The 72,089-nt window shown below is 44.1% G+C and overlaps 1 protein-coding gene across 1 annotated transcript; it reads left to right on the plus strand.

Moving 5' to 3' along the window:
* The first annotated feature begins 7,816 nt into the window (after nt 1-7,816).
* LOC309872478 (cytosolic 10-formyltetrahydrofolate dehydrogenase-like) lies at nt 7,817-27,681 on the plus strand. Its single transcript, XM_082746712.1, has 4 exons — nt 7,817-7,991; nt 21,626-21,776; nt 22,924-22,994; nt 25,998-27,681. The coding sequence occupies exons 1-4, from the start codon at nt 7,849-7,851 to the stop codon at nt 26,032-26,034; spliced, it is 402 nt and encodes a 133-aa protein (XP_082602838.1). The 5' UTR covers nt 7,817-7,848; the 3' UTR covers nt 26,035-27,681.
* Nucleotides 27,682-72,089: the final 44,408 nt, after the last annotated feature.

Below are 72,089 nucleotides of genomic sequence, written 5' to 3' on the forward strand. Positions count from 1 at the left end.
ACTTATCTGTGGTAGCTTCTGATCACTTCAGAATTTTTAAAAATTAATTTTCTTTTTTTAGTGTTCCAAGATTCATTGTTTATGCAACACACCCAGAGATCCATACAATACATGGCCTCCTAAATACCACCTAACAGGCTCATCTAACCCCCAATTCTCTTCCCCTCCAAAACCCTCAGTGTGTTTCTCAAAGTCCACAGTCTCTCATGGCTCATTTACTCCTCCAATTTCCCCCAATTCACTTTTCTATTCTTTCTCCTAATGTCCACTGTGTTATTCCTTATGCTGCATGAATAAGTGAAACCATATGATCATTGACTCTCTCTGCTTGACTTATTTCACTCAGCATAATCACCTGCAGTCCTGTCCATGTTGATACAAAAGTTGAGTATTCATCCTTTCTGATGGAGGCATAATACTCCATTGTATATATGGACCATATCTTCTTTATCTATTTGTCTGTTGAAGGGCATCTTGGCTCTTTCCAGAGTTTGGCCACTGTGGCCACTGCTGCTATGAATAGTGGGTACAAATGGCCCTTATTTTCACTACATCTGTATCTTTGAGGTAAATAGGCAGTACTGCAATTGCAGAGTCATTGGGTAGCTCTATTTGTCATTTCTTAAGGAATCTCCACACTGTTTTCCAAAGTGGCTGCACCAACGTGCATTGCAAACAACAGTGTAAGAGTATTCCCCTTTCTCCACATCCTTTCCAATACATGTTGTATCCTGTCTCATTAATTTTGACCATTCTAACTGGTATAAAGTGGTATTGAAATGTAGTTTTGATTTGAATCTCTCTGATGGCTAATGATTATGAACATTTTTTCATGTGTCTGTTAGACATTTGTAGGTCTTCTTTGGAGAAGTGTCTGTTCATGTCTTCTGCCCATTTTTTGACATGATTATCTGTTTTTTGGGGGTGAGTTTGAGGAGTTCTTTATAGATCTTGGATAATCAGCCCTTTGTCTGTAGTGTCATTTGAGAATATCTTCTCCCATTCTGTGGGTTGCCTCTTTGTTTTGTAGAGTGTTTCCTTTGTTGTGCAGAAGCTTCTGATCTTGATAAAGTACCAAAAATTCATTTTCACTTTTGTTTCCTTTTCCTTTGGAGACATATCTCGAAAGAAGTTGCTGTGGCTGATATCGAAGAGGTTACTGCTTATGTTCTCTTCTAGGATTTTGATAGATCCCTGCCTCATGTTGATGTCTTTTATCCATTTAGAGGTTATGTTTGTGTATGGTGTAAGAGAATGGTTGAGTTTCATTCTTCTCTACATAGCTGCCAAATTTTCCCAGCAGAATTTATTAAAGATACTCTATTTTTTCCACTGGATATCTTCACCTGATTTGTTGAAGATTAGTTGACCATTGAGTTGCAGGTCCATATCTTGGCTCTCTACTCTGTTCCACTGGTCTATGTGTCTGTTTTTGTGCTGTATTATGCTGTCTTGGTGATCACAGCTTTGTAATAAAGCTTCAAGTCAGGCAACGTGATGCTCCCAGTTTTGTGTTTCTTTTTTAACTTTTCCTTAGCAATTCAGGGTCTCTTCTGATTCCATACAAATTTTTTTTTTTATTTTTTTTTCCTGCACTTTGAAAAGTTCCAGTGGAATTTTGAGCAGGATGGCATTGAAACTATAGATTGCTCTAGGTAGTATAGAGATTTTAACAATGTTTATTCTTTGGATCCATAAGCATGGAATGCTTTTCCATATTTTTGTGTCTTTTTCAATTTCTTTCATGAATGTTCTTAGCTCCTCAAGTACAGAATCTTCACCTCTTTGGTTAAGTTTATTCCCAGGTATCTTATGGTTCTTGGTGCTATGGTAAATAGAATTGATTCTCTAATTTCACTTTCTAAAGTTACATTGTTAGTGTATAAGAAACAACTGATTTTTGTGCATTGATTTATCTAGCTACATTACTGAATTGCTGTATGAGTTCTAATAATCTGGTGGTCCAGTTTTTGGTTTTTCCACATAAAGCATTATGTCTTCTGCAAAAAGGAAGACTTTGACTTCTTCTTTGCCAATTGAATACCTTTTATTTCTTTTTGTTTTCTGGTTGCTGTTGCTAGGACTTCTAGTACTAAGTTGAACAACCGTGGCAAGAGTGGGCATCTTTGTAGTGTTCCTCATCTCAAAGTGAAGACTGTCAACTTTTCCCCATTGAGAATGATATTCACTGTGATTTTTTCATAGATAGATTATATGAAGTTGAGGAATGTTCCCTCCATCCCTACACTTTGAAGAATTCTAATCAGGAACGGATGCTGTATTTTGTCAAACACCTTTCCTGCATTAATTGAGAGGACCATGTGGTTCTTCTCTCTTCTCTTATTGATTTGTTCTATCACATTGATTGATTGATTGTCAATTTCTTCCTGTTTTCACTACATCTGTATCTTTGAAGGCAAATATCCAATAGTGCAGTAGATACAGCAGAACACATCAACAAACCTAGAATCTGGTTCTTTGAAAGAATTAATAAGATTGATAAACCACTGGCCAAAATAATCCAAAAGAAAAGAGAGAGGACTCATATTTATAAAATTATGAATGAAAGGATAGAGATCACCACTAATGCCAAGGAAATAGAAGCAATTGTCAGAAATTATTATCAATAGTTATATGCCAATAAGTTAAGCAACCTAACAGAAGTGGATGCATTCCTGGAAACCTATAATCTTCTAAGCCTGAAACAGGAATAAATTGACAACCTGAATAGAGAAATATCTAGAAACAAGATTGAAGCAATGATCAAAAACTTCCCAAGAAACAAGAGCCCAGGACCTGACGGACTCCCTGGAAAATTCTACCAAATATTCAAAGAGGAAATAGTACCTATTCTCCTGAAGGTGTTTCAAGAAATAGAAACAGAAGGAAAACTTTCAGACACTTTCTATTAAACCAACATTACCCTGATCCCCAAACCAGGCAAAGACCCCATCAAAAAGGAGATTTCCAGACCAATATCCCTGATGAATATGGATGCCAAGATCCTCTACAAGATCCCAGCTAATAGGATCCAACAGCACATTAAAAAGATTATCCACTGTGACCAGGTGGGATTTATCCCTGGGATGCAAGGGCGGTCCAACATTCACAAATCAGTCAATGTGATAGAACAAATCAATAAGAGAAGAGAGAAAAACCACAAGGTCCTCTCAGTTGATTCAGAAAAAGCATTGGACAAAATACAGCATCTGTTCCTGATTAGAACTCTTCAAAGTATAGGGATGGAAGGAACATTCCTCAACTTCATAAAATCTATCTATAAAAAATCCACAATGAATATTATTCTCAATGGGGAAAAGCTGACAGCATTCCCTTTGAGATCAGGAACATGGCAAGGACTCCCACTCTCGCCACTGTTGTTCAACATAGTACTAGACGTCCTAGGAAGAGCAACCAGTCAACAAAACTAAATAGAAGTTATTCAAATTGGCAAAGAAGAATTCAAACTGTCTTTGAGATGACATGATACTTTATATGGAAAACTCAAAAGACTCCAGCCCCAAGCTACTAGAAGTTATACAGTATTCACTAATGTAGCAGGATACAAAAATCAATTCAGAGAAGTCAGTTGTTTCTTATACACTAACAAGAAAATATAGAAAAGGAAATGAGAGAATTGATTCCATTTACTATAGGGCCAAGAACCATAAGATACCTGGGAACAAACCTAACCAAAGAGGAAAAGGATCTGTACTTGAGAAACTACAGAACACTCATGAAAGAAATTGAAGAAGACATAAAAAGATGGAAAAACATTCCATCCACACTCATGGATCAGAAGAATAAACATTGTGAAAACGTCTATACTGCCCAGAGCAATCTATACTTTCAATCTCATCCTGATCAAAACTCCATCTGCATTTTTCAAAGTTCTGGAATAAACAATCCTAAAATTTGTATGGAACCTGAAAAAGGCCCCAAATTGCTAAGGAAATGTTGAAAAAGAAAAGCAAAACTGGGGGCATCACATTACCTGATTTCAAGCTTTACTACAAAGCTGTGATCCCCAAGAAAGCCTGGTACTGGCACAAAAACAGACACATAGATCAGTGGAACAGAGTCGAGAGCTCAGATATAGACCCACAACTCTATGGTCAAATAATTATCAACAATGCAGGAAAAAATATCCAGTGGAAAAAAGACAGTCTCTTCAATAAATGGCGCTTTGAATATTGGACATCTATGTATAGGAGAATGAAACTCGACCATTCTCTTATACCATACCCAAAGATAAACTCGAAATGGATAAAAGACCTCAACACGAGGCAGGAATCTAACAAAATCCTATAGGAGAACATAGGCAGTAACCTCTTCGACATTGGCCACAGCAATTTATTTCAAGACATGTCTCTGAGGGCAAAGGAAATAAAAGCAAAAATGAACATTTTGGGACTTCATTAAGATCAAAAGCTTCTGCACAGCAAAGGAAACGGTCTATAAAACAAAGAGGCAACCCCCAGAATGGGAGAAGATATTTGCAAATGGCACTCCAGAGAAAGGGCTGATGTCCAAGATCTATAGAGAACTCTTCAAACTCAACCCCCGCCAAAAGACAAAATTACTTCCAAAAATGGACAAAAGACATGAACAAAAGAAGACATGTCTTTCTCCAAAGAAGACATATGAGTGGCTAACAGACACATGCAAAAATGTTCATCGTCATTAGCCATCAGGGAGATTCAAATCAAAATCACATTCACATACCAACTTACATCAGTTAGAATGGCCAATATTAATGAGACAAGAAACAACAAGTGTTGGAGAGGATGTGGAGAAAGGGGGATACTCTTACCCTGTTGGTGGAATGCAAGTTGGTGCAGACGCTTTGGAAAACAGTGTGGAGATTCCTCAAAAAAATTAAAAACAGAGCTACCTTATGACCCTGCAATTGCACTACTGGGCTTTTTCCCCAAAGATACAGATGTCGTGAAAAGAAGGGCCATCTGTACCCCAGGGTTCAAGACAGCAATGACCAGAATCGCTAAACTGTGGAAAGCACCAAGATGTCCTTCAATGGATGAATATATAAAGAAGACATGGTCTATATATACAATGGACTATTATGACTCCATCAGAAAGCATTAATACTCAACATTTGTATCAATGTGGACTGGACTGGAGGCAATTATGCTGAGTGATATAGGTCAAGCAGAGAGAGTCAATGATCACATGGTTTCACTTGTTTGTGGAACATAAAGAATAACACAGAGGACATTGGGTGAATCAGTGGAAAAGTGAGTTGGGGGAAATTGGAGGGAGAGAGGAACCATGAGAGACTGTGGACCCTGAGAAACAAACTGAATGTTTGGAGGGGAGGGAGATGTGGGGTTGGGTGAGCCTGGTGGCAGGTATTAAGGAGGCCACGTATTGCATGGAGCACTGGGTGTGGTGCATAAACAGTGAATCTTTGGACATTGAAAAAATAAAATAAAATTATAAATAAATAAATAAATAAATAAATAAAAACATAGGATGTCAGGAGTGCTAGAGATATGTCACATTCTAGAAGGAAATTCTGTCTTGTTTTTCCTGGCTCAGATGCTGTAAAGCCAGACCCATGTTCATTAATAAGATACTTGTGTGCATGATTAGCTTGGGATGATAAAGCAAAAAGTTAAACAGAAATGACTATGTTAGACAAGATGAATGTGTAGACTGCATTAGGGAGGCCCAGTCTGCTCCAGTCAGAGAGGTGTTTGAGCAGCAACTGTTCCAATAGGCAGGGATGTATCTCCCTGTGTACACCTCCCCTAGAACCCATGTTATCCTGGGTTGTATCCTTAAACCCCAATCACACTGTCATGTGTAGTTGTCAGTCCTTCTAGCCATCAAGGAGTGCTACTCTTTCTACCCCATTAGCTGGTCTATAGGAAATTTGAAACAGGTCCAACCCCCATGTCACCCCTTACCCAAATCAATGCGTTTCCACACTTGGTCTACAGAGCATAGGCACATGAGAATTATGTAGAGGAACAGGTACAAGTTTTTATGATAAGTTCTGGAAAAGACACATGGATTCTGGGTAGAAAACTGGGAGAGGGGAGGGGACAAACTTAGGCAGGAGTCCTGCCACATCCAAATCTGGAGGAAAATGGGACATGAGCCCTTCCATCAACTGCCCTTTGAGGACTGTGACCACAGGGATTGAACCACAACTTTAAACCACCGACCTTTGAGGAAAAGTGCAGGGCAGGAAATGGGGAGGGGATGCTGTATCTGTGGTCACCCAGTTAGCTCCAGGATTGCAAAGGTCAGGGCTAGATCTTCATTTCCCATCTAAACAAGGCCCATGCATGGTCCAGCCTGAGAGGAAGATGGGCATTGGTGAATTTCAAGAGAGCTATTCTCTGTGGCCAGGCATTTGCCTCTTAGGTCCCAAGGAATCTGATACAACCATGAAGGAAGATATGGTCAATGGCCCAGAGGGTTTTGGTCTAACCAACCCAGGATGGAGATGAGGGGTCCTACTTGTGAGGCTGTTTCTCGTTAAGGTGTACCTCTGGTGGAGGTGTACCGCTACCACAGTGGTAGGACTGCTAGGAGTAGAGACCCATGAAAACACTCCCTTAAAGGTAGCCTGGCAGGCCATGGTCCTGGGCCCTCAGCTCTAAGTTGGTGGGCTTTGACATGGCCAGCCCCTGGGCATGTGACTTGAGAAGCAGTAGTGTCTCCAAGCCCAGTGATATTTATGGGGTTGACCTCAGTGTCAGAGCCTGGCTGGGGAGCCATTATACATGTAACACACAAAAGTATGAATTGACAATGTTATCCATAAAGTTTCTGGTCAACAGACTTAACAATATTTAAGTTTCGAGGGAGTTAAAATGTGGATGCGTGTATTTTCTTTTTACTGTCAGGGTCACTGTCCCTAACCCTGGCATTATTCAAGGATCAAATGTATATGCAGAACTGTTTCTCATCATGTCCATCATTTCTAAGCTATCCAAGCCACCATCATTTCTCATCTGGAATACTGCAATGGCCTCTTAATCTCCCTGCTTCTACTCTCACCCACCTTCAGACTGTTCTCAACAGAGCAGCCAGAGCAAATTTTTAAAATGTTATGTCATCGATGGAAACTTCCATGTGTAGTTTTTTCCAGAATGACCAGGGATTATAAGCAAGAAATCCACAGAATTTGTAGAACAAGTTTCTTGGCTACTTTTGTGTCTAATAGCTAATAAACTTTAGATATGTGGCAAGAAAAGAAAAAGGTAACATCATGTCACTCCTCGGTTCCATAACACTCCAATGCTTTTCCTGACACATCCAAAGCCCTTATGGTCTATAAAATCTGAAATGTGCCCTCCATCTCCCTCCTGATTCAAGGACTGTGCTCCTGATGTTCCCTCTGTTAGGAAAACTCTTTCCCCAGATGTATTTATTTATCATTGCATCCCCTGACCTGAAAGTATGCCTTAAGAGGCAGCGAGTTCATTTTCTTCGATACCTCATCAGCAGTGTCTAAAACAGTGACGTACCAGGCACCCCATAGTGCCGTCTTTATATGCTACCGGTAAATAGGAATTGATTCTGGCTTTGCGGCTGAAAGGCGCGGCATATATGGAAGGAAAGACGACTTTCCTGGAGCAAGGAATGTGACTTCAGGAAGCCTCTCTAATGGAGAGAGGGAGTTGGCCGCCGAGCTGATGGCTTCTTCTGACCCGCCTAACCGGGTCTCCTCCCCAGGCTCCACCCCTAGAGCCCTCTAGAGTCAATTGGCTGAACTCTCTGACCCTTTCATCCTCGCAGCCAATGACAGGGCAGAAACTATGAGGGAGGCGGGGCCAGGGATCCCGCGAAGCTGGCCGACTCCTGAGGGGTGGAATGCTTCAACCTCCAGGGCACAGAGATTCCGAAACCTCCAGAGGCCTAGAAGGGCCCGAGGGTAAAGTTGAGAGTGGGGAGTCAGTGACACAGTTCCGTCTCCGCTGTGTTCCGAGGAGTGAGTCAGGACCTTTGGATGAAGGGTATGGGGCAGCCTGGCGTCGGGGTTCGGTCTGTGTTTTGGGAGAGGGTTGGTGACACTTGCCGGGACAGAAGCCTCCTTCTGCGCAGCCGCCACGGCGACGGGGGGGGGGGGAGGTCTCTCTAGGGGTAGTCGAGGGCCCTCGTTGGGCGCTGTCTCTAGTCTGGGGTCGTAGCAGCTCTCTCTGATAGGGCTGACAGTGGTTATAGAATTTTGCCGTCCCCGCCCCTAGCCAGCAGGCCGCCCTGGTAATAGCGGTCTAGCGCCCAGCCAGGCTCCAAGGACTCCACAACCCCAGCTTGAATCGGATCACCAGTCCAGTCCCCGTTGTGTTCCCAGTGAGCAACCGAGTTTTGCAGGAGATTACTCTTTCATTCATTCAGTACTTACTGAGCACCTACCACTGACTGCAGCGGTCCTGGGGGTGACAGTATGTACAAAGCAAACATGTCTTCTGTAGGGAAGAAATGGAACAAGCTTGAAGGGCTAGAAGCCGAGTCTGAAAATCTGGAGAGGGTGAAAACACAAAACAGATTTTGAGGGCTAGTAATCCTAAGAAACAGGTAATCATTAAAAATAAGCAAAGAAACAAGAAAACATTCACCTTTTACCCTCCCTTTAAAGACTTAGTTTTTCCTCTCTAATGACACTTGACTCAACAAAGTTTCCTTCTCGTCTCCCTGCTGCAAACTTTGGCTGGAAAGCAGGATTGCAGTTGGAATGCATTTTGCAGTTAGAGAAGGATATGGAGAATTTGATATCAAACAACAGGTGAAAAGGAGCAGGTGTCGTTGGATGGAATGAAGGTTACCTTCAGACACAAGATTTGTCTCTTACCAGCCATTCGAACTTTGGCATGTCATTCAGTCTCTGGGAGCTGCATTTCCTCATCTTCAGAATGGGAATGATCATCCTTGCTTTTCATAGTTCTATAGGAAAGGAAGTTACCCAGGGAAGGGACACCACCCTGAGTGTCTGCTTGGAGTTGAGCTCTCAGAGAACGCAATCTTCTCTCTTCTGTTTACAGTGATAGCACACTCCCTTAGGAACATCCTCATCAAAACCAAGGAAGAGATCAGGCAAGATTTGTGCTGGGCAGATTCTTTGGAGTGAGGCTGTGCTGGCCATGTGAGACCTATACTGTGAAATTAGTTATCAGGGGACAGGAATCCTGCTGACTAGAGGAAGGACCATGGCTGAATGGGAGCATTTCTGAATGGCTTTTTATTGAGGATGAGAGAACCTGAGAAGTGGGAGTGAGCCCTCTGGACCTTGAGGAGTACAGTTTGGGGGTGGGAGGAAAGGTGATATAGTTGAACTCAAATTTGGGTGACAGGAGACTTGAATTTGAGTTGCCTCTTTCTTCTAAGGTTGTTTCCCCATCACTACATTTTGACAGAAGACACTGGGACATCTGGGTGATTCCTTCCAACCCTGACATTCTGAGAATCTGAGTTAGATTAAGTCAATCTAGAATTGGCTGGAATATCTAGAATAGCCCCTGGGTAGCGCTATTGAGACAACATTGTCAAGACTGTATATATACTGTCATGGTCTTCAGATAATATGCAGGACAAAAGGATGAACAAGTGGAGAAGGGATGGTGGTGGTCATGTGTGAAGGGTGCAGTTCTTATCATCTGTACACCCAAATAGAATTAGAATCTTGAACTTGTTTAATGTTTCAAATCATACAACATTTACTGAACCCTCTTTGTGCTAGGTACTTTGTGGAATTCCACCCATGAATACCATGGCCCTCACATGTACTTGTGAGGAGGAATGACACAGACATATACCCCGTTCTAGTAGAAGGCAACCCTAGTTTATAGTACAGATTTGTTACGGTGTGTATGTGTGTGTGTTTTCTTTTTTTTTAAGTACAGAAATTTCTGTGTGGTCAAGTCTATCTGCTTTTGTTATGATGTCAGACTTTGCTTTATGCTTAAGGCATAGGCTTTTTGCTTCCTGAAATCAAGTAGTCCCCAGATATTTTCCTCCAGTTCTTTTTTTTTTTTCTTTCAATTTTTGTATTTCATTCATCTCTCTTTCTGGAATTTTTCAGGTATTCCCTCTTACTCGTCACTCTGTTGCACCTTATCAGTAACCAAGGACCGTGTGACTACTGCTATCAGAAACTGGAATAGGTAGGGGCGCCTGGGTGGCTCAGTGGGTTAAAGCCTCTGCCTTCGGCTCAGGTCATGATCTCAGGGTCCTGGGATCTGGCCCTTGAAAAAAAATCTTAAAAAAAAAAAAAAAGAAAGAAACCAGAATAGGTGATGCTGGTGAGTTAAAGGAATACAACCTCCAAGGTAAAACCTCTTTCTCTCTCTTTCTGGGAATAGGACTGTGCCCTTTGGGAGTTTCTCACACCTGAAGGGAATGGTGGTCCTAAGATCAGAACACTCACCCATCAGTCTCAGGGATTTGTAGGTCAGAGATCTGTTGGGTCTCATTTGTTCTCTTCCATTTGCCAGTTGTCTCTGAGATTATGCCTTTATTCACAGTTGCTTGGATATCCCTAGTGTCCTGCTGGCCTCGTGATCTCATCTGTACCTCCTTTTACTTCTCCAGCCAAGAGTTCTCCTTCTTTCCTAGTGCCTGGGAATTCTTCCAGGCTTTCTGAGGGAATTTCCCATTCAATCAGGCAGAGGACAAATCATTAGGTTTCCTTTTGACCAACGACTCCTCAGACTGGCCCTCCCTGATCTTCTGGTAAGTCTTGCTTCCCTCTCAGTTTCCCCAGAATCACCTTAAGGGCTTCCTCATGGCATATCCTTGTGCATTTCTCTTTTTCCCTTCCTGCTCTTCTAACCAAAGCCTCTACCTCAGTGAGTTAATATATTTGCACAACTCCCTTTGTCCCTTGTCTTATTCTCAGATTTGCTTTCCTGACATATTTTTCCTCTTCTCACCTAAAGTGTTTTCCTACATCTTCATCTTTCTTAGTGACATTACAATTGTTGATATTCAGACCTGGATCCGATAACCTTGAATTCTTTCTTTCAATCATCCTCTGTATCCAGTCTAATACAAGTTTATGCTTTCCTGGAAATTGCTGGATTTCATAATTTTCTTCCCTATCATTTGTTTTTTCATTTCTCATTCATTTGTTCATTCATTCAGCAAACACTTTTCAGACACCTAGAGAGTGGCAGACCACTTAAAGGTCACCCATCCTGCATTCCTAAAGTTGTCTCCCAACTCACTTCCCTTCCTCCATTCTTTTTTTTTTTTTTTTTTTTTTTTTTTAAATCACTCTAATCCATCTGGGCTAATCTTCCTAAATAATTTTAAAAAATGTTTAATTGAAGTATAGTTGATATACAGTATTATCCCCTAAAGAGTTCCTAATTCCACTTTTAGGTAGGATGGTATGAAATATATGTCCAGACTGGACTATTTTCATGAGTTAAGGGGACCACAATTAATAATGATGCTGGAATGATGCTGGAAATTGTATTCTTGACAAATGAGAGTGAGAGAGGAGAACAGCAAGGTAGAAAAAAGAATATGGGGGGGGGGAAGAAGATGAAGATGGTTAATACTTGTTACCCATTGACCATCAAATTATACCATATGTGCCCTATAATTTCAGTGTTCTGGCTTATATAGCTTCATGCAACTTAATTCTTTCATCTGTTCACTAAGAAAAATTTTTTTGGTGCCTACTGTGTGCTTGGAACTGTGCTAGATGCTGGGAATACAAAGGTAAACAAAAAGGACAAAATCCCCACCATCATGAAGCTACGTGGTAGTAGTAATTTCCCACTTATTTCTGAGTACCCTGCCTTCCCCTCCCCCACAAGCTTCTTTTTGAGAAAACCGTGTTCTTGACAAGTGAGAAATTCTTTTTAGTGTCTCTTGTATGGCAAGTCTACTAGAAACTAACTCCCTCAGCTTTTGTGTATCTGAAACGTCTTAATTTCTCTTTCATTCTTGAGAGAGAGTATTGACAGATATAGAATTCATAGTTAACATTTTTTTCTTTCAAGACTTTAAATATGCCATGTCACTGCTTTCTAGCCTTCATGGCTTTTGAACGTAAATCAGCTTTTAATTTTATGGAGGATTCTTTGTATGGAAGGGTTAGTTCTCTCTTATTGCTTTCCAGGTTCCTTCTTTGTCTTTGGGTTTCAACGAGTTGACTATAATGTGTCTTGGTGTAAATCTTTTTGAGTTTATCCTCGTTGGAATTCATTGATCTTCTTGGATGTGCTTATTCCTGTGTTCCCTCAGATTTGAGAACTCTGGGACATTACTTCTTTAAATATTTTTTCTGCCCCTTTCTATCTCTCTTCCTCTTTAGAACTCCTAAGATGAGAATGATGGTAAGTTTGATGATGTCCCTCAGACGCTGTTCCTTTTTTATTCATTGTTTTCCCCCCTCTTCTTCATACTGGATAATTTCAAGTTCACTAATCCTTTCTTCTGTGTTCTCAAATCTGATGTTGAACCTCCTTAGTAATTTTTTTATTGTAGTTATTGTACTTGTCAGCTTGAGAATTTCTTTGGTTAATTTTTAAAATTTTATGTCTTTATTGATCTTCTCATTTTTTTCATACATTGTGTTCTTGATTTCCTTTAGTTCTTTGTCCAAGGTTTCCTTTAAATCATTGTATGTATTTAAGAGAGTTGACTTAACATCTTTGATGAATAATTCTAATATCTGGTCTTCCTAGAGAATGCTTTCTTCCAAATTCTTTTACTTTTCCTGTAAATCAGCTATATATGCCTGTTTCTTTGTATGTTTTACATTTTTTAAAAAAGATTTTATTTATTTATTTATTTGACAGATCAGAAGTAGACAGAGAGGCAGGCAGAGAGAGAGAGTGGGGGAAGCAGGCTCCCTGCTGAGCAGAGAGCCTGATGTGGGGCTTGATCCCAGGACCTTGGGATCATGACCTGAGCCGAAGGCAGAGGCTTTAACCCACTGAGCCACCCAGGCGCCCCTGTTTGACACTTTTTTATTCAAAATTGGACATTTTGAGTGTTATGGTAATTCTGAAAATGTAATTGTCTCACTCCTCAGTTGTTGCTAAGTCTTGTTTGTGGAGGGTTGGAGCCATCCATCTGTGGCTTTTCCAAACTCTCTTTCCTTTCTCTCTCTCTCTCTCTCTTTTTTTTTTTTTTTGCAAAGTATGTATTCTTTGTTGTATGTAGACATTAAAAATTTCTGTTCTGTTATCTCTGTGGTCAGCCAATGGCCAAAGATTTTCTTAGATGTCTGAGTCCCAAAAGAGGGGAAAGAGTAATGTCTCTTTCAATTCCCTGAAGCTGCCTCAGCCAGTGGGGGTTAAAAACTGTGGCTGCCAGCGTATTTGCTGGCCCCTCAGTGATCAAAATGAGCATCAGCACTCAGACCACACAGTACTCATATACAGAAGGCAAGACCTTATTGCCTGTCCTGGCTCAGAAAGCTGCACCAGGAATAAGGCAAGCATTCCCCACTGCCTCCTACCACTAATACGTCATGAAAGGATGAAATTATTGATGTTTACAGCCTCTTCATCACGTTCTTTCCTGGATGTTGCAAATGTTTGACTGGACTCCAGAGTTCCAGAACATTTGATTTGGGTGATTCTGCCAGTTCAACAGTTGTTTAGGTGGATGGGTGGATCTTTGGAGCTTTAGCTCTACCATCTTCTGTCTATATGTAGGTTTTTATTTATCTTGAGTAAATACCTAAGAGCGAGATGGGAAGTATATGTTTAATTTTTAAGAAACTGCCAACTGGGGACACCTGGGTGGCTCAGTTGGTTAAGCTGCTGCCTTAGGCTCATGTCCTGATCCCAGGGTCCTGGGATTGAGATCTGCATCGGGCTTCTTGCTCAGAGAGGAGACTGCTTCTCTCTCTGCCTCTGCCTGACACTCTGCCTGCTTGTGCTCTCTCTCTGTCTCTCTGACAAATAAATAAATAAATAAATAAAATCTTTAACAACAACAAAAAAGAAACTACCAACTGCTGTCCAAAATGGTTTCCAAAGTACTGTTTTAAACAACCCCACCAGCAGTATATGAGTTCAGTTGCTCTACATATTTACTAATAATTGATATGGTCAGACTTTTGTTTAATTTTAGTTTTGGGTTTTTTTTTTTTTTTACATTTTGTTTTTAAATTCAGTTTAGTTCGCATATACTGACTGTATTATTAGTTTCAGGGGTAGGCTTTAGTGATTCATCAGTTGCATATAACACCCAGGGCTCATTCCATCAAGGGCCCTCCTTAATATCCATCACCCAGTGACCCCATCCCCCACCCGCTTCCCTCCAGCAACCCTCAGTTTGTTTCCTAGAGTTAAGAGTCTCTTATGGTTTGCCTATCTCTTTGTTTTTATCTTATTTTATTTTTTTCTGTCCTTTCCATATGTTCTTCTATTTTGTTTCTTAAATTCCGTATATGACTTAAGAAACAAAGCAGAGGTTTGTAAGGGAAGGAAGGGGCAGTGTTGGGGGATGGGGAAGTGGGTGATGGACATTAAGGAGGACATGTGATGTAATGAGCACTGGGTATTATATAAGATTGATGAATCACTAAACTCTACACATGAAACTAATACTACACTATATGTTAATTAATTGATTTTAAATAAAAAGTCCACATATGAGTGAAATCATATATTTGTCTTTCTCTGACTGCCTTACTACATTTAGTCTAATACTCTAGTTCAATCCACATTATTGCAGATGGCAAGATTTCATTCTTTTGGATGGTTGAGTAATATTATTGTGTGTTTGTGTGTACACATATGTATCCTATATCTTCATTACCCAATCATCTATCAATGAACATTTGTACTCTTTCCATATTTTGGCAATTGTGGCATTTCCAGGCATTCCCGGCTGTCTGGCTTCTGTGAAGGGTTGGCGTTCCGCCCTCAGCGAGCCAGGCATCCCCAGCTGCCCAGCTTCATGGTCGTATATCGTCCTTCTCCCCAAAGACCTGTTGCCAGCGTATGTTTTTCTTAAGGCTATATCTAAATGTGCTTGGCAACTAGTAAAATACTCCAGGGGCTATAGTTTAAGTAACAAATTGTTCCGAGGGGCATTAGCGTTTTCCATTTCTTCTTGTTTCAGTTTTGTAGTTTATATGTTTCTTGGAATTTATCTGTTTTTTCCAGGTTACCTAATTTGTTGGCATATAATTGTTCATAGTATTTTATTGTCATTATATTTCTTTGCTGTTGGTTGTGATCTCTCCTCTTTCATTCATGATTTTATTTATTTGGGTCCTTCCTCTTTTCTTTTTGATAAGTCTGGCTACAGGTTTATCAATCTTATTAATTCTTTCAAAGAACCCAGTTCCTAGTTTCACTGATCTGTTCTACTGTTCTTTTGATTTCTATGTTCTTGATTTCTGCTCTAGTCCTCATTACTTCTCTTCTTCTGCTGTATTTAGGCTTTATTTGCTGTTCTTTCTCCAGCTCCTTTAGGTTTAAGGTTAGATTGTGTATTTGAGACCTTTCCTTCTTCTTGAGGAATGACTGGATTAGTATAGACTTTCCTTTCAGGACCAACTTTGCTGCATTTCAAGTGTTCTTTGTTTTCATTTTCATTTGTTTCCATGAATTTAAAAAAAATTCTTCTTTAATGTCCTGGTCAACCCATTCATTTTTCAGTAGGATGTTCTTTAACATCCATGTATTTGCAGTCCTTCCAAAGTTTTTCTTGTGGCTGACTTCACATTATAGCATTGTGATTTGAAAATATGCCTGGTATGCTCTCAATATTTTTTATCAGTTGAGGCCTGATTTGTGACCCAGTATGTGATCCCTTCTGGAGAACATTCAATATGCATTTGAGAAGAATGTATATTCTTCTGCTTTAGAATGAAATACCCTGAATATATATGTTAAGCCCATCTGGTACATTGCATTACTCAAAGCCCTTGTTTCCTTGCTGTAATTCTGCTTAGGTGATCGGTCCATTGCTGTGAGTGGTGTGTTAAAGTTCCCTACTATTAGTGTATTATTATCACTCAGTTTCTTTAGTTTTGTTATTTTTTTTAAGCAATGATTTTGTAATTTTATTAGCTTTTAAAAATTTTTTTATTTTATTTTTTCGGTGTTCCAAGATTCATTGTTTTTGCACCACACCCAGTGCTCCATGCAATACGTGCCCTCCTTAATACCCACCACCAGGCTCACCCACCCTTCTCCCCTCCCAAACCCTCAGTTTGTTTCTCAGAGTCCACAGTCTCTCATGATTTGTCTCCCCCTCCGATTTCCCGCAACTCACTTCTCCTTTCCTTCTCTCAGTGTCCTCTGTGTTATTCCTTATACTCCACAAGCAGTGAAACTGTATGATCATTGACTCTCTCTGCTTAACTTATTTCACTTAGCATAATCTCCTCCAGTCTTGTCCATGTTGATACAAAAGTTGGGTATTCATTCTTTCTGATGGAGGCACAATACTGCATTGTATATATGGACCATATCTTCTTTATCCATTTGTCTGTGGAAGGGCATCTTGGCTCTTTCCATAGTTTGGCGATTGTGGCCATTGTTGCTATGAACATTGGGGTATGGGTTGCCCTTCTTTCCACGACATCTGTATCTTTGGGGTTAATACCCAGTAGTGCAATTTCAGGGTCATTAGGGTAACTCTATTTTTCATTTCTTTTTTTTTTTTTTTTTAAAGATTTTATTTATTTATTTGACAGAGATCACAAGTAGGCAGAAAGTCAGGCAGAGAGAGAGGAGGAAGCAGGCTCCCTGCTGAGCAGAGATCCCGATGTGGGGCTTGATCCCAGGACTCTGGGATCATGACCTGAGCCGAAGGCAGAGGCTTAACCCACTGAGCCATCCAGGCTCCCCTATTTTTCATTTCTTAAGGAATCCCCACACTGTTCTCCAAAGTGGCTGCACCAACTTGCATTCCACCAACAGTGTTAGAGGGTTCCCCTTCCTCCACATCTTCTTCAACACTTGTTGTTTACTGTCTTGTTGATTTTGGCCATTCTAACTGCTGTAAGGTGCTTTCTCAATGTGATTTTGATTTGAATCTCCATGGTGGCTAATGATGATGAACATTTTTTTCATGTGTTTGTTAGCCATTTGTACTTCTTCTTCTTCTTCTTTTTAAGATTTTGTTTATTTACCTGACAGACAGAAATCACAGGTAGGCGGAGAGGCAGGCAGAGAGAGAGAGAGGAGGAAGCAGGCTCCTTGCTGAGCAGAGAGCCCGATGCAGGGCTTGATCCCAGGACCCTGGGATCATGACCTGAGCGGAAGGCAGAGGCTTTAACCCACTGAGCCACCCAGGCACCTCTGTATTTCTTCTTTGGAGAAGTATCTGTTTATGTCTTCTGCCCATTTTTGGATGTGATTATCTGTTTTTGGGGGGGTTGAGTTTGAGGAGTTCTTTATAGATCTTGGATATCAGCCCTTTGTCTGTAGTGTCATTTGAGAATATCTTCTCCCATTCCGTGGGTTGCCTCTTTGTATTGTTGACTGTTTCCTTTGCTGTGCAGAAGCTTTTGATCTTGATGAAGTCCCACAAGTTCACTTTTGCATTTATTTCCTTTGCCTTTAGAGACATGTCTTGAAAGAAGTTGCTGTGGCCGTGTTGAAGACTGAACCCAAGTTCTAAACTAACACTCATACTTGGGTGTTGAGATGAGTTCTGGGAAACTGTGTTTGGCCCCTTGATCTCTGCCGCTACAGTGATGCTATTCTGCCAAGTCTCTTCCCATTCTCCCACTTTTCTATCTTCTTTTCTTCAGACTGATTGAGGAATTGAAGGAGCTGTATAATGGACTGGAATTAGAAAATGAAGATATTTACATGGCAACCACCTTTGGGGACTTCATCCAACTATTAGTGAGAAAGCTATGAGGGGGTGATGAAGACAACAAATGCATCATTGACTGTGTGAGTCTTCCTCCACATGGGCTTGGCATTACAGACCCCTCAGACACCCACATCTGTGGATCCACAGTGGCACATGGGGGGGGGGCGCTGGACATTAGGAAGCCAGGGCACCTAAGAGCCTACCTTCAATGTCCCAGGCTCTCCCTGAGGATGAGCCTGAGGATGCCAGTATAGTTAGGTAAATACAACAGAAGAGACAAAGGTGTCCTCGGTGGAGGGTACAGTGAGATAGAAGATGAGAGGGTATAAAAGTGAAGGTGCTGATCAGATCGGAACAGCAAACTGGCAAAGCTAACAGATGGTCCTGGGCAGGCTCTGTACGGCATTTACCTGGAGTGGCCTGGACGAGAGGCGGGATAGGGCTACTTGATGCAGAAGCCAGCAAAGGAAGGATGGGGCCTGTTCTGTCTGCTGGCACTTGCCCAGCTTCACACTGACTGCTGGAATCTCATACTTTCCTGTCTTTTTTTTTTTTTTTTTTTTCCTTAAAGCAGGGCAGAAGGGATTCTTTCCCCTTAGTTCCATCAAAAATCATAGGGAAGGACTTCGGGTTGCTCCAGCTTTAGAGAATGGGGTGGGAGTGAGGCCTGGAGAAGAGAGAGCTCCCCTAGACCCAAGTGGTCCCAAGGGGGGAGGAGCAGCCACCCCCAAGGAAGTGCGGTAATGTTTCCAGAAGGGGCTGCTGGGCAGATGAGCTAAGCAATGTTGAAAAGACTGGTGAACAGGCTGGTTTTAGGAACCTGGCTTTTCTGCTCTGGGTCCTGGGGAAGTTGTCAGGCATACAGCCTGGTCATGATGTGGTCCAAATGTGCTTGTCATCTGGTTGGGAGAGAGACCCTGTCTTGGCTTTTCAGTGAGAATGCCGTGTTTGTTTGTTTGTTTGTTTGTTTTTTGTTTTGTTTTGTTTTGTTTCTATTCCAGAGTCCAGACCCACCAGGACAGCCCCCAGCACAGGGGACAAGAGAGGGGGGGCCTATATGGTTTTGAAATAGAACAGAGATGGTGGGATTTAGGGAGGGGCACCCAGCCTGCCATGACTCAAGTTAGTTTCAAGACCCCTTGAAGAGTCCATCAATTATAGGAAGCCATTGGCTTCCAAGAGCCTCCAGGTTAGGCAGAAGCAAAATGTGCAAGCCCAGGCTTATGGTGCTGAACCTTCTGGTCCTGAAGCAGGGACTCCCACCGCAGAATGTGCTGGCCCAGAGTTTTTTCCTTGAGGCTCTCTGCTGCCATCTAGTGGCATGTGCCTCAATAGCACCGCTAGCTGCACCACAGTGAGGGATTGATTGTTGGTCCCTGCACAGCTGTGAAGAAAATCCTGTACTGCTGGGACAGCATCTTGAGGCCAGGCCTGAGAGCTGCTAATAACCCGGTCCCTGCCTCATGTAGTCTCCCAGTCCCCATGGTGGAGGGGTGCTCATTGCTGGCCCAGGAGGGGGCAGTCCCTCGTTCAATGAGGAAAAAAGGACCCGGGTAGATATTATGGAGTACAGAATGCATTTTAGGGGTAAGTTGGGAGGAAAGAGCCAGAAAGGAGTGCTAGAGAAAGTCACCAGACAGTCCCCAAGAACCACTGAGGGACAAAAGCAAGACTCTCAGGAGCCTGGAGAGCCAGTGTCCCAGCTGCCAGAGTGGGACCACCAAGAGCTGGTGGGAGAGTCTGTGGGAAGTTGTCATCTTGTGTTCAGACACTTCCTTAAGTCCACAGCCGGGAATGTGGTGGTGGCCCATGCTGCTGTTAGGGATCCAGGGGTGCCAGGCTGAGCCTGCCTGGCATCGCATCCTTGCCCTTCCTCACGTCCATCCTGCAGACCTGTGGGGTGGTGGAGATTGCTTTCCCTGCTTTCTCCACTGGCACGTTCTGGGGACAGGACTCTGGGAGGTAGAGCTGCAGCTTAACAAAGTGGACAATAGACAGTCCCACTCTGCTCTCCTTGAAGAGCCTCCCAAAAGGGAGTCACACTAGGGACTTGTGACTTATGACATGACCACATCACATGTGTGTGACATTGTCTGGCAGAGTTGGAGTGATTTGGGGCTGTTCAAGGGAAAGGATGATTATGAGAAGTAGTAATATACAACAGACTTCATGGGATGGTGCCCCCATAGTGGGAGGCCCTCCAGAGATTGTAGTGGGGGCGCCTACTCAGAATGGAAAGGGTGCAAGGGAATTCTTGGGGGTCAGGAGATCCTGGAGGGGGCTCTCATGTCCTGGCAATGTTTTCTCAGTAGCCCAACAGGAGTCTCTGGGTCAGAAGCCTGGGAGGGGCAGTAGTTACAACTGTGTGGTCCATCTCACCAATGATAACATCTGTCAAGTGAGGTTCCTGGAGGATGCGAAGCAACAAGGCCCTAAGTGGCTCAAAGTCTGCTTGTTTAGACTATTTTTAAAATAGCTGGATACATAAACGTATATCCAGCAAGTGTCTGAGCTGACAGGTCTCACCCTGTGAATAAGATGTGAACAACCTAGGGGCCAATACACAGAGTCTATCTTTGGCTTATGTGTAATATAGATTTATACCTTAGACACATGTTTTTCTAGTTGATGAAACCCTAGTCCTTGAAATGCCATAACATGGTGTTTTCCTTATCTGGTCTAGAATAGTTCTGAAAGAGTGATTTACACCTTTGTTATTCTTACCTAGAGAATTACCTGGTATATACTGTCTCTGAGGTAACAGTGTGGCTCTGCCACTAGATTGCTTGTGTCTGTTTGGTCCAGTTTCTCTCAGCAGCCTTGTGCCACATGCTGACTGTGTGGCTGGTGGGTGCAGGAGGTCCTGGACGGAGCAGGAGACCAAACACTGTCCCAGCTCTCAGGAGAGGCAAACAGTACTGGAGTACTTGTCTAAGTGGGTATCTGTGATAGTCAGGCGAGGTTTGAAGAAAGACGGAGGGTGCTAGGAGGACACTGCAGGGAGATATGATTGATGTGGGGTGAAGGTTGGCTTCCCGGAGAGTGTGAGTGTGTAGTTAGGGTTGAGGATGTGCCACAGCTATGTGCAGAGAGGAGCAGCTCATCAGGCTTTGGTCCCAGACTTTGGGCCAGAGCTCCCCCATGTACAAGATGAGAGCTGCTCTAGATCTGTGGTCTCCACCTTCCCCTCTCCACCCTGCCCCTTGGGCACGCTGCTCCCTGAGCTCCCTTACATCAGGGAAGGGGGCAGAGTCCTAATCCCCAGGCTGCCCTAGCAACATACCCACCAGAAACATGGGAGGGCAGCTGGCTGTCGGAGTGCTCCCATTTAAGAAGGGCTGTGTAGATGACCTTCCCTTGAATCTCTCCAGTCATCCCCCTGCCCCACCCTTCCCACAGATGCCATCCTTGGGGACATACTCTACCAGACTGGCTGGTGCTTGAAGCCAGACATACTTTCTCCTGGTCAAGGCTGTCTAGAGACAGAGAGGGTGGCCTTTGGAATGGTGACCTCCTTATTAGAGAGGCAGAGGGACTATTTTGCAGGATCATTTGTAAGCATCATTATGAAGTAGTAAATCCATCAATATTTTAGGAAGGAAGAAAGGAAAAGAGAGGGGAGAGGGCCAGAAGGGCACCATTCTTACACTCAGCTGGCCAAGGAGACCTTACTGTTCCATCTCACGGATGGGGAAACTGAGGTCAGCACATCAGAATGTGGCAGAGCTGGGAGAGCAGGGCAGAGCCCCTGACTCACTGAAGAAGGGCCTTAAAAGAACAGGCCAGGCTGCTCCAGGCCTGAGCCTATCTCCCTCCTCTCTGCACCCCACCCCGCCTTGGCCAGGTTGGCGGACCTCATGGAACAGCATCAGGAGGAGCTGGCCATCATTGAGGCTCTGGATGCAGGTGCTGTCTGCACATTGGCCCTGAAGAACCATGTGGGCATGTCCGTCCAGACCTTCTGCTACTTTGCTGGCTGGTGTGACAAGATTCAGGTGAGGCTGAGGTTCCTGCCCACCAAGTGAGTTCACACAGGCAGGCTGGGCCCAGCAGGAAACTCCGGGGGCAGTGCATTGGCCTGCCTGCAGTATAACAAATGACCACAGCTGACTGGCTTAAAAGAACCCTGTTGATCAGCTCCCACTTCTGCAGATGGACTTCAGGCTGGGTTCCATGCCGGGGTTTCCCAAGGACAGCGTCAAGGTGTGTCCAGGCTGGGCTTTGGCTGGAGGCTCTGGGGAGCCCCTGCCTGTGGCCCATTCAGGCGTTGGTGGAGTTCAGCTCCTGCTGATGCAGGACTGAGGCCCAGGTCCTTGCTGACTGCCAGTGGGGCGCCGTCAGCCACTGCAGGCCTTGCTCTGGCCCTTGCCCCAGTCCTCCATCCCCTTGCTGTTTTCAGGCTTGGCATCCGTTTGCCATGAACTGGAGAAAACTTTGCCTTTGTGGGGGCTCCTGAGGTGGTGCTCGGGACACCTGCATCATCTCTTCCTAAGGTCAACTGCCATTCTGCATCTTTGCAAAGGAGTAGCTCACCATCTCCCAGATCCCAGGGATCAGAGTGGGACCATGGGACCCATTTTCAGAGATTTGCCCACTACAGGCAGTGATGGGACCCCCACCACCGAGGCATTCATGGGTCTGTGCCATATTTGGGGCTCATGCCTTCTGTCCTCTCCATGGGGTGGAGGGGTGCAGGTGTGATGGAAGGCCCACCTTCTGCTCCTCCTGCTGCTGCATCACTGCTGGCAGGAGCTGCCCCACCCCGGGCCCTCCTGGGCTAGCGCACCCTCCAGAGGCAACTTGGCCTCTCACTCCCCTTTTCTCTGCCCCAATGTCCATGCCAGAGATCTTAGCTATACCAGGACCAGCTTCCCACCTGAGGACTTTGCCAGGCTCTGTGCAGCAGGCACCTTGTGCCTGTTGGCTGCTCACTCCACCTGTGTCTGGAGTCTCAGATGCCCCTGTCATACATAATCTGGAAAGTTTGGGTCTCTACCTGTCTGGTTCATGGGGGCTTCAGGACACAGACAAAACTCTTGATTTCTGAACTCCAGACACAGTCTGGCTGCTCACTGAGGAAACAGTGGAGCTCCCTCCCAGTGACCACCCCCTCCCCCGCCGCCCACTCCGTGCTTCTTCCAGGGCTCCACCATCCCTATCAACCATGCCAGACCAAATTGCAACCTGACCTTGAGCAGAAAGGAGCCTATTGGGTGAGTCATAGCAGAGGGTGAATTTCTCCACACACTGGGTGCTTTTCATAGGGAATGTTGTGTGGCCACTCATCCCGTTTCTGCATATCTATCCTACGTCTGTTTATTCGACAGTCACTACATACTGGGCAGTTCAGGTGCTGGAGATACAGTGATGACCAGAGCCGATGAGAATGCCTATCCTCAGGGGACTTACATTCTAGCAAATGAAACAGCTTTCATTCCCAAAGTACCTGCTCTGTGCCAGGCACTGTTGTAATGACTTTGTAAGTGTAATTTTACTTAATCCCATCAATAACCCTCCAACAGTCAGGCTTGTAGAGGGTGCACCTGAAAAATTTTATCTGGAAAGATTATAATGATGACTGTGCATCAAAACAAAGAACCAAGGAACAGGAACAACATAATAGAGAAATAGGCAAAGGATAGGAACTGGCACTCCAAGGGAGAAAGTCAAGTGTCCACTGCACACAGAACAGGCTAGGGATGGGGGAATGATTTACACCCAGCAGTGAGGCCCAATAGCCTAGGGAGAGAGAAGTCCCCTCACACTGCTTGGGGACGGCGGAGGGGCTCTACCCTATGAAAGGCAGCTTGCCATTGACTCTTCAGTCCCCAGATGCACCCCCGCCACACGGCATGGCTGTGAGGCTCACTGACAGGCGCACCGGGAGACCAGCCAGAGAGCTCTCCCAGCAGCTCTGCTGGGGCCGCTACAGCAGAACCCGACACAGCCCCCACTGAGCTCTGCTGCGTCCTTACCGGGCATGGTGTGCCGCTCTGCGAAGGTGTGGGGCAGAGCTAGGGGGACCCCAAGGAGCAAGCCTGAGAGAAACTTGTGTGAGGAAAGCACACCGAGGAATGTCCTCTAAAATCATCTAAGATGGGTGAGAGCCCCAGTGTGGTCAGCACCTAGCCAGCCTTCCCACATGCTCTGTGCCCCCTACAGTATGGGGACACCATGACCCACCAGCAGGGACCTCACATCCCCATGGATGGTGGTCAGAGCCACTTGGCTTCCTGGGGTATTTCAGAAGGAGAAGGGTTTCAAATGTCTCTTGGATCAACAGAAATGAGCACAGATGGACATACCAGGTCCTGAAGGACAAGACTGCTGGTGAGGGAGGCTCCTGTCAGGAGAGTGGGCTGTGGACACAGTAAATCCCCTCCTGTAGCCCACAGAGAGGGGCAAGGCTGGGGGGAGACAGCACAGACTCCAGGGCAGGGGGCCCACCTGGCCTTTCCCCCAGAGGACACAAGACGGAGGGAGTACTCCAGGACAGCTCCCCACAACAAAGAACTCCCCAGCCAAGATGTCAGAGTGTGGAGCGAGAGTCCTGCAGAGCCGGAGTGCTTGGAGCCCCTTCCTCTGGCGCAGGCTATGGCAGGGGCCCAGGGCCCGGGTGAACACTGGCGCCAGGCACATGAGTCTGTGAGGTCACTGATCTTACAGGTGCCTCTCAGGCTGTCTGTCCTGTCAGACTGAGGAAGACGCTGATGGTGAGCCTCCCAGAGAGATGGGGGAGCAGGAGGTTTTCCCTATATCGGCAGGTGTATGAGTCTGCTAGGGCCGTCATAACAAAGTACCAAAACCAGGAGGCTCAAAGAGCAAGCATTTACTGTCTCGGCGTTCTGGGGCTGGAAGCTCTAGATACAGGTGTCAGAAGGTTGGTTTCTTCTGAGGGTGTGAGGATCTGCTCCAGCCCTCTCTCCTAGCTTCTGGGCTTTATCAGCAATCTTTGGTGTCTCTCTATCTCTGCCCTCATGCTCAATCGTGTTCTCCTGCAAGTCTCTCTTTACATGACCTTGTTTTTATAAAGGCATCAGTCATTTTGGGTTAGGTACCCCCCCCATTTGAGTAAGACCTTATCTTAACTAATTATATCTGGAACAACCTTAATTCCTGGAGTTAGGATTTCAACACGTAAATTTTGGGGAGTACCGATCAGCCACGACAGTGGGACTTCCCTCGTGTCTTTTTTTCTTCGGAGCCTTCACAACCCTGATGACCTCACCCCCTTCCCTGGGAACACTCGCTGTGCTTCCTCCACTGTCTCATGCTGCTGGGTGTACTGGGGGTGGGAGTGGTTCTCCCAAACCCTCAGTGCACCCATTGCTCCCAAGAAAAGTGCTGGTCCTGTTGGTCCTGCCCTTAGCATTCATCCACACTCTTCCCCTCGCCTGGGCTTAGCTAAGATGTCATCTTTTTGGGAAACGTTCTGATGGTGATGATGATCATGAATATGATGACGAAGAAAACAAGTCATGTAGCCTGTGCGGAGCTCTTGTGTGGACAGGCTCAGTAATTGTCTGACACTGATGAAGATAGAGCTCCGCATCTTACAGGATTTAGGGGAAGGCAGGGCCACATGCTTGCTAGGACCACACGTGTCATCATTACGCCCCCCAGGACTGTGGGGCCTCCCCTTGGTGGAGACACTGCTGGTACTGATGGCACCATCTCTTAATGCACAGCAGGCAAGTCTTATCAGGACTCCCAGGCTGACTGCTTCCGTCTCTCCAGGGGACTCACCCTGGCTTCAAGCCTAGGAAGACCCTCACCCGCTTCCTCCTGGCCCACCATGTGATCCGACCCCTCTCCCATACCCTCTCAGACTGCCTGTGTGATCCTTCGCCTTCTCCCAGGCCCTGCTTGCCATCACCTCCCCCATTGCCTGGTGTCACACCCTACTCAGCTGTCCCTAGGCAGGTCTCACAGCTCCCGTCAGAAACTTCCCTGCCATCATGCCCTGCTGGGAAGAGGGGCTACTGCCAGATTGAACATACTGCCCCATCAGGGACTGGAAAGCCAGGCACGAGCTATCTCTCAGGGGACCTTTCGCTTCATATCAGGAAGCCTGGAGTGGAGTGGAGTGTTGTGGAGTGGAGTGAGCAGGGCAGAGCCGAGTGGGTGTCGGCTTGAGAGAGAGGACACCACTGGCAGGTGCACTCTGGCCCCCTGGCTGTGTGGAGAGACAGAGTCCCTCTTCTTTTGTATGGCAGGGTCTGTGGCATCATCATCCCCTGGAACTACCCCTGATGCTGCTCTCCTGGAAGACGGCTGCCTGCCTGGCCCCGGAAACACAGTGGTGATTGAGCCTGGTCAGGTGGGTGTGGGCATGTTCTGGGCAGGGCCTGTGGGCCGTAGAGGGTATTGGTAAGCACCCTATAAAGGAGACAAGTGCCCACCAGGGACTGGTTTCTCCTCAAGGAAGGAGGGGTACTGCTGATGAGGGCTGGCCTTCTGTGGGCCCCATTCACAGTCAGAGGCAGCAGGGACCAGTGGGGCTGTAGGCAGGGTCTGTTCTTTCAATGGTAGGATGACTGAGTCAGGTTAGCCAACCCTGAACCTATAGCTGCTTGGTGAGCAGTCAGGGATTTCTCCACAGGTGCCAGCACTCTGGGTTTGGGGCAGCAGAAACCGTGTTTAGAAACCCTTGTCCAGGCCTCATGCTCTGAGACTGAAGCCCAGCCCCTCATAGAGAAGCTATAGAGGTAGGACCTTGGGGTCACTCAGACAGTCTGGAAGGGCCTGAGCAGGGTCCCCCTGGGAGGAGGACACCCCCTGAATGAGCCTCAGCTGCACTGGCAGCCCCTCCCCTGCCTGCCCCCAGTGGTGTTAGGAACCGAAGGCGAGATGCTCCATCACGGGGCACTGGACAGTGTGCCCCGGAGGTCTCTTGCTCCCCTGGCTGCTTTGGAGCAATTTGGTTCCCAAAGTCTTATAATTTAAAAACCAACAATAACAACAGTTGAGATTTACAGTATTCACACTGAGTCAGGAACTCCTGAAGCTTTTTAATATACAACAAATTATGCTAAAAATGTGCATGTGTTTGCCTACTGAGCATCACAGCAACCCTCTGAGTTCACCCAGGAAACCACCTGACACTTGACCCGGATTTTACCCCACTGCTTAGCATAGCCCCAGAATCTAGATCAAGCTCTTTGAGATTTTCTACTGTGCTACCCAACTATTTTTAAAAGTGCAGTCTTGATTTTCTGGATTGTGACCTAATAAACCATGCTGACAGATTTTGTTCTCAAATAGCACAGGAAAGTAATTTTTTTCATATAATGACATCTTTTATTTATTTTTGGTGACATTTTATGTTTTGATGGTTATGAAAGCAAGTAATCACAATAGAATATACAGAAAATTATACAATAAAGGTCACTTTTAAAAGATGTTTTATTTATTTACTTGACAGGGACACAGTAAGAGAGGGAACACAAGCAGGGGAAGTGGGAGAGGGAGAAGCAGGCTCCCCACTGTCCGTTTTAATGCTTCCATTCAGAAGCAGCCCCAATTAGCATCTTGATGTATATCCTTAAACTTTCACTGCTTGTGTTCACTCCTTTGGGCATTTATGTTAATTTCTCATTTGCTTCTTTAAACAGAAATGAGAAACATTTTCATAATGATTAAGAATTGCTTAATTGGGAATCTCTTTCTCTGTGAAATTATGTAAAGGATTGTCTATTTCCATATCTTCTGTACTGGGAGAATGGTTCAAGGGCCCACTGTGTATAATATCCAAATACCATTGTATTAGGATGTTTGACCAAATTCAAAACTATAAAGAAATAATAATAAAGTGACGACTTGTCGGGGGTCCCTCCAGCTCCAGGCCACGGGAGCAGTGACCAGAGGCACCAGGCGAGCTCCGAGCTGTTCTGTTGTAAACCAGTTAACTTCTGCAACTCCTGTCCCCAAAACATGCCATTTCTCTCTGCCTTCTGCTGGTTCAGACTCTTGTCTGAATACAGGGATCCAAACCACAGATGGCAGGCAGCAGCAAGTGGGAGACTCTCGGGCAAGGAGTGGACCACAGGGAGGGGGGTGGAGACAGTCTGCACTGGGAGTCAGGGCCTTAGTCCTGCCTCTGGTACTGACATGTGTGATGATCTTGGGCAAATCCTCTAGGGCCATCAATTTCTTTCTTTCTTTTTTTAAATTTAAAGACAATTAGACAACATATTTTTAGTTTTTGATGTAGTGTTCAGTGATTCATTTCTCGCATATAAAACCCAATACTCATCACGATACATGCCCTCCTTAATGCTCATCACCCAGTTATCCCATCTTCCCACCCCCTCCCTTCCAGCAACCCTCAGTTTGTTTCCAGAGTCAAGAGTTCTCATGGTTTGTCTCCCTCTGATTTCTTCCCATTCAGCTTTCCATCCTTTCTCCTATGATCCTCTGTGCTATTTCTTATGTTCTGCATATGAGTGAAAGCATGTGATAATTGTCTTTCTCTGCTTGACTTACTTCACTTGGCATTACACCCTCCTGTTCCATCCCTGTTGATGTAAATGGTAGGTATTCCTCCTTTCTGATGGCCGTGCCATATCCCATAGTAGATATGAACAAGATTTTCTCTATCCATTCATCTGTAGGAGGGCATCTCAGCTCTTTCCAGTTTGGCTTTTGTGGACATATGGCCCTTCTTTTCACTACATCTGTATCTTTGGTGTAGATACCCAGTAGTGCAATTCCTGGGTCATAGGCTAGCTCTATTTTTAACTTCTTGAGAAACATCCATACTGTTTTCCAGAGTGGTTGCACCAGCTTGCATTTCCACCAACAGTGTAACAGGGTTCCCCTTTCTCTGCATCCTCGCCAACACCTGTCCTTTCCTGGCTTGCTCATTTTAGCCATTCTGACTGGTGTGAGGTGGTATTTCACTGTGGTTTTGATTTGTATTTCCCTGATGGCGAGTGATGTGGAGCATTTTGTCATGTGACTTTTGGGCCTTTGATTTCTCATCTGCAAAAACAGAAGGTTGTACTTCCTGGTGAACATCCTAGAGATGCTTTGTGAGTCTGGTGTTGGACTGAACGTGAAATGATTCAGCACGAAAGGGCATTGAGAAGCACAGACGGCTCCGCAAGGGAGTGAAGCTCTTTCAGTCGTTTGTTTATTCATTCCTTTACTCTTGGTGCTGTGTGTGGTTGGTTGGCCCCCATCTCTGCTCCTGTTCCTTGGGTTTCTTTCAGAGCACTTGTCATAGGTCATAATTACATTTTCATTTTTAGGATTTGCTGCCATAGTAGAAGACTCTAAGCGTGTCTCTTTCAGCTAACAGATGCACCATGACACTTAGACCGTGAGTCTGGCAAATATTAGCCACTCAGTACTAATTTGAGGAGTAAAAGAAGAAGTGCTTTCCCCTCCTCTGAAGATTGCAGCAGTGAGTCAGCCAGCCTCCATCTCGAGGCAGCGCACTCCAGGACGGGAGAGTCGATGTGTGTGCATTTCATGTTGCCCCCCCGGCAAGTGTGGGCTTGCCTTCAGGGGGGTTCAGAAAAAGAGCTTGGGAATCCTGGGCAAGAAGATATCAGGCTCTGTCCAGGAAACTGAGACGGCCTCAAAGACGAGGAGGCACTTCAGCTGGCCCCGAGGTTTGGCAGGAGTTCAGTCTGAGCAGTGTGGAACCTCAGAAAGAGTAGTGTGAACATAGGCAGGGCCCACATGAGGGTCCATGGGAAGTTCCTTCTAGGCCATGCGATGTATGACTATGTTCTAGAAAGAGACAGGCTTCAAATGGATGCTCCCCACCCCAGATTGCGAAGGACCTTAAATGTGTGGCCGCAAAATCTCAACTTTCTCAGGTAATGAGCTGACAGCTCTTGAGGATATTTGGGCAAGCGGGTGACTTGGAGATGTAATGTCAAATGTGAATGTGAAGAACATGTATTACTTCTGGTGGACAGATGGGTTAGGGGCTAGTAAGGGCCCTGCTGAAGGTGGTGTCCATGAGCTGGAGAGGAGGGGACAGGCATGGCAGAAACATGGGGATGAGCAGGTTGGGTGTGGTGTTGAGGTGGGTGGGGGATGGGTGATAGGAAAGGGTTTTGGTTTTCTGGCAGAACCATTCACTGAGGCAGGAGGCTTGGGAGAGGGGTTGGAAGGAATGATCATGGAGGACTAACTGAGTTACATGGGAGTTACACGGATCCTGAGAACTCAGGGGAAGCTTGGTAATTATTAGTTTATCTGAGATGGGGAAAATAAAGAGTGGGGACATGGCTCCCTAGATGTCCCTGTTACCTACTACCATTCTGCATACCACACCCAAATTTAGTGGCTTGTTTCAAGCCAGTCATTCAGTTAGATCATCAATCTGCAGTTTGGGTAGGGCTTTTTGAGAATGGATGTCTGCTCTGTTGCTGTGTCTGCTGTGGTGGCTTGCTAACCACAGGCTAGCTCACTACATGACTTGACAGTTGCTGCTGGCTGTCCCTGGAATTGCAGCAGGAACACCCTTAGGGGGCCTCTCCATGTGACCACTTGGGCTCCTCACAGTGTGGTGTATGGGTTTCAAGCATGAGCATTTTGGGAAATGGGAAGCAGAGACTCAGTCTCTCATGAACCAGACTGGCTTGGTGTCTCTTCACAAATCAAAGGGAGGAATGCCCAAGATGGTTAGAGCTCATTATCACTGGCTCCAAGGAAAGGCTTAAAAATACCCGTTGAATGAATGAGTAAATGAATTGTGTGAGGACAGATGCAGAGAGAGGAATATCTGAGGCTCGAGGGAAACAGTTGTTGGAGGACGTTAGCTGGAGTTGGTGACGAGGTGGATGGGCTTGAGGAAGTCATTAGGATCTAGATTAGTGAGGAGCATGAACTGCAGGCTACTGGGATGGGATCTGAGTGTGGGATAGACTCTCCAACACAGGGGAAACAGCTACCTTGCCCAAGAGGAACAGGAGCAGAAGTTGAGGCCCAGATCAAGGGCCTGGTCCAGGTGAAATCCTCTTGTGTCAGTAGGTGAGTGTGATTCTGACCTTGGGCTTCTTTTGACTGTGGCCTTGGCCTTTGTTCCAGCCAACCCTCAGGCCTGCCATTCCGTCCCTGGTATGTGGGGAGTACACAGGGCACCCCAACAATAGGATCATTGGCAGTCTGAGTTGATGTTCCAGCCAATTCTCTGGGTTGGGGCAGTTAGCAGGCAGGGTTGGTCTAACCTTTGTAGTGGATGACAGTCCCTTTGGAAGCCTGTTTATCAGCCTGCTGGGCCCTTAAGAGAGAACAGGACTGTGTTTTCTCCGTGAACACAGCTTCTTCATATGCCCATGAGCCTTTGGACTTGAAGTGAAGGTGATCATAAGACATGGCTTCTTTCTTGGGTTCCTGCAGCCCTCTTGACCTTGAGGAATGAACTCCTCAGGGACCTGTGGGGCCTGTTATACTGAGATTTCTCCAGGCCCTTCTCTGCCAAGAGTAGAAGCAGCCTGGAGAGTCGAGGCAGCCTGGGGTGCCTGTGCAGAGGTTGGCATTTGCGGGAGGCCCTCGGGGGAGCACACACTCTAGCACTCGCTTCTCCTGGTCTGTTTATGCCCTGGGATTGGCTCAGGTAATGCTGTATGAATTGCTGAGGCTTTGCTTTGTCTGCCTAAACGTTTTTATAGAGTTAGTCTGTGATTTTAGACAATATACGTAAGTGAAGAAGAGAGAGTGCCCATAATCTCTGTCAACGTTTTGGTGTGTATCTGTCTAGCACGTATGGAATCATACTATATGATGTAATTTTTAGTGTGTGAAATTAAGTTTACATTTAGTTTGGCAGCCTGTGGGGACATCCCAGCTAGTGTGGGTCTTTCTCAGTTCGACCCAGCATCTCCTTCCTGACGGCTGTCTCCCAGTCTCAGGATGAGGCTCGTGATGCCTCCTAGCTGGCCTCCACTTGCATGGCTCAGCAGACGGCACACTCAACCCTTATGGATCCGGGACAGGCCATTGTGTACTGGCCAGTACCATTAGAAAGCATTCACTTGGGGGGCTTGCAACCTGTATACCCATCTCTCCCACCTCAGAGCTTCAGCTGCTGCAGTAGTGTCTCATGCCTTCCCTAAGACCCTTCTGGGGTTACTGCGGAGAAAGACTCTGCCCTGGGTCTTTCCTTTTTGACCTTCCATGACTTCTCACGGAGTATGGGTTTCAACCCTCCACCACATGGCATGTCCCTTAGTGCCGCAGGCTGGGAGAATATCCATCAATGGGTTGGGGGGTATCTTGGAAGAGTCCAGAAGATTCAGTGGCATGTGGGGGGAAGACAGGCTTGGGATTGTGCCTGACCATCAGTAGTGGTGGTGCAGAAGGGCAGTCCAGGAGGAGGTCTGGTCACAGGGCAGAACACCTTTCTGGACCTCTGTGCTGAGATAACATCTGTAAGGCTAGCAGGAAGAAAAAGGGGTGTCTTGGGAAGCAGGCCCAGAGCATACAGGGGGAAGGCTGTCTGCAAATCCAGGCCTTGAGCCATCCAGCTTTAGAAGACCCAGCAGCTGGGAAAACAGGAAAGATCCCTGGAAGACACACCTCAGTCCTTCTCCCCACTTTGCAAACATGCAGTGCCTCCCGTGTAGAGTGAAGTTCAAGGGCACTCAGGTTTGTGTGGGTCCTATGTGTGCACCAGCACCTCCCTGCTCATGGCCACTCAGTGGTTCAGGAGACAGCTTTGCCAGCACTGTTTCACAGGGTAGTCCTGCAACACAGGAGAGTGACCTGGCTCCAGCTGTTCCCAGGCTGCTGCATGTCAGGGCCTCAGGGCTTATGAGCCTGCAGCAAGGATGGCCACCTGCAGGTATGCCTTGCCGATGTCCCTGGCACAGTGGGCTGGCCCCAAGGGCACTGGCCAGGTGCTGGCTTTGTCTCATCTAGATTTGGGGCCAGGGGTCTGTGTTCTCTGTTTATGGGGTCTGGGTTTAGTCTGTCATTGGGTCCAGGGTTTGGCGCCCAGTAAGTGGCCAGAGTATCAGTTCTTTCTTTTTCCTTTTTTTGAAGAATTATCTTTTGTTACACAAGAAAGGAAAATATAAATTTTTCTCTTTTTTACAAAATAAATATCGCAGTTGAGGTAAGCCTTCAATCTCAGCTTATTTGTGGAGGAAGCCTCTATTATCAGGTCATGTGTGTCCTTCAGAGTTTTGGGGGTGTACCCAGGGGCACTGGCAGTGTTTTTTTTTTTTTTTTAATTTTTAAATTTTTAAATAAACATATAATGTATTATTAGCCCCAGGGGTACAGGTCCGTGAATCGCCAGGTTTACACACTTCACAGCACTCACCATAGCACATACCTTCCCCAATGTCCATAATCCCACCACCCTCTCCCGACCTTCCTCCCCCCAGCCCCCTGCAGTTGGTTTTGTGAGATTAAGAGTCTCTTATGGTTTGTCTCCCTCCCGATCCCATCTTGTTTCATTTATTCTTTTCCTATCCCTTAACCCTCCATGTTGCATCTCCACTTCCTCATGTCAGGGAGATCATATGATAGTTGTCTTTCGCAGATGGACTTATTTTGCTAAGCATGATACCCTCTAGTTCCATCCATGTCATCGCGAATGGCAAGATTTCATTTCTTTCTTTCTTTCTTTCTTTTTTTTTTTTTAAGATTTTATTTATTTATTTGACAGAGAGAGAGGGGGAGATCAAGCACAGGCAGACAGAGTGGCAGGCAGAGGCAGAGAGAGAAGCAGGCTCCCTGCGGAGCAAGGAGCCCGATGTGGGACTCGATCCCAGGACGCTGGGATCATTACCTGAGCTGAAGGCAGCTGCTTAACCAACTGAGCCACCCAGGCGTCCGATTTCATTTCTTTTGATGGCTGCATTACATATATATATATATATATATATATATATATATATATATATATATATATATCTCACATCTTCTTTATCCATTCATCTGTTGATGGACATCTAGATTCTTTCCATAATTTGGCTATTGTGAATATTGCTGCTATAAATATTTAGGTGCATGTGCCCCTTCGGATCATTACGTTTGTATCTTTAGGGTAAATACCCAGCAGTGCAATTGCTGGGTCATAGGGTAGCTCTATTTTCAACTTTTTGAGAAACCTCCATGCTGTTTTCCAGAGTGGTTGCATCAGCTTGGATTCCCACCAGCAGTGTAGGAGGGTTCCCCTTTCTCCGCATCCTCGCCAGCATTTGTTGTTTCCTGACTTGTTAATTTTAGCCATTCTGACTGGTTTGAGGTGGTATCTCATTGTGGTTTTGATTTGTATTTCCCTGATGCTGAGTGATGTGGAGTATTTTTTCATGTGTCTGTTGGCCATGTGGATGTCTTCTTTGCAGAAATGTCTGGTCATGTCTTCTGCCCATTTCTTGATTGGATTATTTGTTCTTTGAGTGTTGAGTTTGCTAAGTTCTTTATAGATTTTGGACACTAGTCCTTTATCTGATATGTCGTTTGCAAATATCTTCTCCCATTCTGTCAGTTGTCTTTTGGTTTTGTTAACTGTTTCCTTTGCTGTGCAAAAGCTTTTGATCTTGATGAAATCCCAATAGTTCTTTTTTGTCTTTGCTTCCCTTGCCTTTGGCGATGTTCCTAGGAAGATGTTGCTGTGGCTGAGGTTGAAGAGGTTGCTGCCTGTGTTCTCCTCAAGGATTTTTTGGATTCCTTTCTCATATTGAGGTCCTTCATCCATTTTGAGTCTATTTTCATGTGTGGTATAAGGAAATGGCCCAATTTCATTTTTCTGCATGTGGCTGTCCAATTTTCCCAACACCATTTGTTGAAGAGGCTGTCTTTTTTCCTTTGGACATTCTTTCCTGCTTTGAATGACAGCGGTTTTAATTGTTAGAGTGTATGTGGTCTTTCTGCACTGAATCGTACATAAATCAGACAGGAAGTAGCCATACACAGAGTAGGTTAGATGAATTCATTCATTCATCTGGTTCCTCATTTATTCACTCCACATATATTATTGAATTCTTTTAAAAAATATTTTATTTTTTCAGTGCTCCAAGATTCATTGTTTATGCACCACACCCAGTGCTCCATGCAATACGTGCCCTCCATAATACCAACCACCAGGCTCACCTATTCCCCCACTCCTCCTCTCTGAAAGCCTCAGTTTGTTTCTGAGAGTCTGGTTTACCCTAATTCACTTTTCCTTTCTTTCTCTTACTGTCCTTCATGTTGTTCCTTGTGCTCCACAAGTAAGTGAAACCATATGATAACCGACTTTCCCTGCTTGAGTTATTTCATTTAGCATAATCCCCTCCAGTCCCGTTCATGTTGATGCAAAGTTGGGTATTCATCCTTTCTGATGGAGGCATAGTATTCCATTTTGCATATGGACCATATCTTCTTTATCCATTTGTCTGTTGAAGGGCAACTTGGCTCTTTCCACGGTGTGGCGATTGTGGCCTATCCTGCTATGAACACTGGGGTACAGATGGCCCTTCTTTTCACTACATCTATATCTTTGGGGTGAACACCCAGTAGTGTAATTACAAAACAGAGATCAATGAGTTAGAAACTAGAGATACAATAGAACACATTAACGAAACCAGAAGCTGGGACTTTGAAAGAATTAATAAGAATGATAAGCCAGGTGGGGTTTATTTTGTTGAATTCTGTACCAGCTACTCTTGGGCCCTGGAGGTGCAGGGGTGAGCAGAAACAGGCCTATCCTTGCCTTCCTGGTGTCTGTAGCCTAGCAGATGAGGCAGGCACTCGTCCGATCCTCCCACAAACAAGTGTCCAGGAGCGGAGGCAGTGAACAGACATTTGCCTATGAAGAAAGAGGGAACGACTCATTCTTCTTATAGGGATCATAGAATCTGTAGTTATCAGGACAGCTGGAGTTGGACCTTAAAGGATACTCTAACAGCTTCTAGGATGACGTGAGAGACAGCAGTCATTCCAAGCAAAGGGATAAATGTGTGCAGAGATACAGTTGAGTGACTGGGCATTTGCAAGGAGTGAGGAGTGGCACACGGCCATGGTCAGGGTGCTGGAGAGACAGTGAGGGGACTGGTTTGCTCTGCTCAAGTTGTATCCTGAGTACAGAGGAGTTGTCTGGGTGTTGGTGAGCCTTCTGTGGCAGGATATGCTGAGAGAAGGGGTTTATTTTTATGCTTGAGTCGGCAGATACTCGGATATGAGTCCGAAAAGAAAGTGCTTGGGAATGGGCAAGCCTGCTGGGAGGTGGGAGGAGACTTGGGGTAGAGGATGCCAGCCTCAGGGGAGACCAGAGCCCAGGGAGGAGGGCCTTGCCAGGAACTGGATGGCAGACTGACCTCTCTGGATGGGATGTTGTGCACTGAAAGGACAGTTGCACAGGGGCCTGGGGCTGGATGCTTCCGGAAGTCCGAGAGCTGCAGGAGGCTGCCAACAGACCATGGGAGCACCTCCTTGCCTGGGGGCACAGTCTTCTTCTGAACTTTCAGGGGAGGGTGGACACCTCACTCCGTCAGAGCTGGGAATGGATTCTGAATGCTCCAGCTTTGCAGGAGAAAGAGAGCCATCAGCCATGGGTGCTCTTTGTCCATCTGAGCACCTGAAGAAGGCCTGACCCCTTTCACTTCAGGTCCTATAAGATGGTCTGTTGGGCTGCTTTGGATGACTCTTCTGGGCCCCTAGTAAGTGGATTCATACGTCTTCAGTCTTAGGGAACAGGAACCAGACCCCTGGCCTCCTGTCTCCTAGCTGAATTCTAAAACTAAGAGGAGCCTTTAATGTGGGGATCACAGATATCTCTAGGGGCCAGAGAATTAAATTATGTCAGTGGTACCAGTGAGGTATTGAAAATTGGTGGAGGGGGCACAGGCAATATAACTGTGAATGAATAGATAGGAATCATTTTGACTTCACAAATAAGATTTTTCCCTTCCAGTTTTTTTTAAAGGTATGTGCCTTTTTAAATTTTATCTTATTTTTGAAGATTTTATTTATTTATTCAAGGTAGAGCGAGAGCGAGTGAGAAAGAAGAGGGAGAGGGTTAGCACAAGGTGGGGAGGGACAAAGGGAGAAGCAGGCTCCCTGCTTCTTGATGTGGCACTTGATCCCAGGACCCCAGAATCATGACGTGAGCCAAAGGCAGATGCTTAACCAACCAACGACCCAGAGATTCTTTTTTTTTTTTTTTTTAATTTTTTTATACTTGATAGGACCTGGATAGAGACATATTCTGTCTGTTTTGACAAATCCAGAGCCCATATGTGATGCTCTGGGGCCTTGGTGTCTCAGGGTCACCTGAGAATCATTGTCCCCAATAGAGCAAGGCCACTTCTCGGTCCCAGCTGGTCTCGCCAGCTCTCCCATTCATGAGAAATCTCCTAGCTCTGAAATTGGTGACTTGTTCCCTTTGCTAGAAACACATGGGCCACACTAAACACAGTGTGTTTGCAGGCTGGACCCAGCCAGTCAGCCTTGGACCTCAGCTTGGTCCCCAGTTTTCCCAGCTGCTGAAGGCCAGAGAAAGAAGGGTACTATCCTGAGGCCACAAGTGCTGTTCACTGAATAGTACTGAGAAATTTTCATGGCTTCCTTATTCTGCATTTAATTTAAAGCCATGTAAGAAACTACTTAGTCTTATTCATGAAAAATAACTTGCCACAACTTTGTTGGAGAAAATTTGAAGATGTGCCAATATGTGTACTTGGATTGATCTCCACTCTTTCCCCACCAGCACTGGCTCGTGTTTATGGAGGTTAAAGATCTATTGACGTTGGTGCTACCCCTGGTGGGCCTGAAGGGGAACCTGGGAATGGCGCTGGCATCACTACTCTCCACAGCTATAAGTCAATAACTGAGCGTCTGGGCCACCTGCCTCGGCAGGGATGGATCCATGGGCACCTCCCAGGCTCCCCTCATAGCTTGTTAGCCGGTGGGTTGGTCTCTGGAGAAATGAGTGTCGTGAGGTTCTGTTCCATCACGATGCTCCACTTGGTCACTCCTCCCAGTCTGCCAAACTCTTTTTCCACGGTGCAACTAGACTGCTGGCAAGGGCCAGGCCCAACCCCGTGTATCCTTGGTTTCTGCTCTAGCCCTGGTGTCAGGTGCTGCTCTGGGTCCCCAAGCTCCACACATTCACGTCGAAGCTGTAATGAGCAGTACAGGCTGGCTGGAGGGTTTGGGAGAGGAGAGAGAGGGTTTCAATAGACACGACACCCACCTCTGTTGGAGGGTTTTGTTCTCTAGAATGTCTCCTTGAATGTTCTATCAGCAGAGGGCTCTACTCAGGGCTCTGTGGCTCACACGGTCCTCACCTTGTTGCTTGTCCCAGCCCTCCTGGCTATGCTGGGAACTGACATTCTCCTTCTGTTACGCAGACTGGTCTCTCCCCTCCTGTGACCAGCATGTGAACCCGGCCTGTGGCAAGAGGAGGTGTGGTATGGCCAAGAGACTGAAAGAGGAGCAGTGTAGCTGGAGTGGGGCAGGCGAGGGGAGGGGGTGCCGGGAGAGAGGGTGAAGGGCGGTCAGCCCGACAGTGACCCCTCAAGAGCCACAACCTAATCAGTTGGGCCTGTGCATGGTTCCTTATGTGGACAGGGTCTGTAGGTGTGATTCTGTGAGGGACCTGGGAGATGATCCTGGATTATCCGGGTGGGTCTCAGTGTCAGCACGAGGGACAGGGAAGTTTTAGAAGAAAAGGCCAGGTGAAAGAAGCCAAGGCAGAGAAGATGCTCTGCTATGGGATTGGAAGATGGAGGAAGAGCCAGGAAATGTGGCTCCACCTGCTGGAGAAGGTGAAGGAACACATACTTCCCTAGAGCTTCCAGAGGCACTCTGAGTTTTGCCCCAGAAGACTCATTTCAGACTCAGCCTCCAGAACAGTAGGAGAATGTATTTCTGTTGTTTTAAGCCAGAAAATTTGTGATACTTTGTTACTGCAGTCATAGGGAATCAACAGGTAAGTCTGGATCACTTACAGACCCATAAGGACATTAAAATGTTTTAAGCAGCAGATAACATGATACAGACATGCACACGTATGATGTCATTGGTCAGTGGTCCTTGCAAGGTGGTTCTTGCTGCCTCTGCTGTGGTGGCATTTCACGTGTTAGCATTTTTATTTCATAGTGTTTAACTACATATTAAACATTCTCTGCAACGATAAAATCTTCATTCTAATTTGTTTAAAATACATAAAACATGAAGGGAAAACACAACTAGTGGTAGAATTCATCTGTCCAAGGAAAAGGTAGAAGGTAGAAGCCATCTGTCCAAGGAGAATACGATCATCATCATCATAGTAGAACTTTTGAAGGCACTTAACACCCCAATTTTTTGTTTAAATCACTGTATTAAGGTATAAATTAGTAAGGGGCACCTGGGTGGCTCTGTGGGTTAAAGCCTCTGCCTTCAGCTCATGTCATGATCCCAGGGTCCTGGGATCAAGTCCCACATCGGGCTCTCTGCTCAGCAGGGAGCCTGCTACCTCCTCTCTCTGCCTGCTTCTCTGCCTACTTGTGATCTCTGTCTGTCAAATAAATAAATAAAATCTTATCACCGTCCAGCAGCGATAATAACAACCCTCAGTCCGGTTGGGTTTCAAAAAAGGCGGGCTTCTATTTCATACCGCCATCGCCTATATAGGGGAGCTGAGCCAATCAGCATAGACAGCGATATGCATCCACCAATCTTAAGCTTGTTACCAAGTACCCACAGCATAGCAATAGTTCAACAGCCAATAGGTAGTACTTCCTGTTTACGATCAGTCACTCTAGACACACCTTCTGGCAAATTGCCAGGTGCCATTTTGCAAAGCTCTGCGGTTGATGGATCTCCAGGCCCCTGGAGCATCCACCCTCGACAGTTCCCCCTTTTTGTTTTATGGTAGAAGGAAAGACTCAGCAGGGGTCGTGCCTGTCTTAGGTTGTCGCAAGGCCAAGAATATCCTTACCCGTCATTGGATCATGATGCTTATAGGATCATGTCCTGTCTTAGGTTGGTATATTCCGCCTACGATCTTACCCGTCTTTGACTACCGATCCAGCATACTGAGCCATACCTGGGGCGACTGTCTGGACTCGATGGATAACAGAGCTTGTTTGATGGCAATGGTGTCTCTTTTACGAATCCTCATCGTGGGGCAAATGCACCATAAGCAACACACCACAGCGAATATCAGCAATCCACCCATGGATATGAACCCAAACCATTGCTTCCCCCATCCTACAACATTTTTCATAAAGGCAACAAATTGAGATACTGAAGCTACTTCTACCTTACTGGCATTAACGTTAACAATATTAGCACGAAGCTGTATTGTCAGATTCTCGAATCTGGCATTCCAGTTGCCTGTAAGCATCTTGGATAGTTCCCTGAAATAATTAGCTGCTCGAGTGAGGTTATCATATGCGACTGGAGTAATGCAGAGTCCAGTATCTGAGCGAAGGCATCCTACAGTCAGTAGTTGTATTACAATGTCCATTTGTTCTTGTAGCAAGTCAATCCGCTGATTAGCAAAAATAATACCCGCAGCGAGATGATCATTAATTTTACTCTGGGTTTGTAGAGCTTCTGCGGTATTCGTAGACAGTTGATTAATCTCCTTGGCTGTAGGAATAGCAATGGCAAGTGCAGTAGCAGCGGCAGCGGCGGCAGCAGCGGAGGCAGCAACAGCTGTCACCACGGCAGCGGTGATACCAAAGTCTCTTTTATGTCTCAGCAAAACTGGAAGGTCTCCCTCTGGGACAGAGAAGGGCATAGGCAAAAACACTGGAATACGCATTATCATAGTAAATGAAAAGCCTGTAGCATTCCAACATTGTGTAAGGAAGCAAGTGTTCAACGTACAGTTCAACTTATTAGAAATGGTTGTACTGTTACTGACAAGAAACATAAAAGGGGGGCGAATACAAACAGGAGTACAACAAGTTTGCACTTCAACACTCGTTTCAAACGTTTGAGAAAGGTTGTGCTTTTAAGAGGAGTTACATAATAACTTAGTAGTTAAGAGTGCGGGGTAAGTAGCAGCTGGATAACTTTTGACAATTGACCCTGTAAATCACCTGTGCCTTGTATGGTTTTCCACGCCGTAGCGGCAGCAGTAGCAGTTTAGCAGTTTGCAAATACACTGCAGGTGGAAAATTGATCTGATTTTGATTTCCCGAAAACTGTCCTGTACCAGTCAGCATTTCTAAATTCCAAGCTCCATTCCCAGCTCCCACACCACGGCGAGCAGCCTCCGCATAGCCATCTTGATCTGCCATCCTCCACAGAAGATACTGCCCTCCAGACAAGCAAGCTCGCACCAGACCACTCCAGTCCAAAGGCGCCAGGCCTTGCCCTGCGACCCCACGGCGCGCAAGAACGCCTGAGCAGCCCCCATTCCCAAAGGAGCTCCACCCGCCTCCAGCAACTCCCGCAGAGGCCCCTCCACACGCACTCCAGAGACCTCCGAACCCACAGTATATCAGAAATAAATAGTCAAGGAGCAAAGAAAAGACTAGTCTGCTATCGTCACTAAAACAGTGAGCTTTCTCAAGATCGTCACTAACACCAGTGAGCTTACGTTGCAATCATCACTATAATCAGCGAACTTTCACGTTGCAATCGTCACTATAATCAGCGAACTTTCATGTTGCAGTCGTCACTATAATCAGCGAACTTTCACGTTGCAATCGTCACTATAATCAGCGAACTTTCACGTTGCAATCGTCACTATAATCAGCGAACTTTCACGTTGCAATCGTCACTATAATCAGCGAACTTTCACGTTGCAATCGTCACTATAATCAGCGAACTTTCACGTTGCAATCGTCACTATAATCAGCGAACTTTCACGTTGCAATCGTCACTATAATCAGCGAACTTTCACGTTGCAATCGTCACTATAATCAGTGAACTTTCACGTTGCAATCGTCACTATAATCAGCGAACTTTCCTAAACTTCTCTGGCCAGAATTTTCTTCTAAACAAATTCGTCACTAACCTCAGTGCACTGTTAGAAACGGAGACAGGGGGGTTCCCCGTACGGGCCACCATTTATCGCAGTCCAGCAGCGATAATAACAACCCTCAGTCTGGTTGGGTTTCAAAAAAGGCGGGCTTCTATTTCATACCGCCATCGCCTATATAGGGGAGCTGAGCCAATCAGCATAGACAGCGATATGCATCCACCAATCTTAAGCTTGTTACCAAGTTCCCACAGCATAGCAATAGTTCAACAGCCAATAGGTAGTACTTCCTGTTTACGATCAGTCACTCTAGACACACCTTCTGGCAAATTGCCAGGTGCCATTTTGCAAAGCTCTGCGGTTGATGGATCTCCAGGCCCCTGGAGCATCCACCCTCGACAAATCTTAAAAAAAAAAAGATATAAATTAATAAAATAAAAACTCACAAATTTTAAACATGCAGGTCAGTGACTTTTGACAGATCTGTGTCCCTGTGTAAGTACCATCCCAATTGAGATCTGAAACATTTCCATCTCCTCAGGAGATGTCTCCTCATGCACTGAGCCCAGCCTCTCAGCAACTCCTTCCTGGCAACCCTGATCCAGCTCTAGTCTCTATAGATAAGTTTTGTTTTCAACACAGATTCATGATTTTTTAAAAAAGATTTCATTTATTTATTTGACAGAGAGAGAGAGTGATCACAAGTAGGCAGAGAAGCAGGCAGAGAGAGACAGGAGGAAGCAGGCTTCCCGCTGAGCAGAGAGCCCAACGAAGGGCTCGATTCCAGGACCTGGAGATCATGACCTGAGCCAAAGGCAGAGGCTTAACCCACTGAGCCATCCAGGCACCCGACGCACATTCATGATTTTTAAAAATACTCTCAGTGCGACTTGAAATAGAACAATTTTTCTACATTTTGTATTTATTTTGTTTTATTTATATTATTTTATTTTAGCTATATTGTTCTGGATGTTTTAGATATTGTAATAAGCCAAGAAAAGGAAATAAGAGACTAGCATATTGGGAAGGAGAAAAACTCATTATTTGCTATCAATATATATGCCGTCTTGGAAAGATCTAAGCAAAGCAACTAGAAAACTATGAAACTAAATAAGCTTAATAAAGTGACCTGGTTTCAAAATATCTAGATGAAATTTAAAAAATATATATGTGTATTCACATACATAAATATGTATCTGTATACTCCTGTACACACTAACAATCATCCTTTGTGAAATACAATCAGAAAAGAGATATCTTTTAAAACATTTACTACTTTAAAACCTCTTCAGACTGAAGCCTCAAATGTTCAGGATCTATAGAAATAAAACAGTAACACTTTACAAAGGGAAATATAAATTTGGAGAGAGATACGAAGTTCCTGAATGGGGCAAGCCAAGTTGTAAAGTTATCAATGTTCCTTGTTTTCGTTTGTAAAGTTAATGAAGTTACTCTCAGTGTGCCAAAGGGAGTTACAGGAACAGCTGACAATATTACTTTAAAGTTGATCTGGACAAATAAACGAGTGAGAATAGCCAAGGAAATCTTGATAGGAAAAAGAGTAAAGCACACTAATAGTAATAATAATGGTGAAATTTTATTTCCAAGTATTAAAATGTAGTATAACACTATAGTAATTAAATTGCTTTGCAACCAGTATTAGTTAATGTATCGTACACAGGAGCAGACCACCTAGAGGACTGCAGAAGCTAAGTCAGGTCCCAATGTTTAACACTTGGAAAGATTTCCTTGGATGTCACCAACTCAGATGCCTCTGGGGCTATGAAAGCAGTTTGAATGAGTCGAGCAGGTGTGACAGTAACTGGGCAGTAAGGAGTGGCACAGAATGTCATGCTACAGAGCATGCTCCTGGTGTGGAGTAAGTGGGGTCTGCTCATCTCCGGCCAGTTGCTGCCTGGCAATATTGGAGGTCTGGACTTACCTCAATGGACTTGTTAGGAGAAGCTGGCAATTAATTCAAGTTACTTTTTAAAGAGTATTTTCCTTTTTTAAAAATCATGTGCATAACACCCAGTGCTACACAGCTATTGAATCATTGAGCACTACATCAAAAACTAGTGATGTACTACTATAGGGTGGTAATTGAATGTAATAAAATCAGTCAGTCAGTCAATTGTGTGGGTGTAGCAAAATAGATCTGCAGCTGTCCTCTGCCCACAGACCATTCTTTGTATCGAGAGTAGTTGGTTTCTCCCTCTGGAGATCACTGGGCACATCTTCCCGGTGAGGGGTTAATCTCCAGGGGACTAAGGAAATAGAATGGGGGCAGCCCACCCAGACTCTAAAGGAGATGGCCATGGGTAGGCCCCATCCTTTGTCAGCCCCAGATCCTTGCCCTGCAGAGGTTGCTCAGCATGGCTTTTGTCGCCTGGGCCCTATGGTCCTGGCAGGCTGGGCACAGTCCACTTCCTGTGGAAGCTGGGACCTCATCAACAAGCCCCAGGCCTGTTGCTCCTCTTTCCTCGCTGCTGTCCCTCATTTCTCTTCTATCTCCTTCCTTAGGGGATCCTTTCATTTTCTTGGATGTTCCAGTCTGTAATCTGATTCCTGTCACTTCCTAGGACCTTGAATGGCTTATCAGGATACCCCTCCCACAGACCTTTCTGTCACTCCCCTCCCTCCCTCCCTCCTCCCCACCCCCTCCCACTGCCCAACAAATATATATTAAAATCCTACTTTGCCAGTCACACTTCCTTCACCATAAGAGATAGCTGTCAAGGTGATACCTCATTCCTAGTGTCTAGTTTACCTGTTCTTTACTTGTTCTCAAACAAGTTCTGTGGTAAAGTGGAAGGGAAGAAAAATAGATCCAGTGCTGAATCAGTCAAGGAAGGGTGCCTAGAGGACATAGACTTAAAAGAAGAGACAGAACTTAGAGACTGGCATTCTTTTGCTCCTCCCAGCTGGCCATTCAGACCAGCCGGATCTCCACCAACCTGCACATGTGGCACACTCCTGGTGTCCTCCCCCTCTGGATGAAACAATTCTGGCCTAACCCATGCTCCACTTTATGCATCTCAGGTGGATATGGTGTCTTCCAGAGGCCATGTGGCCATTTACTTTATTTTATTTTACTTCAATTTATTTTATTATTTTTAAAAGATTTTATTTATGTATTTGACAGAGAGAAACACAGTGAGAGAAGGAACACAGGCAGGGAGAGTGGGAGAGGATGAGGCAGGCTTCCTGCCAAGCAGGTGCTTCATGTGGGGCTTAATCCCAGGAAGTTGGGACTTGAGCTGAAGGCAGATGATTAACGACTGAGCCACCCAGGCACCCCTATTTTAATTTTTTTAAAACAAAAAACAAATAAGGTATTCTTCAAGGATCAATTTATCCTCTATTTCCTTGATAAACTCTTCCCTTCTATCTTGCCCACCCAGCCCTCTCTTCTTTCTCTAAACTGTAATTTTTAAAACATTTTTATTTTTTTCAGTGTTCCAAGATTCATTCTTTTTGCAGCACACTGGGTGCTCCATGCAATATGTGCCTTTCTTAATACCCACCATGAGGCTCTCCCAACCCCTCAGCCCCTTCCCCCGCAAAAGGCTCAGTTTGTTTCTCAGAGTCCACAGTCTCTCATGGTTCGTCTCCCCCTCCGATTTCCTCCAGCTCACTTCTCTCCTTCACCCAATGTCCTCCATGTTATTCCTTCTGATTCACAAGTAAGTGAAACCGTATAAGCATTGACTCCCTCTCCTTGACTTATTTCACTCAGCATAATCTCCTCCAGTCCTATTCATGTTGATATAAAAATTGGGTATTCATCCTTTCTGATGGAGGCATAATACTCCGTTGTATATATGGACCATATCTTCTTTATCCATTCATCTGATGAAAGTCATCTTGGCTCTTTCCAGATGTTTGTGACTGTGGCCATCGTTGCTATACACATTGGGATACAGATGGACCTTCTTTTCACTACATCTGTATCCATGGGGAAAATACCCAGTAGTGCAATTGCAGGGTCATAGGGTAGCTCTCTTTTTCATTTCTTAGGGAATCTCCACACTGTTTTCCAAAGTGGCTGCACAAACTTGCATTCCCAACAGTGTTAGAGGGTTCCCCTTTCTCCACATCCTCTCCAATACTTGTTGTTTCCTGTCTTGTTAATTTTGGCAATTCTAACTTGTGTAAGGTTGATACCGCAATGTATTTGAATCTTCCTGGTGGTTAATGATGAATGAACATTTTTTCATGTGTCTGTTAGCCAACTGTATGTCTTCTTTGGTGAAGTGTCTGTTCTTGTCTTCTGCCCATTTTTTTTTTTTTAAATCTGATTATGTGTTTTTTTGGGGGTTGAGTTTGTGGAGTTCTTTATAGATCTTGGATATCAACCCTTTGTCTGTAGTGTCATTTGTGAATATCTTCTCCCATTCCATGGGTTGCCTCTTTGTTTTGTAGACTGTTTTCTTTGCTGTGCAGAAGATTTTGATCTTGATGAAGTCCCAAAGTGTTCATTTCTGCTTCTGTTTCCTTTGCCTTTGGAGACATATCTTGAAAAACGTTGCTGTGGCCAGTGTCAAAGACGTTACTGCCTGTGTTCTCCCCTAGGATTCTGACAGATTTCTGCCTCATGTTGAGGTCTTTTTATCCATTTTGGGTTTATCTTTGTGATTCATGTAAGAGAATGGCTAAGTTTCATTCTTCTATATTCAGTTTTCCAATTTTCCCGGCACTATTTATTGAAAAGACTGTCTTTTTTCCACTGGATATTTTTTCCTGCTTCATCGAAGCTTAGTTGACCATAGAGTTGTGGGTCCATATTTGGGCTCTCTACTCTGATCCATTGGACTTTGTGTCTGTTTTTTCAGGCTGTCTTGGTGATCACAGCTTTGTAGTAAAGCTTGGATCAGGCAACGTGATGCCCCAGTTTTGTTTTTCTATTTCAACATTTCCTTAGCAATTCGGGGTCTCTTCTATTTCCATACAAATTTTAGGATTGTTAGTTCCAGCACTTTGAAAAATGTCAGTGGAATTTTATTTGGGTTGGCATTGAAAGTATAGATTGCTTCAGCCAGTATACACATTTTTACAATATTTCTTCTTCAGATCCTTGAGCATGGAATTCTCTTCCACCTTTTTGTGCCTTCTTCAATTTCTTTCATGAGTGTTCTGTAGTTCCTCGAGTACAGTCCCTTTACCTCTTTGGTTAGGTTTATTCCCAGATATCTTATGGTTCTTGGTGCTATCGTAAATGGAATCGATTCTCTCATTTCTGTTTCTATATTTTCATTGTTAGCATATAAGATAGCAACTGATTTCTGTGCATTGATTTTGTATCCTGCCACATACTGAATAACTGTATGAGTTCTAGTAGTTTGGGGCTGGAGGCTTTTGGATTTTCCATATAAAGTATCATGTCACGTGTGAAGAGATAGAGTTTGACTTCTTCTTTGTCAATATCAATACATTTATTTCTTTTTGTTGTATAATTTATGTTGGTAGGACTTCAAATACTATCTTCAACAAGAGTGGTGAGAGTGGGCATCCTTGTCATGTTCCCAATCTCAGTGGGAAGGCTGTCAGCTTTTTCCCATTGAGAATGATATTCGTTTTGGGTTTTTCATAGACAGATTTTATGAGTTTGAGGAATATTCTATCTCTATACTTTGAAGAGTTTTAATCAGGTAAGGATGCTGTATCTTGTCAAATGCTTTTTCTACATCAATCAGAGAGGACAATATGGTTCTTCTCTCTTCTCATTGATTTGTTCTATCACATTGATTGATTTGTGAATGTTGAACCATCCTTGCATCCCAGGGATAAATTCCACCTGGTCAGGGTGGATAATCTTTTTAATGTACTGTTGGATCCTATTAGCTAGGATCTTGTTGAGAATCTTGGCATCCATATTAATCAGGGATATTGGTCTGAAATTCTCCTTTTTAGTGCGGTCTTTGCTTGGTTTGAGGATCAGGGGAATGGTGGCTTTATAGAAAGAATGTGGTAATTTCCATTCTGTCTCTATTTTTTGAAACAGCTTCAGAACAATAGGTATTATTTCTTCTTTGAATGTTTGATAAAATTCCCAGGGAAACCATCAGGTCCTGGGCTCTTATTTTTTGGGAAGTTTTTGATCACTGCTTCAATCTTGTTACTAGATATTGATCTATTCAGGTTGTCAATTTTTTCCTGAATCAGTCTTGAAAGTTTATAGGTTTCCAGGAATGCATCGATTTCTGCTAGGTTGCTTAACTTATTGGCATACAACTGTTGATAATAATAAAGGCTATGATTCTTTCTATTTCCTTGGTGTTAGTCATGATCTCCCCCTTTCATTCATAATTTTATTAATTTGGGACCTCTGTCTTTTATTTTGGATTAGTTTCACCAGTCGTTTATCGATCTTACTTATTCATTCAAAGGATCAGCTTCTCATTTTGTTCATGTGTCTACTATATCACTAGTTTTTATCTCATTGAACTCTGCTCTAGTCTTGATTCTTTCCCTAGTTATGTGTGGGGTTGGCTTAACTTGTTGATTTTCCAGTTCTTTAAAGTGTAAAGAGAGCTGGTATATTTGAGATTTTTCTTTTTTCTTTTCTTTCTTTCTTTTTTTTTTTTTTTTTTTTTGACTGAGGTTTGGATGGCTATGTATTTCCCCTCTAGGACCACCTTTGCCATATCTTATAGGCTTTGGACTGATGTGTCTTCATTCTCATTGTTTCCATGAATTGTTTAAGTTCTTTTTTTGATTTCCTTGTTGATCCAAACATTCTTGAGTAGGATGGTCTGTAGCTTCCAAGTGTTTGAATTGGTTCCAAACTTTTTCTTGTGGTTGAGTTCCAGTTTCAAACATGGTGGTCTGAGAATAATTGCAGAGAATAATCTCAATCTTTTGGTATCACTTGAGCCCTGATTTGTGGCATGGTATATGGTCTATTCTGGAGAAAGCTCCATGTGCACTGGAGAAGAATGAGTATTCTGTAGTTCTAGGGAGGAATGTTCTGTATATATGTATGAGGTCCATCTTGTCCAATGTGTAATTAAATGCCCTTGTTTCTTTATTGATTTTCTGTTTGAATAATCTATTAATGAGAGTGGCATGTTACAATCCCCTACTATTATTATATTCATATCAATATGACTTGATTTTGATGAACAGTTGGCTCATGTGGTTAGCTGCTCCCATATAGGAGGCATAAATACTTACAATTGTTAGATCTTCTTGGTGGATAAACCCTTTAAGAATGATGTAGTGTTATGCTGGGTAAAATAAGTCAAGCAGAGGGAGTCAATTATCATAGAGTCTCACTTACGTGTGGAGCATAAGGAATAACACAGAGGACATTCAAAGAAGGAGAGGAGAAGGGAATTGGGGGAATTTGGAGGGAGAGATGAACCATGAGAGACTGTGGACTCTGAGAAACAAACTGAAGGATATGGAGGGGAGGGTGGTGGGGCATGGGTGAACCTGGTGGTGGTTATTAAGGAGGACATGTATTGCATGGAGCACTAGGTGTGATGCATAAACAATGAATCTTGGAACACTGAAAAAATAAAATAAAGTATAAATAAAAATAAGAGTGATGTATTGTCCTTCTTTATCTCTGACTACAGCCTTTAGTTTAAAATCTAATATATCTGATATGTGAATTGCTATCCCAGCTTTCTTTTGAGGCCCGTTGGCATGAAAGATATTCCTCCATTCCTTCATGTTCAATCTGGATGTATCTTTATGTTCCAAATATGTCTCTTGTAGACAGCATATGGATGGTCCTCTCATTTTATCTAATCTGCAACCCTGTAGCATTTTATGGGAGCATTTAGGCTCTTCACATTGAGAATGATTATGAAAGATACGTTTTTATTGACATCATGCAGCCTGTGAAGTCCTTGTTTGTATAGATTGTCTCTATACATTTCTGTTTTTTGTCACTCTTGGGTTCTTTCTTCTTTTTTATTTTTTATTTATTTATTTTTTAAAAAAGATTTCATGGAAATGAAAAGGCTAAACCAATCTCTGGTCAGGCAGGGTTCTCTCAGAACCCAGGGTTCTGTCAGAGATCACAAGTAGACAGAGAGGCAGGCAGTGAGAGGAAGGGAAACAGGCTCCCCACTGAGCAGAGAGCCTGATTCGGGGCTTGATCCCAAGACCCTGGGATCATGACCTGAGCCAAAGGCAGAGGCTTTAACCCACTGAGCCACCCAGGTGCCCCAATCTTTCTTCTTTTTTAGAACCTTCCTTAATGTTTCTTGTAGTGGGGGCTTGGTGGTCACATACTCTTTTAAATCTTGCAGGTCTTGGATGCTCTTTATCTCTCCATCCATTTTGAATGTCAGTCTTGCTGGATAAAGTCTTCCTGGCTGCATGTTCTTCTGATTTAGTACCCTGAATATGTCTTTCCAGCCCTCTCTGACTTGCCAGGTTTCTGGGGACAGGTCTGACATTATTCTGATGGACCATCCTCTGTACATAAGGAATCTCTTTCAAGTAGCTTCCCTCAGAACCTCTTGTCTAAAATTATGATTTATGAGTTTCACAATTAAGTGCCTTGAGGTTGTTCTAGATTCGTTGAACTTGTTGGGTGTTCCCTCTGCCTCTAGGACCCAAACGCTTGTTCTGTTCCCCAGACTGGGAAAATTTTCCTGCAGAATTCATTCAGTTATATCTTCTAGTCTTCTCTCTTTTTCCATTCCCTCAGAGACCCCAATAATTCTGACTTTGGAACATTTCATAGCATCATTTATTTCCCTAATTTTGTTTTTATGGCTTTTAAGCTGTTTCTTCCATGCCTCCTCCTGATCCTTTTCCTCTCTCATTTTGTCATCTAGATCACTAATTCTATCTTCTGCCTTGGTTACCCTAGTTGTTAGACTGTTTAGATTAGACTGTATCTCATTGATAGCATTTTTAACATCTGCCTGGGAGGCTCTCAATTCCGCCCTTAGAGATTTTATGTTGTCACTAATTGTTTTCTCCAACCTAGTCATTGCCTGGATAATTGTAACTCTGAACTCCATTTCTGACCTTGTGTTTATGTTCATATCCAATAGTTCTGATGGAGAGGACACGGTTTCTGAATTTTTCCTCTGTTGGGTGTTCCTCCCCCAAGTCATTTTGCTGAGAAGTGGTTGAGGGGATGTATAGCTGAATATATCAACCATGATCCAGGCAAGGTGCACCCTGGAACGTTTTGGAGCAATTGGAAGTCACCACAAAAAATAAAGAGAAAAGAAAAATAGAAAGAAAGAGACAAAAGAGAGAACCCAGACAGAATGAGCCCCCAAAGTAAGATTTATAAGGTATATTAACAAAAACGGCAAACAGAAAGGCTGACAAAAGTGAATGACAAGAAAAAAAAAAAAAAAGAACCTAGCCAAAATGAACCCCAAAGATAAGATTTATATAATACCAGAACAAAAACAAATGCACAGAAATACTAACAGAAGAAGAAATTGGGAGGATGGTTATAAATCCTCGATGTGGGCGAGAAAGTTTATTTTGTTCTTCCTGAGTATATCTTGGTATCTTTGTTAAGGGACTCAAATTTCCAGAGATAAAGGGAGATTAAAATTGGTTTATATATAGGGGTAGTATTGATTAGGGAAAGAGAGATATCTTGAAGCTTATATCTGTATGTATATTTTTAAAAAAGGAAAAAGAAAAACAGAAGTATATGTGTGAATAAAGTTCCAGTTAAAATGTTATTATGGAATATGTTGCATTAAACCTCTAGTTGTAGTGATAAGATGTAAAAATTTAAAAATTAAAAAAAACAAGAATCATGAGTATGAATTTAAATAAATAGTTGTATCTAGGGGCGCCTGGGTGGCTCAGTGGGTTAAGCCGCTGCCTTCGGCTCGGGTCATGATCTCAGGGTCCTGGGATCGAGTCCCACATTGGGCTCTCTGCTCGGCAGGGAGCCTGCTTCTCTCTCTCTCTCTCTCTCTCTCTCTCTCTGCCTGCCTCTCCATCTACTTGTGATTTCTCTCTGTCAAATAAATAAATAAAATCTTTAAAAAAAATGTTGTTTTCCCTGATGTTGGGGTTTTACAGTTTTATGGGGACCTGTCATGGTTGTCCTCTTGTTCTTTTGACTTGCCATCTGGGGGAGGGGCCTGCCACGTTGTTCTTCAGTCAGTCTTGCTTGGGTTGAATCATCCTGCTCCTTATCTAGGGGCTGGGCTCTGTGGAAACCGTTTTTTCAGGCTTTTGTTCTCTGGGCGTTTTTGTTCTTTGAAGACTTTTTGTGGCTTTTTGCTTTTCTCAGGCTTAGGGGAAAGCAAACTGTACCCAGACCTCCCCCTCAGAGAGAGAAGCCTCAGTCTGCTCCCCTTTGGGTGGTCCAGAACACACAGACTCCCCTCTGTAAACTCCACTGAACAGGGCAATCTCCCACAGATGGTGTGCACCCCCAGCCATTGTCTCAGTGGTTGCCCAAGGCACCTGCTTTTTTGTGCACCCCCCGTGCCACTAAAATCGGTAGTGGTCAAGGGAGCCTGCTTCCAGTTGCTGCCTTTGCTGATCTGCTGTTTGGGGTCCAGGCCCATGCAGGGTGTACAGGTCATGGAAGGCTAAACCAATCTCTGGTCAGGCAGGGTTCTCTCAGAACCCAGGGTTCTGTCCAGATCCTCAGCCGGTCTCCTTCAGCTAGTACACACACCAAGCTCTTTCAGGTGGGGGCAGGGAGTGCACTTGGATCCTGGCTGCTCAGTGTGCACAAAGTGCAAAAGACTGTGGTTCAAGAGAGCTCCAGCTGGTACAAATACCAGACTTTCTCACATATGGGCGGGAGTGTGCCCAGCCAAGGTGCTGCAAGCAGCAGAAAGCTTCGGGCTTAGGGATCAAGAACTAGAGGCTCCATGCCCTCTCTCTGGTATAGGAGGTCATTGGCAGTGGCACCGCCATCCTGGGTTGTGGGTTTAGGCCCGTGCCTGTGACCACCCGTTTCCACCAGTTGCCCCTTAAGCTCTTTTGCTCTTTTTGAGTGCTTTTAACCAGGCTCCAAGTTCATGCTGCTCCCCAACCTCAGGACACTTTTCGTATTTGGGTAATATTTCCCAATGGGTCACTTCTGGTGACTCCCTCCCCCTTCTGTTTGTCCTCCAATATCAGTCTGAGCATTCCCACTCGGCTTTACATCTCCACTGATTTCTTCTGCCCCCACAGAGATCCAGAAGTGTATAATCTTACATCTCAGGCTGATTTCACGGGCGTTCAGAGTGTTCTGGTAGATATTTAGCTCACTTTAGAGGACTGGTTGAAGCAGGGTCTCCTACTTCTCTGCCATCTCACCCCTCCTCCTCTCTGCTTTTTTTTTTTTCCCCCCAAGGAATCTTTACATACTGTGTCCAATTTTTCATCATGAATAGCAGATTTTGGAGCTCTTGAGTTTTCTCATCCTCTCTCTACCTATTATTTTATGGTAGTATTTTTAGCTTCTAAGCTGTACGATTGTTCCTCCTCTTTCTTGTAAGTTTGATGAACTATATTAACTCAGAGGCGAATGGAGACTTTTTATTGAATCTGTTTCTGTTTGAGAAGTCAGTTGCATTCACACTTACAGTTTCTAAAAGTATGTGTGGTTGGGGCAGGGAAGTCACACTTTTTGCAGAGTCTCAAATTCTTAGAGTACTGAAGCAAAAAGAGAATGTGCTGAATGTGTCCCAGAGGCTTAGCGTGAGGAAGGGGCTGCCTGAGGCTCCCATGAGTGTGCCACCCTTCCCTGGATTACTAATTCCACATGCTGAGCCTCCCTTCATGCACATTCCAGAGCTCTCTTCGACCTTCAGCCCCTTGCATGTTCTCGTTCCTCTGCCATCTCCCCAGAGTCCTCTTCGAATTCATATCTCAGCCAAGATGTCATCTTCTTTCGAGGGCTTCTAATTCCCCAGTATTCATCCTACTAATATACACTTTGTTCTCTACCACATTATCCTGGTTCATTTTTATCCTAGCACTGGACTTTTCTTGTTTATTTGTTTCTGCTGCTCGATTCTGGTTTTATTTTTTTCTCTTCCTTAAAATGTCAGATCCATGAGGGAAGGGACAGGAGTATATCCCCATATCCCTGTATACAAGAACATGCCTGCCACATAGTAGATGCTTAGCAAACACTCATGTAATAGATAAATAATGTGGAAGCCTCACTGGAGACTGTCACATGCCAAGGTGGCCTCTGTTGCCCAGCAGGTCACACAATCTCCTTGGTTTTATTTTTTTCCAGAAATTAATTCCTTATCAGTTTGAGTCCTACTCTTTCTGGTGGTCCTGGGCCATCTTATTTTCTTCTACATCATCTGCTTGGTGGAAAGCCATTTGGTCCCAAACAATAAGATCTTTGTGGTGTTCTATCTGCTAGCAAGTCTGACCCAGGTAAGGATGGTTATAGCAGTACCAAAACAGCACTCAGTGGTTAGCCAGCAAGATTTGTCTCCCTGTCCTGGGAAAGATGCTGCAGAGATAAGGTCGGGGTTTCCTGGACATGGCAGGGTACAGACCCCATCTTCCAAGAGTCAACTTGTTCAAGCACAAAGGCATGATCCAGACAGAGAGGCCACTCCACACTCTGTACTACACACTTCCCCCTGCACATTCCACACAGCACATGCTACCCTGCACACTTCATAGGGTACACCGCCCACAGGGCACTATCCATTCCACGTATAGAACACTGCACACTCCTCAGCAGAGGATCAGAGGATGGTCCTGAAGTGGCGGCAAGTTTCCAAGAAGCAGGTTGATGAGTGGGTCCAGCTGGGGAACTGGGCCATACACACCATCCATCACGGAAAGGGTGGGCAGAGACCAGCCCCTTGCTGGAGTGCATGGACTTCAGTCAAGACGGGATGATGATAGGGACATGTGGGCCCAGGTTGTTGGCAGAGAGAACTGTGGGCACTGATGGACAATTCTAGGATAGGAGTGCTACAATGAGGAACTCACATGTTCGAATCTCCCAGAGTTAGGGCATTTGCAATTGCATGTCCCTGACCCTGAAGACTGAGCTGGGACACTCTGAGGCAGTGTTTTGAGCAGGAGCAAGGAAGGGGCTGGAGTCTGCCTGGGACAGGGGACCGAGGAGCCCTGAAATGAGGCCAGGACTGTGCTCACTACCCTGTGGCACTTTCAGGAAAGGCTTACTCTCCAAAGCTGCCCATACAAGAACCTCCAGCAAATCCAAACTAAAGTCCCAATAAGACCTATGTCTTGAGTTTCCAAAGACCGTGCAAGGAGCTGCTGTAGCTGAGATGGTCTGTCTGGCACCTCAGTTTGCCAGGAGCAGGCCTGACCACAGAGAAGGAGGCTAGGCAAGTATGGGTAAGTGTGGACTTCCTGCCTCGGCATGAGCTCAGAGCTGGGCATTGACCCCAAGAAAAGCTGGAGGAAGGAGACTCCTAGGAGTGGACATGTCCACCTTGGTATCTGCCTTTGAAATTTGCTAGTGTTTCTTGGTGACACTTGGCTTTCTGACTTGGTTGTAATATTTTGTGTCTGCTTGCCCTTATGCCAGGTGACAATTCTACTGTACCTGGCAGAAGTAGTGTTTCAGCTGACATGGCACCAGACCCTGGATCCAGACAACCACTGCATCCCCTATCTCACAGAGTTGGGGGACCTCCTAGGGACTGGCCTTCTGAATTTCTGCTTTCTTATCAGCTGGTTAGTGAGCAGTGAAGCAAGGCTGGATGCTTCTCAGAACCAGCATCTGGGCCTCCCTCATGAGTCCAGGCAGCCTCAGTTGCTCAGTGGAGTTTTCCTTCATACCAGCAGGGTACAGAATGGAGTGTCTTCCTGCCTGGGTCCTCTGGAAGGATGGTTGACACCTGCCTCTGCAGTGGCCCTTTGTCAGTCTGCTAAGGACATTAACACACTTGACTCTGGAGTTGGAATCTGAGCCTATGAAGGTGAGGGAAGACTGAAATCAGAAACATTGTTTGTGCGTTAATGTGACTGCACATTCCTGGATATACACCCATGAGCTTGATGAGTGCAAATGAGTATGGAGGTGTGTGTAGAGAACAGGGGACTCTGGCCTGAAGATGCTGAAGGAACAGGGGACATGGGAGATATGCTGGCATTCTTCTGTGCCCATGCAGCCTGGACTGGGGAGAAGCAGGAATGAGATGCCTTCTATGCCCAAGCCCCAGGACTAAGCTGTGGCTTAAGCACAGTCTTCACCAGGTCCAAGCCATTCTGTGGTTTGCCTGCAAATGCACAGCCCTCCCCAGGACAGCCCCTTCTTGCATACCCTTCATCTGCTCCCAGTATTTAATTTTGTTGATTTTGTTCTCCTTTTCTTCTTTTTACATTTATGTGAAACTTCTGTTTAGAGTTTAATGGTCAGAGAAGTATAAAATAAAATATACATTATATTATACTTGGCCTTTGTGTCCTTAAAGATATTTTATGCCACCATGAGACTTGGGGTCTATAAGTAACAAAATCTCTGGTGTTTCTCTAGTGTCTGTTTCTCAAACTGTGCTCTCCAGCATAGAAGCATTAACATCACAGCAAAGTTTTTTAGAAATGCAAGTTGTTAACCTGCCCTCCCTTAGGCCTGCAAGATCAGGCTGTCTTGGGGTAGAGCTTGGTTGTGTAGGATTAATAAGCTCTCCATGTTGATCTGATACATTCTCCTGTTTGAGAACCACTGCTCCAGAATGCCCTCATTTTTTTTTTTTTAAGATTTTACTTATTTATTTGACAGACAGAGACATAGCGAGAGAGGGAACACAAGCGGGGTGAGTGGGAGAGGGAGAAGCAGACTTCCTGCTGAGCAGGGAGCCAGGTGTGGAGCTCTTCCCACCCTGGGATCATGACCTGAGCTGAAGGCAGACCATTAATGACTGAGTCACTCAGGTGCCCCATGCCCTCACTTTTTAAAATAAGTATTTACTTCCTGTTTCTTTTTTTCTTTTAAAAATTTACTGTATTTATTTATTTAGCGCACAAGTTGGGGGAGTGGCAGAAGGAGAGAAAGAATCTCAAGCAGACAGTATGCTGAGTACAGAGCTCAATCACATGATCCCAAGACTATGACTGGAGTCAAAATCAAGAGTCAGATGCTCAACTGACTTAACTGCCCAGTCTCCCCTATGTCTTGTTTCTTACTAACTCATCATAATAACTTTATTTTTTTAATGTATTTTTTATTATGTTATGTTAGTGACCATAGAGTACATTAGTTTTGGATGTAGTGTTCCATGATTCATTGCTTGCATATAACACCCTGTGCTCCATGCAATATGTGCCCTCCTTAATACCCATCACTGGCCTCACACATCCCCCTACCCTCTTCCTCTCTAAAACCCTCAGTTTGATTCTCATAATTTATAGTCTCTCATGGTTCATCTCCCCCTCTGATTTCCCCCCACCCTCATTTTTCCCTTCTTTCTCCTAATGTCCTCCATGCTATTCTTTACATTCCATTTCTCTGTTTGACTTTTTTCACTTAGCATAATCTCCTCCAGGTCCATCCATGTTGTTGCTAATGTTGGGTATTCATCCCTGCAGATGGCTGAGTAATAGTCCATTGTATGTATTAACAATATCTTCTTTATCCATTTGTCTGTTGCAGGACATCTTGGGCTTCTTCCACAGTTTGGCTATTATGGGCATTGCTGCTATGAACATTGGGGGCATATGGTCCTTCTTTTCACTACATCTATATCTTTTCACTACATCTGTATCTTTGGGGTCCAGTAGTGCTGATGAAGTTCTAGAACCTAGGTGAGGTTTGGTGGGCTGAGGTCCGGAGCCGATGACCAAGAAAGAATTCTTGAGACATCTTTGGTGCAAAATGGTGGTTTATTAAAGCACGGGGACAGGACCCGTGGGCAGGAAGAGCTGCTGCCCCGGGTTGTGAGGGATGGCAGGTTATGTACCCTGCTGTTGGGGGAAGGTGAGGGGAAGGGAGGTTTCAGTGGAGTTTTCATATGCTAAAAAGAGGGCCTACAAGGTGCCAGGATGTTCCAGGCCTGCCAGAGGCCTTGCCCTTGCTGCTGGATCATTGTTGTCTTTAGACCAGCCATTAACATTAAGATCTTTGGGAGACTTTTTGGTGGGGTGTCACAATCCTGCTATCAATCGTCTTTGTTAGTGAGATTTAGAACATTTGTAAGCCAAGGGAGACTAGCAGGATTGTGAGCTCTGCAAGTTAACTATTTGCTTATTGTTCATGGCAGTCAGGGCTGCCTGAGGGATGCTACACATATGGAGGGGAGCGGATGAAGGGGGGGGTGCAAGGCGCCAGCTTTTGCTTTGTCCTCAGCCAGCCTCCTGCTTCCTCATCAGTGCCATTGCTGGGACATAGAGTAGCTCTATTTTTAAATTTATGAGGAAACTCCACACTGTTTTCCAAAGTCACTGTACAAGCTTGCAACCCCACCAACAGTGCAAGACAGTTCCCCTTTCTCCACATCCTCTCCAACATTTGTTGATTCTTGTCAATTTTTTCTGTTCTAACTGGTGTAAGGTGGTATCCCAATGTGGTTTTGATTGAATTTCCCTGATGCCAATGATGATGAATACTTTTTCAGATGTCTCTTTGCCATTCATATGTCTTTGGAGAAATGTCTGTTCATGTCCTCTGCTCATTTTTTGACTTGATTAGTTTTTTGGGTGTTGGGTTTGAGAAGTTCTTTGTAGATATTAGATACCAGCCCTTTATATGTAGTATTATTTGCAAATATCTTCTTTTATTCTGTGGGTTGCCTTTCGCATTGTTGACTGTTTTGTTTGCTGTGCAGAAGCTTTTGATCTTGATGAAGTCCCAAAGGTTCATTTTTGCTTTTGTTTCCCTTGCCTTTGGAGATGTGTCTTGAAAGAATTTGCTGTGGCTGATGTTGAAGAGGTTACTGCCTGTGTTCTCCTCTAGGATTTGGGTGGATTGCTGTCTCTCATTGAGGTCTTTCATCCATTTTGAGTTTATCTTTGTGTATGATGTAAGAGAATGGTCGAGTTACATTCTTCTGTACATAGCTGTCTAATTTTCCCAGCACCATTTGTTGAAGAGACTGCCTTTTACCCATTGCATAGTGAGTCCTCCCTTAGTCAGTTTGTAGAGAGGTCAGGCCATCTCTGTGAACTGCGGTATCCACAGCCTACAGTAGCCCACCATCCCAAGAAACTCCCTCGTGGAGATCAAAGCCTAAATAAGTGGTGTGCTTTGAGAAAGCTGTGCTTTCTTTGCTGACACCTGATGCCCTTTTTCCTGCAGAGTTTGTAAGAGAGCTCTCAGCCCCTGCAATCATGACTCATAGTCCTCAGCGGCTATTTCCACTAACTCAGTCAGATCCTTCCCTTCAAATCCTTCAATTGTCGGAACTTTCCTCCTCCAAGAGGCTGACTGACTGGCAAAAGCAAGATCATCTAAACGAGCTATTGTGCAACTTCTCTGAAGTTTACCTCAAGTTGTCTAGCTTAGGTAAACAAACATTTAAAGACAACCAAATCTAGAATTTAGCATCCATAAAGGTGTGTTATTAAAACACAATTTTTCTCTCTAAAATAACCCTCATTTCCAGAGGTAGCCAAATCTGGACTAATTTATTTGAAAAACAAGTCCAGTTTTAACAAACTTGGCCTCCTTATTTACATAAGCTCAGCAAGAACAGTGAGTGATCATATAGATCTTTTAGAATCTGCTTTTCTGGAACTTCTTATAAGGAATCTCTAGGTTGAACTTTTAGTAGCCTCTCAGGGCCAGAAGCCACATACTTGCCATCAGACATGCCTGCAATACCTGTTGATTTGGGCGAATTCCTCTTCCTGAGGTTCCTACACCTGCCAGGAAGTGACATTCTTTACTCACCTGGTGAGGCTCTTGGGAATTCTGTAAGCAAGGTATCAGGCCAACAGTTCCAAAGGGCTTTACGGCTCCAGGTTTTATAAAGTCAACCTTAGTTCTTTTAAGCTGTCTGATCATATCTGAGTTCTTTTCAAATATGACATTCCAGTCAAAGCCTTAGTGAAATAACCAGTGTTTCCAATGGTGTTCTGTTACAAGGAGAACAGATTCTTATTGAACTTATGCAAATGACTGATTGCCATGGAAGAAAGAATACTTGCTCTGAGACATTTTGGTTTCAGAGGGTTCAGATAGAGAGAAAAGTTGAATGCCTTGATTTGTTTACAAATGAATACTTTTACATCTCTGTAAGTTACAGATAACTTGAGAAAAAGTTTCTCTACTCTGGAAGAGCAAACATTACAGAACCAGTAATGCTTAAAATAAGACAAAACATCAAGAGACAAAACATTATAATCTTTCAGTTCATCTAATCCCATGTTGCTAATTCTGGTTTAGTCTGAATGCAGCTTTTACTTCTGGACATTCTTACCCATTTCAGTTTCAGGATTTCAACATATCAAAGACCTGTATTTGTCCTGAAAGTCTCCCATATGAATTTCCTTTAAGGCGGAAGTCATTTTACAAGAGAATTAAAATAATTACAAGTGACAAGAACTCAGAATAGATATGGTTAAATATCAAGTGATGACACTATCAAAACATTAAAACTTTAGGAAATGTATAGAATCTCTAGAGCAGTTACAGCATTTACCCAAATGTAACCCAAGATTTATCATTGGTTTAGAAGTACTTCCTGAGTAACTTAGCATATCAAGGAAAAGCCTTAGTCAAAGGCTATGAGTCAATGAGTCAAAGAGATCTCATTTACAATTCTGGGCAGGCAAAGAGAAAACCATTTACATTTTCTTAGAAACATCTCAATCTCTAGTGAAGACTAAGTATTAACCAATTGTGAACTGTTACAACAGAATTCTTAGAAAGCAAATTTATGAATCAGTTAAGCACAAAACATGTTTACCAACAGATTTTAAAAGTGTAAACCCAGTTTCAGCAACCAGCACTCTAGTATTTTATCCCATTTGGTTCAAAGTTTCAAGTTACCAAAGACGTTGAAAGCTACTTTAACAATTACCCATTAAAGCCCTGAGACAGACAATTAACCATCAGTTTAGTCATCTCTTTGCTAACAGATTTCATGTTCCACCTGGGCCCACTCCACTTCAGATGCCATGCTTTCCCTGCCAGCAAGGGGGGAGGGGCTAGGCAGTCCACATTGGGCCAGAGAAGACAGGAACTTCCCTGAAACAAAGGGAGTTTCAGCAGCTGCTTGGGAATATTTCTTTTTTTTTTAATTTATTTTTTTATTTATTTTCAGCATAACAGTATTCATTATTTTTGTGCCACACCCAGTGCTCCATGCAATCTGTGCCCTCTATAACACCGACCACCTGGTACCCCGACCTCCCACCCCCCGCCCCTTCAAAACCCTCAGATTGTTTTTCAGAGTCCATAGTCTCTCATGGTTCACCTCCCCTTCCAATTTTCCCCAATTCCCTTCTCCTCTCTATCTCCCCATGTCCTCCATGATATTTGTTATGCTCCACAAATAAGTGAAACCATATGATACTTGACTCTCTCTGTTTGACTTATTTCACTCAGCATAATCTCTTCCAGTCCCGTCCATGTTGCTACAAAAGTTGGGTATTCATCCTTTCTGATGGAGGCATACATACTCCATAGTGTATATGGACCACATCTTCCTTATCCATTCGTCCGTTGAAGGGCATCTTGGTTCTTTCCACAGTTTGGCGACCGTGGCCATTGCTGCTATAAACATTGGGATACAGATGGCCCTTCTTTTCACGACATCTGTATCTTTGGGGTAAATACCCAGGAGTGCAATTGCAGGGTCATAGGGAAGTTCTATTTTTAATTTCTTGAGGAATCTCCACACTGTTCTGCAAAGAGGCTAAAATGATGAAGTCCCAGAACCTAAGTCAGGTTCGGTGGGGTGAGGAGGTTCAGAGCCGATGACTAAAGAAAGAATTCTTAAGACGTCGTTGGTGCAAAATGGTGGTTTATTAAAGCACGGGGACAGGACCCGTGGGCAGGAAGAGCTGCTGCCCCGGGTTGTGAGGGTAGGCATGTTATATACCCCGCGGTTGCGGGGAGGTGGTAAAGGGATGGGAGGTTTCAACAGAGTTTTCACATGTTAGGGAGGGCCTACAAAGTGCCGGGGGGGGGGGGAGTCCTTGCCCTTATGGCTTGATCAATGTCGTCTTTAGGTCAGGCATTAACATCAAGATAATTGGGAGATTCTTGGTGGGGTATTACGATCCTGCTATCATTTACATTCCCTCTACCTCAGCCTCCTCCAGTTTATGGTGGGAGGGAGACATTAGGGCTTCAGGAACCAAGAGTTATTTGCCTCTGGAAATTTGTGCTATTGATAAGGTAACCTCCCTGTTTAGGTCTCTAGGACATCTGTAGAGCAAGGGAGATTCCTGTTCTGCAGGATTGCAATCCCTGCAAGTTAACTATTTATCTTTTTATGGCAGTCAGGGGTGCCTGAGGAATGCTACACATACGGAGGGGAGCGGGTGAAGAGGGGGGTGCAAGGCGCCAGCTTTTACTTTGTCCTCAGCCAGCCTCCTGCTCCCTCATCAGCACCAACTTGCATTCCCACCAACAGTGGAAGAGGGTTCCCCTTTCTCCACATCCCCTCCAACACATGTTGTTTCCTGTCTTGCTAATTTTGGCCATTCTAACTGGTGTAAGGTGATATCTCAATGTGGTTTTAATTTGAATCTCCCTGATGGCTAGTGAATCAAAAGCTTCTGCACAGCAAAGGAAACAGTCAAGAAAACAAAGAGGCAACCCACGGAATGGGAGAAGATATTTGCAAATGGCAGTACAGACAAAAGGTTGATATCCAGGATCTATAAAGAACTCCTCAAACTCAACACACACAAAACAGACAATCATATCAAAAAATGGGCAGAAGATATGAACAGACACTTCTCCAATGAAGACATACAACTGGCTATCAGACACATGAAAAAATGGTCATCATCACTGGCTGGATTTCTTGTTGATCTTCTGGGGGAGGGGCCTGTTGTAGTGATTCACAAGTGTCTTTGCCCCAGGTGGAATTGTACAACCCAGGGGATGGGCTGAGTAATCCGCTCGCTTTGGTTTGCTTTCGGGAGCTTTTGTTCCCTGAGCGCTTTCCGTAGAGTTCCAGAGGACAGGAATGAAAATGGTGGCCTGCCGGTCTCTGGCCCAGAGGAGCCAAGAGCCGGGGGCCCCACTCCTCAGTGCGCCCTCAGAGAACAGCGTGCATTTACTCACATCTCCCTGGCCTCTGGCTGCGCTCTGAGCTCACAGAGCCTGCGACCAGTTCAAGGTAACCCGGTGCTGGGAGCTCACTCCTAGGCTCTGTCTCTGTAGCCAGCTTCCCTGTTCTAATACCTATAAGCTCTGCGACACTCAGACACCCCCGATCCTTCTGTGACCTGTCAGGACCTGAGGCCACGCTGACCCTGCATGGGCTTCACCCCAGTTTAGCCTCTGGAGTGATGTTCCTCAGTGGAACAGACTTTTAAAAGTCTTTATTTTGTGCTCTGGTGCTCCTCCGCCGCTTGCTGGGAGCCGGCCCCTCTGCTCGGGGTCTATCTTCCCGTAGCTTTGGATTCACTTCTCCGCCAGTCCTACCTTTCAGAAAGTGGTTGATTTTCTGTTTCTAGAATTGCTGTTGTTCTTCTCTTCGATCTGCCATTGGCTTTGTGAGTGTTTGCAAACTTTAGATAAGCTATCTAGCTGATCTCCTGCTACCTGAAGTAGTGTCAGCCTGCTACTTCTCCACCATCTTGACTCCTGTTTCACCTTATTGCATTTTAAAGTGAGTGAAGATATAAAAATATGAGCATGCCCATGCCCGTTGATATATACAACTTAGTGGATTGAATGTTAAGTAAAACCTGTTACCTACGGATTCCTGATTCCAAAGACTTTGAAACAATTGGAGTATCAGGTAGTTATCTTTTTACCAGTAATAATTTCTCCCCCCGCTGGAAATAATTCCCTAACTGCCGACACAAAGGGACTTGGGAGGAATACATTCTTTAGGAAAATTTGATGCCTTTGTCCATGAGTAGGCTTCCCCTCTTCTTGCCTTTTGGTTTTCTGGTCTCTATCACAGATTTTCACCTGGTTTTCTATTGTCACCAACTTAAGAAGAAAGCTCTACAAGCAGGACCTTGGATGAAAGGATCCTCAGAGGGTTTTCTTTCTGTAATAGCAGACTGGTCAGGGGGATAGTGAAGGCAGTATGTATTCTGGAGTCACTCACTTTCTGAGGAGAAATCTGGGAGATGAGAAAGGTAGGGCTGTCCTGGCAGTTTAGTGTTGAAAGCCACCTGATTCCAGCTTCCTGGTGGGACTGAGAATATGGCATGTGGCAACACAAAGGGATTTTCTAGGGGAAGACCTGTGGCCACGTTGTACAGTCCTCAGAAGCAAGTGGGGTAGGTCTGCATTCAGGGAAGTAGGTGTGTCAGTATGGGAATCCATGTGCAGTGATTCTAGTTTTGATTGTGCATTTTTGTGTGTTTTCCTAGAGTTATGTTTCCCTACACAGAACAATTAATGGTGTTGACTCTCCAAATAAGTTTCCATCACCATACATCATGAGTGCATAAGCATGTGTAAATTAATCAAAGTGTACAATTCAAATATTATTCATGATATGCCAGATAGAATACACCCATTAACCAGGAAAACATATCTCATCAGTAGCCAGGAAGAGGATAACTGTCCCCAAGATCAACAAAATCATGCTTCCCAATTCCTGTTACAGAGTCAGTGACAATTCCATTTAATAATGACTCTCACCTCATGGTAGGTCTTTTGAAATTGTAAAAGGTCAGGGTCCCTCAGTCTTGCCACTTCACCCACTCAAAACACTCTTTATCTAAGTGAGTCTTCCCAAGTCCCTCTGAAGCAGTGAGTGCTGGGGCTGGCTCCTTCCTTCAGCAGGTGGCTCCTGGTGCCACTGCATGCCCACACCCAGACCTGGTGGGAATCTAGAAGGGAGGAGTCCCAGGAATTTGGGGAGGGAAGTTCACTCCCTCTTTCCCCACTGAGGTCTAGCATTTACTTTCAGAATAAGGAATAATAGAATAAAACTCATTCTTGTTTGGAGAATGAGTCTCCCACCACTGATCATTGCAGTGGTTCTTTTGTGTTGGGCAAAAACAGTGTCATACAAAATGAGAGACAAGAGGTCTTCTTCAGGGACTGAGCATCAGGGTGGGCACTCAGCTTCCTAGTTAAGAGGGTGAAGGGGTACATTTTGCATGTGGGGAAAGGGAACCTCAGGAGTGTGACAGGAGTGTCACTACTCATGTCCCATCCATTGACCATGGGAGATGGATGGATTATTCTGAAGGCCTCTACAAATAAGCAAGTCAAGGTGGTTATTTTAAGTCAATAGCAATGGACACTGAGCCATGTTATGGTTTAGGTTTTTGCTTGTTTGTTTTTGTTTGTTGTTTTGTTTTGTTTTGTTTTTTGGAACATCAACTCTGTGAGAAATGCATGTCTTAATAGGATTTGATTTCCATATAGGTTTTTTCCACCCAATAATCAAACAATAGCTTAAGACTGCTTGATTTTCCAATGCAGCTCCTTTGCCCCCAGAAACACTCTACTTGATACAAGGGTGCCCTAGAAATCCTCAATCTATAGATCATCATTTCCACTGCTGGTGAGTGATTCCAAAGATTCAAGATCAGGAGAGGCAGTAGTACCTGAATGCAAGATCAGGAGAGGCAGTAGTACCTGAATGCACCTTGTGCATACTTTAGATGATATTTGGCTCCCTCCTAAATGGAGATGAAAAAGGACACAGCCTCCAGTTCACAACAGTGAATACTGTGCAGACATCTTTAACACCTACAGAGGGTGCCTTTCTGTCATCTTCTCAACCAACAGTGTGATCCTTTTGCCTTCCTCCCATCCACTGCTCTCTTCTCTTCTTTTCTTTCTTTTTCTTCTTTCTTTACTTTTAACATTTGTGTTTTCTTTTACTCCTGCTTTACTTGTAGGAAAAAAACCTCACATAACATTACATCAATGCTCTTGACCAATTTGGCAAGTAGACAGCCCAGTATTGTTAACTCACTGCACATGTCTGAGCAGCAGATCTCTACTTCCATCTGGCATGACTAAATATTTATACACATAGAAGAGCAACTCACCAATGCTTGGCACCCTTCTGCTTTCTGCTTCCATAACATTGATTATTTTAGACTGCTCACGGAAATGCAGTCATACAGTCCTATTCTGTCATTTGCTTATTTGACTTAGTTTAATGAACTCCAGGTCTTCCATGTTCCCACAAATGACAGCATTCTCTTCTTTATTAAGGCTAAATAATATCCACTGTATGGATATACCACATTTATTCAACATTGAGTGTCAATGAACAATGGGCCTTTTCCCATATCCTGGGTACTGTGGAAGTGCTGTAATGAGAATGAAATTGCAGGCGTGTCTTCGAGATACTCCTTTCATTTCCTTTGGATGAATACCCAGATGTGTGATTGCTGGATCCACGGGGAATTCTCTTTGCAATGTGAGGAAACTCAGCACACTTTTCCATGATGGCTGCACCATATTCCATTCCACTAATGGCATACACACATTTGACGTTTTCCCATTCTTACCAACACCTGTTTTGTTGTTGTGGTTGTTTTTGTTGTTTTATCCTTGTTTCCTTTTTTGATAAAAGCCATCCCAAAGGATGTGGGATTTGTTTGGATTACACTTCCCTGATGGCTAGTTAGGTTGAACATATTTTCACAGTCCTGTTGGCCATTGGTTTATTTCCTTTGGAGCCACGAGATCAAGTTTTCTCCCCATCCTCAGATTCAGTCAGTTCCTTTTGTTTCCTTTTTGCACATTAACACCTTTTCTGCTATAAGGTTTGCAAATACTCTCTCTCCTTCTGTAGGTTGCCTTTTCCTTCTTTCAGTTGTTGAAGAAACTATTCTTTCCTCATTGTGTAGTCTTGGCATCCTTGCCAAAGATCAGGTGGCCATGTATGTGAGAGTTTATTTTCAGGCTCTCTATTCAGATCCATTTGTCTATGTGCCTATTTTTATGCCTGCCCCACCTTGGTTAGTTTAGTGTAGCTTTCTAAAGTGTCTGAAAGTCAGCAAGTGTGGAGTATCCATCTCTGTTGTTTATTTTCAGTGTTGCTGTGGCTCTTTGGGGTCCATTATGGTTCCATATGTATTTTAAGATTTTGTTGTTTTTTCTATAAATGATATTGGGATTTTTATAGGTGTGTCACTGAACTTGTATATAATATTTTCTAGGACCTGGCTGTTGACCTTACTGTTTTTATTTCCCAAGCCCTCAGGTAATGCCCAACTCTAGTGCAAGAACCCAGTGAAAAACCTACGCTTGAATGGTCAGATCAGGTCAGCAAATACTGTGCAAGGAATAGGCAGGGAAGGAGAGGTAATTTCTTCTTCCTCTTTGTACTCTAGAGCTGTGCTATTCAGAACAATAGACCCTAGACAAATGTGACTCTCTAAAGTTAACTTTACAAAATCATTTATCAACTCAATGAACTAAAGTAAAATAAAAATAATAAAATAAAGTAAGCTCCCTTTACAGGGACACGCTAGGAAAATTTCCTGTTTTCTAGGACAGATGGAATTTCATATTGCTAAATTTGGAGGTGAGCATTATAATGGGCCTGTAGAACTGAGAATGCAAATGACAATTCCTTTATCATCTCGGTCTCATTTGAAGGTTTGCTACTGTGATCACTGTCTTGCTGAAGTGTTCTGACCCCATCAAGGCCAGCATAGGTCTGAGAATCCAACTAGAAGGATCAGGGAGATGCTGCATGTCCCACCATAATATGAACCAGAGTAGGAGGAATGGCCGGGCCTCTCTGTCTAATAAGATGTTTGCTCCTGCTTGTGTTTCTAGAGGTTGGCTTGTGGAGAACATCAAGAACTCCAGAAGTGAGGTGGAAGACTCTCCAGGTAGGAAACAACACTGAGTAAAAGCCAGTGGGAGAGGGTTCAGGTAACAGTTAGGTTGCCCCTGATGACCTGGAGACTGAGGAAAGTGAATATGAAATCAGAAAGGAAAGGGAAATATGTGTAGAAGATGGATTTGTTTATTTTATAATTTCATGACATAATAGTAAGAGGAATTGCATCCAGGGATCTTGAGTGTGCTGGGTTTGTACACATCTTTTCTTGCTCTGTTCTCTAAAAAGTAATCTCTCCTGGAACATGCCTCCCTTTGCCACTACCAAATGTCAAATCTTAGTTTCATTCGTTACCAGCACTTGGGAATTCTGCATGAAGAATGAGGATCCTCTTGTTAGGGAACTATGGTGGATGTATCCTCTGGCAACACAAGACCCCTCTCAGGGACACCTGTACATGGAGACTAAATTCTTCTAGTGTGTGTCATGTGCTGGGTGAGAAGGCAACTCTCTCTGGCTTAACTGGCAGGACTTGTCACATCACCTTCCTGCTTCTGTCTTTCATTTTCTCTTCCTTAAAGACCACTCCCAGGGCTGGAAAGGTGAAGGAATATTTTCTCTGGGATTTAGAAACCCACACCATTGCTGGGTTCATTCCTGGAGGGCTTGGTGGTGCTCCTGTGGGGACAGAGGCTGGAGGCCTGAGAGTAGGCAGGGTGTTCTGAGGATCCCTTGGGTTGCATGGTGAGAAACAGTTCCTCTTCTTAGAGTACCTTTGGGAGAGTTGGCAGGGACACTTTGGACACAAAGACCAGGCAGGTGCCAACCAGCTTCCCTGTTCATTAGTATAGGATGAAAGACACTAGCGGAGGGCAGTGAACTTTGGTGCTGGCTTTTTGATGCCCTTTATAATGTGTTATCAACCATGCTGTGGTCATGTGACCATTTTCTGGCACCAACCAGCCCCTGGCCACAGGGTGGCTAAACCCTCCCCAGAGAATCTGTGCATGTCTAAGCCACACCAGGCCCTAAAATTTGGGATTTTTGAAAGCCAGATGCACCTGTCATAAAACACAAAAATGCTGTGCCACTGGCAGGCAGGCAGCTTGGACACAAATGGTAAAGGCAGGGATGGAATGGAAGGCGGAGACACAAGAGGGGCAAGTGATTCCCTTCTATGAGGGTTATCTAAAGAGTGGTGGGTGTGAACTCATGTCTCTGGGAACAAGAGAGTGGGGTGCTGCCTTTTTCTCCCCCACCCATCAGCACTGACCAACTACAGTGAACAACACAGTGCCACCAAGTAGAGGCCAGAGCCGCTTACACCAAGCCCTGACCCCTGTGCCCTGCAAGTGCATCTGCAGCAAGGTGAGTTCACCTAAGAATCTGTATGGCTAACCCCTCTCAACAGAAGACCAGCACAGATCCCTCCCATGTAGAAGGTTTACTGATCAGAGAGTACTTCAGAGCTTCAGGTAAAATAAGGTCTAGCTTCTTTTCTGTTGAGCTCTAGCTTCATTTAACAAGCAGACCAAGGCACACTTAATTAAATCTTGCCATACAGTGGGCAAGGTCCAGACACTCTGCATTAGAGGCAAGGAGAAACTCTGGAGAGGACTGACCTGAGGGAAGGAGCAGCAAAACACAATAGCAGAGTGTACACTCTGAAAAACATCCTGCAGCTTCAGGCCCAAGGCAGTATAGGATATGGCCTGCTTATTATTTATTTATTTATATTGTTTGGACCTCTTTCAATATAACCATTACACAGGAAATTGAAGGAGAGAGAATGTGTTCCCCAGACAAGCAAAAACTAAAAAAAGACAGTGTTAGCACTAAACCATCTCAGCAAGAAATATTAAAGAGTGCTTTTGAGTGTGGAAAAAAAGACCAAAAGGAACAAAGATTAGAAAGGACCAAGGAACAGCACCAGAAACACCAACTTTGCAGGGAACCAATGGCCCTAAATTCATCCCTTTCAATCATCAGTCTGAACCCAACTTTTGCATCAACGTGGATGGGACTAGAGGACATTATGCTGAGGGAAACAAGTCAAGCAGACAAAGTCAATTATCGTATGGTTTCAGTTACTTGTGGAACATAAGGAATAGCACGGAGGACATTAGGAGCAGGAAGGGAAAAATGAAGAGGTGGGAATCAAAGGGGGAGACGAACCATGAGAGACTGTGGACTCCATGAAGCAAGCTGAAAGTTTTAGAGGGGAGAAGAGTGCGGGGACGGGTTGACCCCTTGTGGGTATTGGAGGGGAAGATGAACCATGAGAAACTGTGGACTCTGAAAAACAATCTGAGGGTTTTGGAGGAGCGGGAGTTGGGAGGTTGGGTGAGCCTGGTGGTGGGTATTATGGAGGGCACATATTGAATGGAGCATTGAGTGTTACACATAAACAATGAATCTTGGAACACTACATCAACAATTAATGATGTAGTTAATGGTGACTAACATAACATAATAAAAAATGATAAAAATAATAAAAAATGATAGAAATAATAAAAATATTAAATGAATACCCAACTTTTGTAGCAACATGGACGGGACTGGAAGAGATTATGCTGAGTGAAATAAGTCAAGCAGAGAGAGTCAATTATCATATGGTTTCACTTATTTGTGGAGCATAACAAATATCATGGAGGACAAGGGGTGTTAGAGAGGAGAAGGGAGTTGGGGTAAATAGGAAGGGGAGGTGAATCATGAGAGACTATGGACTCTGAAAAACAATCTGAGGGGTTTGAAGTGGCGGGGGTGTGGGAGGTTGGGGTACCAGGTCTGAGTATTATAGAGGGCACGGATTGCATGGAGCACTGGGTGTGGTAAAAAATAATGAATACTGTTATACTGAAAATAAATAAATTGAAAAAATTTAAAAAAATTTAAAAATAATCATTTAGAAAGGAATACTAAATGCTTCAATCAAATAACATAGCGCATCCAAATGGATAAAACAAACACACAAAAACAACTGTAGGTTGCCTATAAGAGACTCATTTTAGAACTACAGATATCAGCAGACTGAGAAGTAAGGAGATGCAGAAACATTTGTTACGCAATTGACGTCCAGAGAAAGCCAGAGTAGCTATACACCAAGGGTAGTCATCCTTATATCAGACAAAGTAGATTTTAAAACCAAGTCTGTAAAAAGAGCTCAACATGGGCATTACATCATAATTAAAGGGTCTATCCATCAAGGAGGCCTAAGAATTCCAAATATTTATGCCCCAATTTTTTAATCCTCTCAAAGAACTAGTTTTGGTTTTACTGATTTTCCTTATTGAGTTCCCATTTTCAATTTTATCAATCTCTGCAGAAAGTATTCCTTTTTTCTATTTCTTTCTTTCCTTCTCTCTTTTTTTTTTTCTTTTCTTTTCTTAGTTTGCTTGAGACTTACATTGTTATCTAGCAGATTGCTCCAGATCTTTATTTTGTTAATGTATGTATTTAGTGCTCTAAATTTCCCTCAAAGGACTGCTTTCATTGTGGTCCATACATTTTATAATGGTGTATATTCATTTTCACTAATTGGAAAATATTTGAACATTCTTTTGAGTGTTGTCTGTTTGATCCACATGTTGTGTAGCCTCAACAGGTTTTGGAATGTTCTAGTCATTTTTCTGTTTTTTCCTTCTATGGTCACATTCTTCTGGGTCTGAGAACATAATGTGCATGAGGTCTCTTGTTTTAAATTTTATGAGGTGTGGGTTTCCCCCCGCAGAATGTGCTTATTCTGTTGAATGCTCCACTGAGTTTGGGAAGGCTGTGTATTGTGCTGTTGCTAGATACATTATTTCATGAATCTCTTTTAGGTTTAGTTGACTGAAGATATTATTCTGTTCATCCTCAAAGACTTTATGCATAATGCATGTATCAGTTACTGAAAGAGGAAGGTCTCACGGTGGAATATTGAGTGAATTTTGGTATTTGAATATCAGTCCACCAAGGGAGTGGATTTTTCCATTTTTCTTTACCATCATCAATGGTTTTTATGTCACATAATTTGATGCTGGATTATGAGGTGCATATAGGTGAAGGATGGTTTATGTCTTCTAGGAGAATGAACCCCCTACTCTTTATATGATGCCTCTCTTTATCCCTGCTCATTTTCCTGGATCTGAAGTCAGCTTTGTCTGAAATGAATGTAGCTACTCTGGGTTACATTTAATTTCTATTACCATGGTGGCTTAACTTTTTATGCTTCTTTACTTTTAACTGTGATCTGTGTTATGACAAAATTAGTTTCTTCTAATGAGTTCCTTATAGCAGCTTCTTCTGTCTTTAAAATCCATTCTGATGCTCTGTCTTTTAATTATGGCATTGAGAAGGCTTGTGTTTGTTTTTATTTTAATTTCTTTTCATTTTTTCTTATTTTTCTTTTCAAAATTTTATTTAAATTTTAGCTAGGTAGCATACAGTGAAATACTGATTTCAGGAGTAGAATTCAGTGATTCATTACCTGGATACAACAATCACCCTGAACTCATCATATCAAGTGCCCTTCCTCCTTAATACCCGTCATCCACGGAGCCCATGAACCCCACCTGCCTCTCTCCATCAACCCTCAGTTTGAGCTCCATTATTGAGATTTTAATAATCTTAAAGTATATATATAGAGAGAAACCCCT

This window comes from Mustela nivalis, assembly GCF_964662115.1.
Source record: "Mustela nivalis genome assembly, chromosome: 1".
In the NCBI taxonomy this organism is placed as follows: Eukaryota; Metazoa; Chordata; class Mammalia; order Carnivora; family Mustelidae; genus Mustela; species Mustela nivalis.

Excerpts from the sequence above, each read along its gene's own strand:
- LOC309872478 (XM_082746712.1), top strand. The coding sequence starts at position 7,849 with ATGCTTCAACCTCCAGGGCACAGAGATTCCGAAACCTCCAGAGGCCTA. Across the intron at positions 7,992-21,625 it reads TCAGGACCTTTGGATGAAGG|GTTGGCGGACCTCATGGAAC; the intron begins GTATGGGGCAGC and ends CGCCTTGGCCAG. Across the intron at positions 21,777-22,923 it reads GCTGGTGTGACAAGATTCAG|GGCTCCACCATCCCTATCAA; the intron begins GTGAGGCTGAGG and ends TGCTTCTTCCAG.